The 72,089-nt window shown below is 37.5% G+C and overlaps 3 protein-coding genes across 6 annotated transcripts; 2 read left to right on the forward strand and 1 right to left on the reverse strand.

Annotated features, from left to right (window-relative positions):
- Positions 1–17,614: 17,614 nt before the first annotated feature.
- LOC104234483 (adenylyl-sulfate kinase 3-like) lies at positions 17,615–22,389 on the forward strand. Its single transcript, XM_009788044.2, has 7 exons — positions 17,615–18,259; positions 18,928–19,068; positions 20,141–20,290; positions 20,386–20,504; positions 20,604–20,688; positions 21,669–21,715; positions 22,031–22,389. Exons 1-7 carry the CDS (start codon positions 17,941–17,943, stop codon positions 22,127–22,129), a joined length of 960 nt encoding a protein of 319 aa, XP_009786346.1. The 5' UTR covers positions 17,615–17,940; the 3' UTR covers positions 22,130–22,389.
- A 5,349-nt stretch (positions 22,390–27,738) lies between these two features.
- LOC104234484 (ADP-ribosylation factor-like protein 8a) lies at positions 27,739–30,959 on the forward strand. Its single transcript, XM_070168229.1, has 6 exons — positions 27,739–27,917; positions 29,323–29,404; positions 29,516–29,548; positions 29,656–29,777; positions 30,316–30,477; positions 30,696–30,959. Exons 1-6 carry the CDS (start codon positions 27,880–27,882, stop codon positions 30,811–30,813), a joined length of 555 nt encoding a protein of 184 aa, XP_070024330.1. The 5' UTR covers positions 27,739–27,879; the 3' UTR covers positions 30,814–30,959.
- Positions 30,960–33,172: 2,213 nt separating this feature from the next.
- LOC104234485 (telomere repeat-binding factor 1-like) lies at positions 33,173–44,804 on the reverse strand. 4 transcript variants are annotated; one of them, XM_009788046.2, is made up of 7 exons: positions 44,399–44,804; positions 43,867–44,067; positions 43,450–43,667; positions 42,057–42,141; positions 39,953–40,036; positions 38,530–38,876; positions 33,173–33,520 (listed from the first exon to the last, which is right to left on the reverse strand). In XM_009788046.2, coding segments are annotated over exons 2-7 (885 nt in total). In that variant the 5' UTR covers positions 44,017–44,067; positions 44,399–44,804; the 3' UTR covers positions 33,173–33,519. The 4 variants fall into 4 exon arrangements, with proteins under 4 accessions (XP_009786348.1, XP_009786351.1, XP_009786349.1 ...); XM_009788049.2 differs by having other exon boundaries at positions 43,867–44,040; positions 44,399–44,617; XM_009788047.2 differs by having other exon boundaries at positions 43,867–44,079; positions 44,399–44,599.
- Positions 44,805–72,089: the final 27,285 nt, after the last annotated feature.

Below are 72,089 nucleotides of genomic sequence, written 5' to 3' on the forward strand. Positions count from 1 at the left end.
CCCAAACCTAACCTAAATGACACTGAGGCTGTGAATCTAGGGGATGCTGATAATGTCCGAGAAACCAAAATCAGCATCCATATTGAGCCGAATGTCAGGGAAGAATTGATCAAAACCCTCATGGAATTCAAAGATGTTTTTGCATGGTCATATGATGATATGCCAGGATTAAGCACCAATTTAGTGGTTCACAAATTGCCCACTGACCCGGCATACCCTCCGGTCAAGCAAAAGCTAAGGAAATTTAAAACAGAAATGAGTGTAAAGATCAAAGAAGAGGTGATTAAGCAGTTGCAGGCGAAGGTCATTCGGGTCACTCGATATCCCGAGTGGTTGGCCAATGTGGTACCAGTCCCAAAGAAGGATGGAAAAATCAGGGTGTGCGTCGACTACCGCAACCTCAACAAAGCAAGTCCCAAGGACAATTTTCCATTGCCCAACATCCATATCTTGATCGATAATTGCGCTGGGCGCGAGATCGGATCCTTTGTGGATTGCTATGCGGGTTATCATCAGATCCTAATGGACGAAGAAGATGCGGAAAAGACAGCATTTACCACGCCATGGGGAACTTACTGCTATCGGGTAATGCCGTTTGGACTAAAGAATGTCGGGGCAATTTACATGCGAGCAATGACTGCTGTGTTTCACGACATGATACACAAAGAAATTGAGGTGTACGTCGATGATGTGATCATAAAGTCTTGGCGTCAGGAAGACCATGTAGCAAACCTAAGGAGATTCTTCCAAAGACTCCGGAGGTATGATATCAAGCTTAACCCGGCCAAATGCGCATTCGGGGTTCCATCAGGAAAGTTGTTAGGATTCATCGGCAGTCGACGGGGGATTGAGTTAGACCCATCCAAAATCGAATCCATCCGAGATCTGCCACCGCCAAAGAACAAAACAGAGGTAATGAGTTTGCTGGGTAGACTCAATTACATCAGCAGGTTCATCGCTCAACTCACAGCGACTTGTGAGCCCATATTTCGGTTGCTGAGAAAAGATGCTGTGGTAAGTTGGACGGCAGAGTGTTAAGGGGCTTTCGACCAAATCAAAGGGTATCTGTCTAATCCACCCGTATTGGTCCCGCCTCAGCCAGGGAAGCCCTTAATTCTTTATCTGACGGTCCTGGAAAATTCTTTTGGTTGTGTACTGGGGCAACATGATGACACAGGAAGGAAGGAGCAGGTCATCTACTATCTTAGCAAGAAATTCACAGTATATGAAGTCAAGTACACTCAACTCGAGAAAACATGTTGCGCCCTAACTTGGGTAGCTCAGAAGTTGAAACACTACCTGTCCTCGTACACTACTTATCTAATATCCCGTTTGGACCCATTGAAGTATATCTTTCAGAAACCTATGCCCACAGGGAGGTTGGCAAAATGGCAAATTCTGCTCACAGAGTTCGATATCGTCTATGTGACGAGGACAGCCATGAAAGCCCAGGCGCTGGCCGATCATTTGGCAGAGAATCCTGTTGATGAAAAATACGAGCCTTTAAGAACGTATTTCCCCGACGAAGAGGTAATGCATACAAATGAGCTGGAGTTACCCGAGGAACCGGGTTGGAAGCTTTTCTTCGATGGAGCTGCAAACGCGAAAGGGGTTGGAATAGGAGCAGTACTCATTTCTGAAACAGGACGCCATTATCCTGTTACGGCTCAACTACGCTTCTATTGCACCAATAATATGGCCGAGTATGAAGCTTGCATTTTGGGTCTGCGATTGGCTGCGGACATGGATGTCCAAGACGTCTTGGTCTTGGGAGACTCGGACCTCTTGGTACATCAGATTCAGGGTGAATGGGAAACACGGGACTTGAAACTCATACCTTATCGACAATGCTTGCACGATCTGAGCAAGCAATTTCGATCGGTAAAATTCAAACATATCCCGAGAGTTCATAACGAGGTTGCGGATGCATTGGCCACCTTAGCATCAATGTTGCACCACCCTGACAAAATGTATGTTGATCCTCTGCACATCCAGGTCCGTGATCAGCACGCTTATTGCAACGCCGTAGAAGAGGAAGCAGAAGGCGAGCCCTGGTTTCATGATATCAGAGAATACCTCAGAATGGGGATATATCCGGAACAGGCCACTAGAGACCAAAAAAGAGCCCTTCGGCGTTTGTCAAATGGCTTTTTCCTCAGCGCAGGAGTGCTATACAAAAGAACCCCGGATTTGGGATTGTTAAGATGTATAGATGCCGGACAAGCCACGACGGTTATGGCAGAGGTACATGCTGGAGTTTGCGGGCCACATATGAGCGGATATGTATTGGCAAGGAAGATCCTTCGGGCAGGGTTTTATTGGCTCACCATAGAACATGACTGTATCACTTTCGTGAGGAAATGCCATCAGTGTCAGATACATGGAGATCTGATTCATTCTCCACCAACAGAGTTACATACGATGTCAGCACCCTGGCCATTTGTGGCATGGGGCATGGACGTCATTGGACCTATCGAGCCAGCAGCATCCAACGGTCATAGGTTCATTCTAGTAACCATTGACTACTTCACCAAATGGGTTGAGGCTAAAACCTTCAAGTCGGTAACTAAAAAGGCAGTGGTGGATTTTGTGCACTCCCATATCATCTGCAGATTTGGGATCCCAAAAGTAATCATCACGGATAACGGTGCGAATCTTAACAGCAGCCTGATGAGAGAGGTATGCCAACAATTCAAGATTACACACCGCAATTCCACCCCATATCGTCCCAAGGCGAATGGAGCGGTCGAAGCAGCCAATAAGAACATCAAGAAGATACTGCGAAAGATGGTGGAAGGGTCCAGACAATGGCACGAGAGATTACCCTTTGCTTTGTTGGGTTACCGCACTACAGTCCGGACTTCCATAGGTACAACTCCTTATTTATTGGTGTACGGAACGGAGGCCGTAATACCGGCAGAGGTCGAAATTCCATCCCTCCGGATTGTCTTTGAAGCCGAGATCGATGATGACGAATGGGTCAAAGCTCGATTGGAACAGTTGAGCTTGATAGATGAGAAAAGATTGGCAGCAGTGTGCCATGGTCAACTGTATCAGAAGAGAATGGCGAGAACATATAATAAGAAGGTACGCCCTAGGAAGTTTGAAGTAGGGCAGCAGGTATTGAAGAAGATCCTCCCACACCAGGTCGAGGCAAAAGGCAAGTTCGCCCCAAATTGGCAAGGGCCTTATATCGTGACCAGAGTATTGTCCAATGGAGCTTTGTGTTTAACGGATATTGAGGGAAGATGTGTTGACATGGCTATCAATTCGGATGCAGTCAAGAGATATTATGCGTAATTTCTTTTGATTATGGCAGTTGTTGGTTCGTTTGTTTGTACTTGGTACTTATTGGATAATGAAATGACGGAGGCAATTCTTTCTTCTATCCAAACACTTTTACCCTTGTTTTCCCCTTTTGAGCCTTAAGTTATTCTTTCATACCCCTCTTTTGGAATCACTAACGGAAAAGATATGAAAAGAGAAAGAAGAAGAAGAGAAAATTTTAAGAGAAAATGAAAAAAAAAGAAAAAAAAGAGAAGAAGAAAAAAAAAAGATAAAAACCACAAAACAGCGGGAACTACGTTTGACCTGATTCCTCAAAAAGGATACGTAGGCGCCTCACGGCTCGGTCATAGTGTGCATCATAGTGTACATAGTGTGCATAGTATACACAAGTACGCATAATAGGCACAGTGTGCGAACGCACATAGTTCAACATAGAGTAGAAATAAAATCCCCCAAGCAAGAAAAACTGGGGCAGAGGTTATGTTTTACGGTTCCAACAAAGGTTTGATTCCAAAAGTTGTAGCGTATCACCCATCAAGTTATTTTATTTTGATAGCCTTTCTTTTAGCCCACACCGAAACCGACATCGACGTCCAAAAGACCTCCCGATCAATATCCAAAAGGTACCAAGTCAGGCAAATAAAGCCGAGAGTAATACGCTGATCCCCGGCAAAGAAGAGGAGCAATAAAACAGGAAATGAAACGATATTCTGAAGGAATCTCCAGAAGAGAGGGTCATATCGACAACACTCCAATCCTCCGTTGAAAAATAAAATGAGAGAGTCTTGGCGGTGAAAACCTTCGCAGGCACCACAAGGCGACGAAAGATGAGGGATATAAAACGAGAGAGTCTTATTGGTGAAAACCTTCACAGGCACCATAAGGCGTCGGGAGCTGAGAGAAAAGAGAGAGTCTCATTAGTGAAAACCCCTCGAAGGGCGATATGAGACGACAAGATGGATCAACGAAAAGGTCCGCGTTCACAAAGGAATGGACACCCATTTATCCCCAGCAAGTAAGGTCATCAGACAAGTTGATTGATACAAATAGACTGGGTCGGAAATCTATGGTGCACGTCATGATCACAAGGACCAGTCCTATTGTCCAGATAAGTTTTCTTTTTTCCTTTTTCCACCAAGTATTGGTTCAAAAAGATTTTCTTCTTATCTCTATTTCTTTCGTTTTTCTTTCTAAGAATTCGTGTTGAAAGAGATTTTTCAAAGTTTACTACCAGTCCAAAGTGGTCAGACGCCACAAGAAAGGGAAATCAATCCAGTGCAAGATATCCCCAGGAAATGCAATTCTATGCCTCACAATTCCGGGGGAAGTGAACTCCGGAAGGGGGTAATTTCGGGATTAAAAGCAGACTCCCACGGCATGTCCTAAAAAGAGAAGCAGAAAGGGGGTTAAATGGAAAAACCACCCCAGCAAGCGACGTCGTCCACCAACCAGTTATTGGTGCACAGAGCAAGGAAAAGAAAAGGGAGAAATCATCCCCCAACGGAAAGATCACCGTTGCCCCACCATGATTAAAACTAATTAAGTCTTTCTGTCTGCTGCAGGAAAATAAAGGTAGATGAAGGCAGAGGAACGCGATACCAGAAAGGTCTCCAAAACAGGGGCAGAAAATTTTCTGCCATTGTCAAAAATTTTCTCGGAGGAACGGGGAAACAAAATCAAATCTGTCTTAGTTTAAATAGGCGCCCACCTGTATAACGAGAGGAAAAATTTTCATGTCTTAGTTTAAATAGGCGCCCACCTGTATAACGAGAGGAATATTTTCATGTCTTAGTTTAAATAGGCGCCCACCTGTATAACGAGAGGAATATTTTTATGTCTTAGTTTAAATAGGCGCCCACCTGTATAACGAGAGGAATAAATTTCATGTCTTAGTTTAAATAGGCGCCCACCTGTATAACGAGAGGAATATTTTCATGTCTTAGTTTAAATAGGCGCCCACCTGTATAACGAGAGGAATATTTTCATGTCTTAGTTTAAATAGGCGCCCACCTGTATAACGAGAGGAATAAATTTCATGTCTTAGTTTAAATAGGAGCCCACCTGTATAACGAGAGGAATATTTTCATGTCTTAGTTTAAATAGGCGCCCACCTGTATAACGAGAGGAATAAATTTCATGTCTTAGTTTAAATAGGCGCCCACCTGTATAACGAGAGGAATAATTTTCAGTCTTAGTTTAAATAGGCGCCCACCTGTATAACGAGAGGAATATTTTCATGTCTTAGTTTAAATAGGCGCCCACCTGTATAACGAGAGGAATAAATTTCATGTCTTAGTTTAAATAGGCGCCCACCTGTATAACGAGAGGAATATTTTCATGTCTTAGTTTAAATAGGCGCCCACCTGTATAACGAGAGGAATAAATTTCATGTCTTAGTTTAAATAGGCGCCCACCTGTATAACGAGAGGAATAATTTTCAGTCTTAGTTTAAATAGGCGCCCACCTGTATAACGAGAGGAATATTTTCATGTCTTAGTTTAAATAGGCGCCCACCTGTATAACGAGAGGAATATTTTTATGTTTTAGTTTAAATATTTCAGGTTTTGAGAGCAGTAACCCCACCGGAAGGTAGAAGGTTACAACAGGAATATCCAGCAGGAAACAATAAAAATCCCCAGCACCGGGAAGCAGAAGGCGGCAAACTCAGGCACACAAGTCAAAAGGACGCGTAAGGACACATTTTGAAAGAAGCAGCTTGTGAACATTGAGTCATGCCCAGCGTGGCAAATCTGATGAAGAGAGCCATACCGCCGAAGGAACCATTGAAAGGCTTGATGAAGAAGGCCATGTCCCCAGCGGATCAAGCAAAATGAAAACTGGTACTCAGAGGAGCAAAAGGCCCGTACCATCCCTCAAGTTCACAAAATAAAAGCATCGGAGGAAAACGCAAGCCGACAAAAAAGAAATCAGGCGTCCACCTGGAGAACAAGGACAAAAAAAGGAAGTAATCAGGCGTCCACCGGGAGAACAAGGACAAAGAAAGGAAGCAATCAGGCGTCCACCTGGAGAACAAGGACAAAGAAAAGAAGAAATCAGGCGTCCACCTGGAGAACAAGGACAAAGGAAGGAAGAAATCAGGCGCCCACCTGGAGAACAAGGATAAAGAAAAGAAATAGAAATCAGGCACCTACCTGGAGAATAAGGGAATACAATTGAAGTATTGAAGCCAAAAGCCCGCTCATATGATAAAGGAGCACACTTAGAATCAATAAAGTAGAGGAATACAACAGGAATCCCCCGCAGGAAACAATAAAAATCCCCAGCACCGGGAAGCAGAAGGCTACGGCTAAAATCCCCAGCATTCAACCAAGTTATAAATAGCAGAAGCTCGCCTCAAGAATGCGAGTCAACAGTCTGAGATAATCAACAAAAGCTGGACACAAAAAGGGTATCAAGGTCTGCTCAAGGATATGTAGGCAAAACAAATATGGTCTGCTCAAGAACTAGCACCTACAACTAGCAAGTAGCAAGATTCAAATCCAAAGTCTGTATGAAGCACCATTCAAGACTCAAGATCAAGTTTCAGAAGACTTAAAGATAGGAATCCTTGTAACTAGTAGCTGATAGGCTTAGTTAGTCTTTTTTCAGTTTTCATTTTTGATGTAATGACAGGACCACGGACCAGAACCTCAACGGAATGGCACCTCGATCGGCTCTTCACCTCGGTACACTCTACCATCTCTCTCATTTCCGAACTACACGTGGCCTGATTCCTGTATAACCAAGGATATGTAGGCAGCTCAGATACCAGGGCTCGGTCACATTCCCTCCCTTTCCTTAGTGTAGTCCGTCCAAGTAATGGTCGGGTCAAAAACATGTCTAGTCGTTCTTTGTCGGAAAACTCTTCGTGTTTCCAGTCAAAGAGGGGCAGCTGTAGACACCTGATTTTTGACCCTCCCCGAGAATTTTCACATTTTTAGCTTAAATATTTAATTTAGGTCTAATATAACTATTTTGACTATTTTTACTTTATTTTCCTCGCAAAAGAAAAGTTACAAAAAATATATATATAAATTTTAGTTTATGTATTTCTCATAAACTTGAAAAAATACAAAAAATTGTACTTTATTTTGTACTTTATATAATTTCAAAAATTACCAAAAAATATAGTTCTATTAATGTTTTATAGTCATTTTAATTTTGAAAAATTAAAAAATATTACTTTATATTTTATCTTTATATAAAAAACGAATATTACAAAAAAATAGTTTTATTAATATTTTGTAGCTATTTTAAATCTCGAAAAATATTAAAAAATAATAATATAGTTTTGTTTTAAATAATTAGTCTTATTTTAGTAGCTATTTTGCCTACATAATCAGTTGAGCAGCGTCGTGTTCCTATTTCTCGGGTCCGGGCGAAAGAATAATATTCGGGTTCAAACTACCCGTTTTTAGGCCTAATTTTCGGACCTAGCCCATAATAATCCGCGTCCACCACACATGGGGGACATGCGTGGGGAACACGGACAGAATCCCATACACGGGGAACCCCACCACGCGTGGGGGACACAAGCCTCGAACCCCACCATGCGTGGGGCTCATTTTCCTTGGCAAGGGTATCAAATACACGGGCAAAACACATTTTCAAAGGAGGAAGAACAGACTTAGAAAAATTTTGAAAACAAGGAGCACTGTTCATGCTTCTTCTTCTTAAAGAAGAAGAAAGAAAACACGTCGGAACCCTACCCAAAAACCCAGCCCGTCACCCTCACGTCGGAAACCCTTGCATCCCCGGTAGTGAAGCAAACCACCAGCTCCCCGTCACCACCAAACACCACCCTAAAACCACCGTCCACCACAACCAGCTCCCTCCGTCGACCCTACTGTCGATCACTACCCCAAAACCACCAACAAACCACCCTCGCACCCCAGCAACACCAAACAGACCCTTCCACTGTCATCGTCGGCCCATCACCTTCCCACCGCGAAGCCTCCAGTCCGGACTCCCTCGTGTTGTCGTTGCCCTTGGAGCGCAGCTGTCCAAGCAGTCCAGTGAATGACCACCACCAAAACAACCATCGTCCCCAGCTGACGTCGCAGCTGTTTCTGCCTCCTCCATCACCACCGTCAACAAACCACCCAGCCCCCTCCATCTCGTCACCTTCCCCATCGCCTAAAGCCACCTAAAGAGAAAAGACCCTATCGTCTTCTTCTTCAACTGCCCAAACGACCCCTCCTGCTGCAGCGTCACGTACCAGGTGTTGCACCGGAAAAATACAGCAGCAACCAAACAATCCCTGGTTGTTGACAGTTGTGGGTCCGAGCTTTCTACTTCCATCGAGGTCTTCTTTGGTTCGTCGAGGTCCGGTACGTCGAGGTGTTTGTCCGAGTTTCCATCGTTGTTCTTCGTTCAGAGAGGTCCGGCTTGAGTCCCGTCGGGGTCGTGTTTGTCGTCCTGAGTTTGCCGAGGTTCAAAGGTTAGTAAACCTCAAGTATTAGATAAGTAAATGTTACGTTAAATGTTCGAAGATGCAATATAGAAAATGGTATGATAATTTGCTGCTTATGTTTTCATCGTATGCATTTTTGCTCATTTTGCGTTATGTGATTCTTGTTTATCCGATGTCATTTAATTAAGTTGGACTAGTTGTTCTATGACACAAGTTTGACGTTAATCTGTTCGTCTTTTCCTTTGCTTAGGTCATTCGGACAAAATTATTATTAGTACATGCTCTTACTACTCCCGAAACACTCATTCGCTAAAATCCTTTTATTAAAACTTCTAACAAGTTATGGGATTTTAGTCGTAAAGAGGCTGTAAGTTTTAGTATTGTTAAAGGCATAAAAATGGCATCCTTTTAAAAATGAAAAAAAACGAGACAAGCTTCACAAAAATAAAAATGTACAGATTGCGGAGCCCTCACAAAAAGATATGTATTAAATACTTAGATTCCGGGACGGGCCGTTTAGCAAATTTCACGGCCCTACCCAAAATAACAATACGCTAGTTGCTTTAGGCGCGCCTTTAATAATATTATCTCCTTAAGCTCGGGTGCACATTTATGTGACCCAAATCCAAGTCTCAACGGAATCGAAATGTGTCTCTAATCACGTGTACATTGATTGTGATGTGGTCTGAGATGCATTTCCATGACGTTGTAAATCCTTTTAATAATGAATGAGACGAGCCTCGACAAACAAAAATGCATAAGTTGCGGGGCCCTCTAAATGTATATATATTAAAACACTTAGAATTCGGAACATGCCGTTTAGCAAATTTTACGGCCTTCCCCAAAATAATAATACGCTAGTTGCGTTAGGCACGCCTTTAATAATTTATTTTCCTTAACTCGGGTGCACATTTATGTGACCTAAATCTAAATCTCAACCGAGTCGAGATATGTCAAACAACCACGGGTGCATTGATGTAACGTGGTTCGAGATATGTTTTCGCGACGTTGCAATTCCCGTAAAATAATAACAATAAGTAAGAAAGCGGTAAAAAGATAAAATTTTGCACATAAGTTCATATTTGTATAAAATCAGATAATCAAGCCGAATATAACAGTTGAGCGACCGTGCTAGAACCACGGAACTCGGGAATGCCTAACACCTTCTCCCGGGTTAACAGAATTCCTTATCCGGATTTCTGGTACGCAGACTGTAATATGGAGTCATTCTTTTCCTCGATTCGGGATTAAAATTGGTGACTTGGGACACCCTAAATCTCCCAAGTGGCGACTCTGAAATAAATGAACCAATCCCGTTTCGATTGTCCTTTAATTGGAAAAAACTCTCATGTACCCTCGCGGGTATGTAAAAAGGAGGTGTGACACCAGCTACCAAAACTTCCCGAACTATTTTGACCTGATTCCTGTTTAGCCCAGGATATGTAGGAAACCTTTGAAGCAAAGGTTCGGTCAAATATTTCAAAAAATGCTTCACACGGAGTACTCAAATGGGCAAAAATTGCTCGTATTCGCTCACTTTATCTTTGCATGAAAACCCTGCGTGTTTTCGAATAAAGAGGGGCAGCTGTGAGCACGTGATTTTTGCTCTCACGATAACTACTCCAAAAGAAATCAAAAAATAAAACAAATTGTCTTTGTGTATAATTTTTAGAATTTGCGTGGCATTTCGGATAGTTATTTGTAGTTTTGTTTGTGATTGTTTATTTTTAATTAAAAATATATGTTGCATGAATTTAGGATTTTATTCTGCTATTAGGAATTAATTAAATCATATTTGTTTTTTTTTTAAAAAAAAGAATGAAAATCACAAAAATATTATTTTTGGTAATTTTGTCATTTTTATTGTTTAATGGTGTGATTTTATTTAATTAATATTTGATATTGTGTGTTAATTATTGTTAAGAATCAATTAATGTCTGTGTAATATAATTGTTGTTTTATAATTTATTTTTAGGATTTTGGTAAATTCAGAATTAAACTAGGAATTAAAAAGGAAAAGAACAAAAAAATAGAAAAGAAAATTGGATTGTGCCATTTCATTTTGGGCCAAAAGCAGGCCCAAACGAGACCTATACCCGGTCCAAACCTTCAGCTCTCAAAGACACATCAAACGACGTCGTTCGAGACCAGCGAATCTCGGCCGTTCATCCATCCTCATCCAACGGTCCAAGACCTCACCCCATAACCCGACCCGTTTTTCCTTGGATCGACCCAGTCCCCCACTGAGACCAAAACGACCATGTTTTATATAAGTGAAGTGATCCAAACCGTTGATCCCATCAGATCTAACGGCTTGGATTCACTCACCCATCACATATATATATATTTTCAAACACACCCCACACCCCCTAAGCTACCCCCTCTCTTCGTCTCTCTCAACGAACCAGACGAACCCAAGAACCCTAGCCAGCCGCCACCCCTCCCCTTCGCCTGAAACCCGGCGGCGGCAATGCCGGTACAACCAAAACGACACCCCTGAGCCATCTCCCCATCCACAACACGAATCCATGAACCATTTGCCTCGAATCACCCCACATCTTCTCGAATCTTCAATCGAAGTTTCGAGCTGACCATGAAACCACCCCAATTCACCCCTAATTAACACCACACCACCACTAGGCTTCCCTCATCACTAAACCATCAACAGATTCCCTCGAATCTCGTTGGATCTTCTCGAATCTTCGATCAAATATCTCCCCTCCAAGCCCTAGCATGTCCCCTTGACCCCAGACTAACATCCAATAATCCCCTTTACCTCCTCGTCCTTAATCCCTAACCAAATTGGCTCGAACATGAGTAAAAACCGTCGAATGACGGATCTAGGGTTCAACGGTTCAAGACGTGTCAAAGCTTCAGGGTCGATTGGGTTTTATTCAGTATTGTAGGCCTATTTCTCACGAAATAGACGTATAATACTGAATAGGACTCAAGTTCGAAAGGGCATACTGGTGAAATCCGAGAAAAGAACAGTAAATTCTTCTTAATTTCTTTTGTTTCCTTCTATAGTTTTGTTTGTCTATTTTAAATTGTATCTTTGTTTTGATTTATTTCTTGTCATTTGTTCAGTACTTCTCTCCTTCTCATCAGACCGTATATTGGGTCCAAGTTCTCTAATTGTTGGTTATATGCTGTAAATTGTTTGGTCAATTTATTGATTAGTTCGTTATGTGTGAGTTAGTTTAACCTGATAGTAGTTTTAATCCTGGTCTTGATTTGATAGTCCATTTCAATAGGTTTTTTTGTTGTTGTTTTGTTTAAATAATGTATGTTAGACTTTCTGGCATTGGTTCAGGTTTGTCCCATATATGTGATGTGTGGCTCTTTGTTCTTTGATATTCATCAATTTTCGTATAAGTTCAGTATATCGCAGGATTTCCTTCACTCTATTTAGCTTAATTTGGAATTATGAATTTAATTAATCATTCCCGTAATGTGCCACTGGTGATTGGAAGTTTGACCTGGATAGTTCAATAGAGTTGTGTTCTGATTCATGGTAATGTTGTTATTGGGTCTTCTGTTAAGTATCAATGAATTTTGATTCAGCTTTAGCTTCAGCTTCAATGTTCTGTTAAGCTCCTTTGTTTGTTGATGTGATTTTGGTTTGAAGTTCAGTCCAGAATTTAGGAAGTTGAATTGGTTATAGCTGCAGTTTTAATGTAGATTTCAGAGTTTAGTTTGGGATTTGAAAACCTAAAAAGGGTTTAGAGTAAGTGGACTGCCAGTTGAGTATGTAGTGAACCATTAAATTAATGAATAATTTAATCAAAAGAGGGAATCTTAGTGCAAATACATCCTGGCTGACATCTTTAAAGGTGGGAAGTCAGATGTAGGATGACTTTAAATAATAAAAACTGAGAATGCACATGGAAATAGGTAGTGAAACATGTTGTACAGTAGGATATGCATTACTTTTTTGAACTTCAGGAGATTTTTAAATAAGAAAACTCATGCCTAGACAACAAAAGGTGGAAAGGACAGATTAGGAAATATGCTTAAGTTTGGGCAGCCTGTTTATTTTGAGGGGGAGGGCTCCTTTTTTCAAAAGAGGGCTATAAAATCAAACGAGAGGAAGAAAGAGAAAGGGGGAGCCAATAAAAAAGATTCCTATTTTTGAAAAGTCTCTCTCTGATTTTCAATTTTGAGTCTGCATTTGACATTCAAATATACAAAAAATACAAAAAAAAACACACACTAGAAAATAGAAAACCAAACATTTCTCACTGCTTCATTGCTCATTCTAATCATTTTTTCAAATTCTTTTGGATTGCTTCATTCCTGTTCTAAGCTCTAATTCTAAAGATATTTAGAGGTGTTTAATGGTTTGTTAGAGTGATTTTTTGAGTCTACTTAGTTTGGATTTGGTTAAGTTCTGTTCCAGTGAAGTCCCGAGGCGTCTAAGTTCAATTTCGAGGGCTTTGAGTGCATTTTGAATGTGTGTTGGATTGATCTGTGGGAATCTGCTTGATTAGTGAACATTTTTGGGTTTTGAAAATCACTTCCCGGATGGCTCTTTGATTTTGTACTGCTGGATTTTGGTTGTTGTTGGCGGCTCATCTTACTGCATCTGCTGACCCATTTTTCCTTCCCTCTGTTTCATTTCCAGGTACACACTCAAATTAAGCTTTGATGTAGCTTTGACTTGAAAGATGAAAAATGGAAATATTCATGATTTGGCCTCCATGTGCTCATGTAGTTTACCCTGGACCTGTGTTTCGAAAAATAGATATTAGTTGATGTGTAATTACTTAATATAATTTAGTTTCGATTGGTATTGGTTGGGAGGGTATACTGTATAGATATTAGACTGTTAATGGACTATCTAGTTGCTGGAATTTTGTTTAGTCAATAACCTTAATAACGTCATTTTGTTGATTAGTTTAACTGAAAATTTTAGCAACAGAATTAACTGGTTCTAGATTTGCATTTTGCAATTGATCATTAAACAGTCGAGTAGTGGACTAATTTCAATTCATTTGTAGTTAGTCTTGGACTGTCTTGGGCTGGCGTAATTGGAAATTTGTGTCAATACAGTTGCTTAGTATAGTTTTAGTATGATTCAAGTTCATTTAGCATTAGATACATTATTCATAGACAATGAGTCATAATTTAATCCGTGCTTAAGGGAATCCATCAATGACTCACGTAGTTTGTTAGTTTAATAGCATGAAGTTGAGTTTTAACTTGGATTTTCGGGTTTATACAACTATATACGTTTTGGATTCAAAAGCACTAGATACATCTCCTATATGAAATAATACACGCTGCATTTGCATGTTGAAAGGCCATCTCATCCCCACCCCTTTATAAATGAAATTAATGTTCACGTTCACCATATATGTGCACTGTTAAATGAATTGAATGGTCTGAGTGTCCATTGATTGAGGACTAACGTGCAATTTTAATCAAAAAGGGCTTATTTGGGCGTAAAACACTGGCAAGCCTCGAAATTGAAACCGTTGTCATGTTTCTGGGCTCACTATGGGCTCAAACCGTCCAGCCCCCTTATGAACACAATATGGGTTGTCTTGAACGGGTTACAAAAAGGATATATTTTTATTTATTTAGTTATCGGGCCTGGCTGATCTGAAATGGATTTATAAGGATTTGGTTCTTTCAAATAGGCTAAATAATTAGGGTTTCTTCTTTTATTGTTAGAGACCAATTAAAATAGAAAATCGTAGTTTGCTTTAGGTTGGCTTTCAAATTAAAAAAAATGACGATGAGACGAGCCTCGCCAAATAAAAATGCAAATTGCGGGGCCCGCAATAATTGGTCATAATAAAATACTTAGAATTCGGAATGGCCGTTTAGCGAATTTCACGGCCTTCCCCAAAATCATAATACGCTAGCCTCTTTAGGTGCGTTCTTAATAATATTACCTCCTTAAACTCGGGTGCACATTTATGCGACCCAAATCCAAATCTCAACGGAGTCGGAATGTATTAACAACCACGGGTGCATTGATTGCGATGTGGTTCAAGATGCATTTTCACGACGTTGCAATTCTATTAAAAAAATAATAATAAAATCGGTTTAAACTTAATAAAAGCACACAAGTTATAACATGTATTAAAATCAGATATTTAGCCATTATAACAATTTAAGCGACCGTGCTAGAACCACGGGATCTGTGGGTGCCTAACACCTTCCCTCGGGTCAACAGAATTCCTTACTTAGAATTTCTGGTTCGCAGACTTCATTTGGAAAGTCGAAAATTTCCTCGATTTGGGATTCAAGATAAACCGGTGACTTGGGACACCAAAAGTCAAACCTTTTCCAAGTGGCGACTCTGAAATAAATAAATAATCTCATTTTTGCATAATGTCACTTAAAATGGAAAAACTCCCTCACGCATTTATCCTTCGGGGTAGGTGCGCAAAAAGGAGGTGTGACAGTTCGCAGGAAGATAGACATGTTTTTCAAGTATACACTAGATCCCAATCTTTCATCAAAAATCTCAAAAATATAGGAGTAAGTTTGAAAACTACGATTTTTCCCAAAAGACTTTCAACAATAAATAAAAAATTTCATTTTCTGGTTGCATGAGGAAAATTCATCTCTATCCCTATATGTCAATATGCACGTGAAATTATGGATGTCACCAAAATCATGTAGCAGAAGGAAATGCATCTCTATGCATGTAGCTCAAGTACGCATGTCAAATGTAATGTATCTCAGTGAAGAACTCATGTACCCACACTCTCAGAGCACTCAACCTCACTGTCTCACACTTTCCACTCATCATGATCAATCACTCGACACACTCGGTCACTCAGTATTGTACAGGGCAAATCCAACCAAACATAATAACTGTTAGCCACTGTGCTCACTAGGGGTGTACAGATTCGGGAGGGGCTCCTTTAGCCCAAGCGTTATAATCTGTACGGATAACTCACGTGTTCTATGGACAACTCACGTGATATAGTATCAATATCTGGATCCGTACGGACAACTCACGTGCTATAGTAGTAATATCTGGATTCGCACGGACAATTCACGTGCTATAGTATTAATAACTGGATCTACACGGATAACTCACATGGTGCACAGACAACTCACGTGCTATAACATTAATATCTGGATTCGCACGAACAACTCACGTGTCATAGTATCAATATCAACTCACGTGCTGCACGGACTATTCACGTGCTATAGTATCAATATCTGAATCTGTACGAACAACTCACATGCTCCACGGATAACTCACGTGCTATAGTATCAATATTTGGATCCTCACAAACAACTTACGTGCTGCACGGACAACTCACGTGCTATAGTATCGATATCTAGATCCGTACGGACAACTAACGTGTTATAGTATCAATAAGCTCACAAACAGGACCTCGGTCTCACTCAGTTATCAATCTCTCCCGTCTCTCAAGCTCACAACATTCGTGCTAAGCAATCCAAATCAATGATATGAAATGTGACATTATACAATAACAGAGACTGAGATATGACATGTAATGATAAATGCGACTTAGTAAATAACTGCAATTAAACAAATAACTCAATAGCAAGGAAGAATCACTGTGGGTTCTAATGGTACTAGCATATAGCCAAAACATGTTTACTAGCATAAATCACAGCTCAAGTGCTCTAACACATAGAGTACAGTACAATTATTCAGATAAGATAGCTACAGAGTTCCATGGAATCGACTAAATCGCCATTTATACGGTGCACGCCCACATGCCCCTCACCTAGCATGCACATCACCTCAACTTCAATCCCATAACACGTAATTCGGGGTTTCATACACTCAGCACCGAGTTTAGAAGTGTTAATTACCTCGAACAAGCCAAATCTAATGTGGAGCAAGCCGAACGATACTCCAAGAATGCCATCCCGCGCGTACCGACCTCTGGATAGCTCGAAACTAGCCAAAAACAACTCATGAACATCAAATAAAGCCTAAGAAAATAATTTCAAATGATAAAGGTCGAATCCTTAACCAAAACCCCAAAATTACCATTCGGACCTAACAAAACCATCAAAACTCCGTTTCGGGGTCAAATATACAAAAGTCAAACTTGGTTAACTCTTCCAACTTAAAGCTTCAATCATGAAATTCATTCCTCCAAATCACTTCCGGATAATCTAAAAACCAAAACCGACGATTCATACAAGTCATAATATATCATACGAAACTACTCATGCCCTCAAACTACCGAGCAACGTGCAAATGCTCAAAACGACCGATTGGATCATTACAAAAACCATTAAATCATGATATAAATTTAGATACGAATTGCTAGTATAGTGATAAAGGCTGCTCACCAAAGCGGTGTCTCAAACAAAAAAAAAACATTTTTATTAGGTAATTTCGAATAATGGAGTGACCACTTGAATAATGAACTCTAGAAAAATGTTATTTTGAAAGAAAGAAAAGACAAAATAGTGAATATTATATTATTTCTATTATATTTAAATGAAATTTAGTGATTTAGACTCTGTTTGGATTGACTTTAAAATAGTCAACTTTTTTGTAAAAATAACTTTTAAGCCAAAAAAATAATAAGTTGGAGTTGCCCGCTTATTACTTTTGGCTTGTTTTAAGTAATTTTTAATTTATTTTAAATATTTTTTTAACTTTGTCAAACACTAAAAAAAATTAAAAAGAACTTAAAAGTTGATTTGTCAATTCAAACACCCTCTTATTCGTTGTATAAAAATTATTTAACGAACGAAGTTAAGATTTATTCGTTTAAACTTTATAATATGAGTTTATACATGTTGAACTTCGTGATCGCTCGTTTCAAATATTAAGAGCCGATTTGGATTGGCTTAAAAGTTGGTCAAACAAAACTTTTAAATTCTATATAAACGCGTACCTCGTGCCATGTACATGTATGGCGTTGTATATCCGGTACCTTTCAACCTTAATTCCACATTTTAAAGGGAGATCCTCTATCACCATTTCCTGCTTTGCCCAGAAACCAAACCTGTTTACGACATATAAATGGAAATGGATCGCCACCATTCACCGCCACCATAAATCACCACCACCACCATAAACCGCCGTGATTCTCGCCGTCTCGACGCATTTCTAACGCCACCAACTTACATTTTCATTTCCCCACGCCTCCCTCTCACGTCTCTGTACATATGGGCTAATTAATAAAAAAAATTCCTTATCTTCATGTTTACTCAATAATTTTTTTACTGTATTTATTGTTTTCATAAGTGTACATCTTGTTGTTTATTATTGCAAAGAAATGATAGGTCGGTCATTGCGATTCAAAATGACTACAATTGGAAAATGTTCATCGATTTATCGAACTTCGCCGGAATTTGATCTCCCGGAGCCATCGTCGGGAAAGTTAGGGTTTCAAAAGCTACCGGCATGTAATTGCAGAGGTAAATCGTTCGGCTTCAGCATTTTCGGTACCGAGGTCAAAACGAGCTTCGTAGCGCCTTTAAGTGCGATCGAAGCTTCTAGAAAGGCTCATGTCAACGGAAAAGCTGAAAATGTTTATCGAACAGGATGTGATTCCAATGACGATATGCGTATAAATGATTGCCATGGCTTTTCTGGTAGGCCTCTTTTTCTTTCTTTTTTTTGTTTTTATTTTCTTCCTCTCGATTTGTTTCCTTACTTTTTTATGCTTAATAATTTTGCTTAGTAAGGAAATACTGAAACTTAGAATTCAAATGCACATTTTTGTGGTAGTTTAGATTGCTGTGTTGTTTTATATTATGCTAAATCAATGTGAAAAGTTGACTCCTGGACTCATTATTGTCATTTGCTGTTGTAACAAAGTAGACTTTTGCTTGTTGTGAACTTGTGACTTCCTTGTATTTTAGGCCACAGTTTTAATCTAAGTCAGTGCTTCTAATTAATTTATATTTTATCTGACTGCAGCCACGAATTTATACTAGAGGATTTTAAAGTAGCAATTTTTGAACCCCGTTTGCCACTTCACTAGATCTCTCTTATGTATATATAACCAAAAAATCGTTTTTGCCCTATTTGCACAGTATAATTTTTCAACGAATTATGACTTCTTAGTTCTTATTTCTAGTGGATGTAATAATTTCTTTTTTCCCTAAGTCGTGGCTTATTTCTGAGTGTACATGAAAAAGGACGAGGGATTAGTCCGTCTTTATTTACATCCTATTATGACTTCTTAGTTCTTATTTCTAGTGGATGTAATTTTGGCTTCACGAAAATTTAGTTACTAATCTGACAGTCATCTAACTAGGTGACAGTATACCTCAAATGTCTACAATTGGGAATTCGACAAACATTGTCTGGCACAAATGTACTGTAGAGAAATGTGACAGGGAGGAGTTGCTTCAGCAACGGGGTTGTGTTATATGGATAACTGGCCTCAGTGGTTCAGGTTAGTTTAAAATGCCAAAAGCCTCATATTAGCTCTCAATCTTTTTCTCTCTTCTCTCTCTTTCTGTTACTCTCTTGCCATATGTTGTTTCTATCATGTATTACAACCATTTCCTAAATTTTTGGGTACTGTTCTGATTAGAACTCGGGCTTTGCATGCATATCTTTGCTCAATAATGCACAATAGCAACAGTTACTTAAATGGTTTTCACATCACATGATTACTTATTACGACTATCGAAGGAGAACAACTCGGTGCTAGCAGCCTTTGCCAAATTTGTGCTTTTATAGGGCAATAGGAAACTACCCTATGAAGTATGAAAGTTTTAATTAAATACTCTTCTTGTAAAGCTAGATGCCTTTTGTATGATTTATGGGATTCAATCTTCCTTCAGAAAAGATGACATCAATCCTACCAAAAGCAGAATAGCCAAAAATCCAAATCAGAATAAGGCCTTTACTTTACACTTTTCTTTTAGCAGATTGGTTATTATATCAAGTTGAGTTCATTGAACTATGATATTAAGAAACGATAAGATAATCTTGAGTGTACTTGCAGCATTACCTTTATCTTTGAGTCCTATTAGTAGGTCTGCTCGATGAAGTATGAACACCAAATACTGGTTAAGAAGCACAGTCGTCATTAGTTTGACACTATTCATCAGGGGAACCTGGAGGTAGAGTAATATACTGGAAAAGGCTTTGTCTACTCTGTCAGCCTCAAACATTGCACTTGATTTCATTTTCAAATGCAGTGTCAATTATACTGCTAAACTGACATGAACATATTAGTCGACACGCTATTGCAAGATACTCTATGAGTTTGCCTTGATTTGGAGCACCTAAGAATGATTGTGGCAGAACATTTTAGTATGAATAGTTATTTCTTCTCTTAACGTTGATTAGTTTTTTTTCAAGATACTACATATTATTTAGAATCAGGTACTGCTGTCCTCTTCGCTCCTCTTATTTCCAATTTCTTTTCTAAGGCCTTCAGTCTATGAGCTCTCTCTCTCTCTCACACACACACTCACACACACACCAACTTTTTTATACATTCAACTTGATTTCAGGGAAGAGCACTTTGGCATGTGCTCTAGGTCGTGGCTTACATGCTAGAGGAAAACTCACCTACATCCTTGATGGTGATAATGTTCGCCATGGCCTGAATCGTGATCTTAGTTTCAGAGCAGAAGATCGAGCAGAAAATATAAGACGTATAGGTTGGCTTCTTTTTTGGTCTTTGCTTTGCAAATATTTCCAGAAGCCCTCTCATTTATTCTCCTGGAAACCTAACAATCCAAATGCTTATAAATAGGGGAGGTGGCAAAGCTTTTTGCGGATGCTGGAGTTATTTGCATTGCCAGTTTGATTTCTCCCTACAGGAAGGAGCGAGATGCCTGTCGCGCTTTACTGGCAGAAGGGGATTTCATTGAGGTTTGTGATGGGAAATGGTTCTCAAAGGATTAGCTTCTCCACTGAGCCGTTGCTGCTTGGCACATATTATTAGCTGATTGAGTTGGATAACTTTTTTAGGTCTTCATGGATGTTCCTCTGCATGTATGTGAGGCAAGGGATCCTAAGGGATTGTACAAACTTGCTCGAGCGGGGAAGATAAAAGGTATTGTCTGTTTTCTTGATCTCTCTTTTCTTTGTTTTTGTGAGTTAGCATGTTATATCAGAAAGCTTTATTACAATGTTGATGGATGAGGGTGGTCAGTTGAAATTCCGAAGTTATCAACAGGCAGTTCTGATGATCTGCTTTCCTCAATATCAAGTTGCCTGGCTTGAACATTTTCGGCCCTGTTGCTGCAGGCAGAAGATACTCTTCTTTAGGGATGTTAAATGGGCAAATTGGATCAAATTTTAATGAAGTCATGAGGCAATATGCCCAAAGTTAGTGTGGGTTAATTTACCCTAAACAACGGGTCATTTCCAACCCGACCAACTCAACCATTTTTTTATGGGTTTGTTTTTCTTATAATTTATCTAATTACCAAGTCAAACTACAATCAATATTTTTTTGGGTAATTAAAAATTTTCATTAATCACCAGTAATCAGTTACAAATCCATAGCTTAGTCAAACATAACTAGCTATCCAGGTACAAACACTAGAAAAACATATTAGAAACTTACTTAGTCAAATATAACTAGCTATCCAGGTACAAACACTAGAAAGCCATACTAGAAACTTACTACAAAGAAATATTCTCAGAAGTTATATTGTTGTAGAGTAGTTCTAACTTCAGAAGGTGCTCTCACATTGCTTATATAAGCAATCTTCTTTGCAATGAGTTCCCAATCTTTATAGAGAGAAATGTGAAATCAAACCGACAATTTCTTTTCTATTTTTTGTCACATTTTTGTGGGTAAATTTTGCTATCTAGATAGCCTATATAGACCAAACTTTTAGATGGCTTGAATACCAACCAACCCGCCCAACCTTGGACAAGTTCGACGAGCAACACTTGTATGCACTAAGTTTACACCCCTTCCCATCTTCTTTGTTTATCTCATCTTTCTGCTGGTTTTATTTTTTAGATTTTTATTTCACCTAAAACGTCACGTTATATACTAACATTTCACTTGGTACTTTGCAGGTTTTACCGGTATTGATGATCCATACGAGCCACCCCTAAAGTCCGAGGTAAGGTCAAGTCTGTTCTTGCTTAACATGCTGTACATAAGGGGATTGATTGTTTTCCTAGATTCTGCAGTCTCCTTGTTTCAGATTATCAGCATTTTCAAACTACATTATTTGACCTACTGTAACAAATTTAGGATCAGTCCGTCTAAATCACTGATACAAGTAATTGCAATCCTCCAATCTCTGAGTTGTGTTAGTCTCAACTATCTTTGGATATTCATTTGATTGTGTCATGCTTGCTTAAAGAGGATATAATCCATCCTCCTCAAAGCTCATGTTACTTACATGGGGTCTTGTATTTTTTCCATTGTGCAGATAGTTTTACATCAGAACCGAGGGCTATTTGATTCACCTAATGATTTGGCTGATACAGTGATCTCATACATGGATGAAAAAGGTTACCTGAAAGCATAAATGCTCAAGCCTTATCTGCATACCTGCAGTTTCAGTCTGTATCTAGGGGTGTTCATTGGCCGGTTTGGTATGGTTTTGAAAGATTCCGGCGGGGTGTTTCGGTTTTGGGTTTTCAAAATGTTATGACAACACCATACCCAAATAAGTTCGGTATGGTTTGGTTTTCTGCTTTTCGGTTTTGGTTTGTGGGGTTCGGTAATTTTGGTATTACTCTTCAAAGTTATATTCTACCAGCTAAACTTGTGATTGTGATTCATAAACTGATTTTTCAGTCTCAAGCAGAAAAGAAAGAGAGAGAGAGAGAACAAATTAAACCAAAACGTTAATATTCATTCTAAAAATGAGACTCTTGTTCGTTGCTTGGAAAAAAAAAAAGGTATAGGAAAGCATCAGACATAATATTACTAGCAGTCAGATGTCATGAACTACCAAATTTCAAACGAATATTTTGTAGCCATTTAACAAATTAAATTTAGGGTAACAATCTCCGCTTATCATGTTTAATACTAAGGAAATCACGCAATAACTAAATGATTAGAGCAATCTTTGATCAAGATTAAAGATACCCATGAACAGAAGATTCTTGGGTTTAAATCTAGGGGAGAGAGAGAGAGAGAAAATCTGAGGTGGAGCAGTCAATATTGGAAGTCCGGTTCAAGCTTAAGGGCATTAGAATATTGCTTTAAAATTCAAAAATTAATGTCCTAAGTGGATCAAGAAAATTTCCACTTCAAAATATATTTAAATTATTCAAATATACGAAATAATTAACATTCTACTTAGTGTAAAAAATGAGATCGTATCATCATGAAAATTCCGAAAAAAACTTTTATGTAGCTATTCTTTTTATACATAAAAATAGATTTGAGCTATTCAAATGTATGAAATTATTTTTTATGATGTTTAGCGGTAAAACTAATATGATGATAATTTTAAAAATATTATGTTAACCTTAATTTTTTTTAAAAATATTACTCCATCTGTCCCAATTTGTATGATACTTTTCGTTTTTCGAGATTCAAACTTTTTAGTACTCGAACACTCATCACTCGCTTTTTTGTTCTTTTAACCGCTATTTGGACATAAAATCTTTAAATTTTTTGAAATTACTTAAAAAGTAGTATAAATCACACTAATTAATAATTAATAATTTAAAATTTAAAGGCATATGAAATAACTACGGCCAAAGAAATACTCATTTGACTCTCGAAATTCGGATGGAAGAAGTACATAAATTTGTGAAAGTAAAGATGAATGCAAGATGACTCGAACACCATTATTGTAAGCAAGTTCAAATACAAAAAAAATATACGAATCTTATTGTATAAAATTCAAACTGCTTATATTAAAGTTTAAGTTGAAGACACTAAATTTACAAAGTCACTAGTTTAGAATTTAGACTGTCTTTTATATTTGTCATTTTGTATATAACCATGTATTTCAATATGGAATTCGGTATTTTGTTTTCTTTTTAATGAAAATTGTATACTGCATGAGCATAAAAATTTATAAGAAAAAATAGCACGGGCTAGCCAGTTTTTGGACTGGTCATTAAAAAGTAGCCAGTATTTGCAAAGTCATTAAAAATAGTGTTGTTCCCAAACGCACACGCAAATATACGTGGTTGACAAGTAATATAGGATTTTAAGTCCAGATATCGTACCCACGGGGACTTGTGATTAACTATCAACTAAATTAAACCAAATAATCAATCTATTCAAGCGAATCCTAACGTATGAATATTTAACTAAACTAATCTAGAGTAACAAATTAAGAGATTAAAGAAAACAACGACAAGGTTAAAGACAATTTCAATGTGAGTGAATATTCTAGAGCTATGCGTTAGCTAACAATCCCATTGAGTCTTCTACTTAAATCGTCTAATTAATTTATCTAGTTTATTGATTGACAGGGTTAATATTGCTCGTATCCTTCTCCCGAAGTACAACTCGCCTATTCAAGCTAACCTAACGCCTATATTCCTATGGAATTAGGATTAACAAGAACGCATTTATAATTCCCATATAGTAACCAAGCAAAGAGTTTAGGTATATTCCTATCCTAACCGCAAATTCGCCGCCCTCCCCCTCAGAGTTAAGATCTTGCTCTACTCAATCTTATATGCAATCTAGAATTCCCTCTCCCGAGTTCAATCCTAGATTCGTAGATAGTATTCAATTGGTGATCAAGCAATCAAATAATTAAGCGCAAAGATTGAATAAATAAACCAATATGATAAAATAACAAGAACAATTCAAGCTTCAAATTACAACATTCATGTAGCATCCCACAATACTAGAACTAATAAACTATGAAATTAAAGGAAGAGAATAGAAGAAAAACTAGTTAGAAGCCTCCTCCAAGCGTGATGTGTGTTCCTCCACGTGAATTCTCCTCCAAATTATGTTAGCTCCCCTTCAAAATATGTTAGATCTCTCCAAAGTGGCGTATTCCCCTCAAAAATATGTTTAGTCTTGCTTTTATACGTGTTGGATAGGTCTAGGACCGAAATAACCTTGTCCCGAGCAAAGTTGGACAAATTTCACACCACCAATGCCCAGCCCAGCGCCAGGCGCCCTCCATGGCGCTACCAAATTGAAGCTACTGTTTCTGGCGCCACAGGTAGCGCTAGGCGCTGGCTATGGCGCTGGAAATTCCATTTTTCCTGTTTTCGTCCGTTTTGGCTCTAATTTCGCACATTCGCCCTCAATTGCTCCTGGATCATTCCTACACATAAAAACACCTCAGATTAATATAAATCAACATATTTTACATCCTAAATCCACGAAACAAAAGTAAAACATGAGGCGATATACATATGAATATATGTACTTTATGCTAAACATCAAATAGCCATTATTTTGTTGCAAACGGAAAGTTCCAGCATAATATATTGGATATCGGTGAATCTGTGTATGAACTTCTAGCATATTATGCTGGAACTCCAACACGCGAAAATTCCAGTATGTTATGTTGGACCGGTATATTATACTAGAACTCCGTGTTTTCGTTCAGATTATCTTTACATAAAAAATGGCTAAATTTCGATTACTTTTGAAACTATGGCTATTTTTGAATGACAAATTGTAAATCTGGCTATTTTTACATTTCAAATTTATACCGAGTATCATATCATAAACCGAAATATTGAAACAGAGCGAAAAAAAATTATTTCGGTTTGGTAATTTTAATTTTGCCAAATCTTGTGGACGGCAGAAAGCTTGGAGGTTGTCAAAGCTATATATAAGTGTAACGCACTACCAGTTATCACACCAGCGAAAAGTTTAATCGCCCGTTTCGCCATAAAAATTTTTTCACTTTTTTTCACTTTTTCACTTTTTTCGAAATTGGTGTTTGTCCATAAAAATTTTAAATTTCACTTGAAGTTGAATTTTGAAAATTTGAAAAACTCCATAAAATTATTTTTCAAAATTTTCACTTCAAATTACTCACAAAAATTCAAAAACAACTCCAAATCGTATTCATGTCCAAAGACATTTTTAATATTCAAATAGCATTTTTACATTAAAATAAATTTATTTTTTCGGAACTTTACAATTCTTATGTCCAAACGCCCACTAAGTTTATACACTAATGAGTGCAACAAACGGTTATATTGATTAGATCATTTACAAGGTAATTATTAAAAAATTAAGTAGTAACATAATAAATACAATAACTAATTTATTATAACAGGTAAAATTAACTAATAATATAAAAATGTTGCACTATGTCCTTTCAAGAACATCCGATAAAAATTAAAATGGTAAAAATATTACTCTCTCCGGTTCGCAATAAGTGACCATTTTACCTTTTTATTTTGGTCTAAAATAAGTGTTGATTTACATAATCAGAAAGGAATTAATTTTATTCTTTCAAAATTTGCCATTATTTACATATTCTAATGTGTCAAGGTAACAATTAATTAAGGTTAATGTAGTGAATATTTTTTTTTAACTAGAAGTTCATATTTCCTTAATGGATGTGTCAAATGTGGAATATATTATAAGAGTCCGTTTGGACATAAGAATTTTTTTCCCTTTTTTCGAAAATTTTTAACTTTTTTTTCGAAATCAGTGTTTGGCCATAAAATTTCCAATTTTCACTTGAAGATGAATTTTGAAATTTTTCAAAAATTTGAAAAACTCCAAAAAAATATTTTTCAAAATTTTCATTCAGATCACTCATAAAACTTAAAAAAATAACCCAAAATTATATTTATGTCTAAACACAACTCTAATTTCAAATATCATTTTCACTTGAAAATTTTTTTCACTTTTCTTTTTGGAATTTTATATAATTCCTATGTCCAAACACCCACTAAGGCCATCTCCAACCTTACCCTCATTCCCCGTAATGGGGGCAATTTTTGGGATAATTTAGCTCCAACCCTCCCCCATTTTTGTCCCCAAAATGGGGGATGAATAATGTTCCCTCAAATATGGGGTACACTATTCATCTCCCCCATTACTATTCATTACTTTTTATTATTATTTTATTATTTAATATTTTAATTTATCTCTTTATATATACCTAATTATGTTTATGTAATGTCTTTATAATATCAATTTTACATCTTAACTTTTGGTTTATAATTTTGATAAATTAATTTTCGTGCATTTATTATTTTTATGTAAAATTGTAAGTTAATTTTATTATAAGTTATAATTGTACAAAAAACATATAATTATCTTAAAAAATGAATGGTCCGAATATAAAATATTAGATGTTGCTAAAATTGAAAAGTGAAGATTGAAAATACAATAAATGAAAATACATTAAAATTGAAAATACATTAAATTAAAATACATAAAAATTAAAAATACGGTAAATAACATAATAACTTAGTAGGGAGCTATGTATCGCAATAATTTTACTTTTATTTGAATTATTAGTTAATATATAATAATTGCTTACAAATTATATTATTTAAAATTTTATGGAATTGTTTTAATGGAAATTACTAATTAATAAAAATAAAAGATGGAATTTGTTTAATGAAAATTAAAAAATAAATTAAAATGAAAGATAATAATATAATATAGAAAAGAGAAGAATATAAAAAAGTTTTAAAAAAAATGAAAAAATGATTGAAGTAAGTTATCCCAAAATGAGAAAATAATAAAAAATAGGGTAAAGGTTGAAAGGTACCGAGTCTTGAATTTAAAAAAAATCAGAGACAGAGAGCACGCAAATTAGTGCACAAAATTAAACTCCTTCCAAAATCAGAGAAATAAAGTTGGGAACATTGTACAGTTTTTTATAACCAATAAAAACCGGACATCAGAAGCACACGCGTGGATGTCACTTGTCGGATTAACGTGCGTCCACTAAGAGACGACAGGTTCACGGACCATGCACTGTCCAATAATCATCTGCAAAATCGCACCCTCCGCCAATCAATTTAAAATCTCATTGGTCGTGATCTTCACGCACACTTTACCGCGAGTGTTTGCTCTTATAACAACTTTATGATATCATCATATTGGTCCACGTACTCATCATACAGCAAAATGTAGCAGTGACTATTTCGTAATTCCATTTGACTTCAAGGGGTAAATGTTATATCAAAATTTGTATTCTTCTACCACAATCAATATCAATTTTTGAACGCAGGTACGATAAACAGCAGCCAGGAGAAGGGTAAAGTCTCAATTCAAAACATACACAGAGGGAGAGAGTGAGAGATCGGTGTTTATAGTGGGATTATATTTGTATATTATCTCTCTCTCTCTCGTTTCGCGTAATCCATGGGTCTGTGGGAAGCTTTTCTCAATTGGCTTCGAAGGTACTTTTTATGTTTCATATCAAGTGGAACGAATTAATAAAATTTATATAGTCGATTTCAACTAATTGAGAGATTGAGTCTGTAGTTGATTAATATTTTGCGAGCTCTAGGTTGTAAGTTTTGACCGTTGAAGAAATTCATATAGCCGCCCTTCAGACCGAGACATAGTTGTTGCTGTGTTCTTCTTCTTTGTTTTTTTTATAATTGTGTATTTTGATTTTTTGGTATGTTATCAATTTAACGTCAATTATGATTGCCGATGCTTGTGTTCTCCATGTGTTTTGGTCATATTTGGAATTGAATGAGATGAGCTGTGGATTTTTATTTTTATTTTGGTTTTTGTTTCAGGATGAGCAAAATTTGCCATCAATCACATTTTAGGTTAATGAGTTTCTTTTTTGCTTGTTACATGATGAGCTGTAATTGTTAGTGAATTATATTTTAGATTAAGGAGTCTCTTTGGTTTGCTGAGGTTCCGATGTGAGTTTTGTTCTTAATGATCATTTACGGATATGCCTGTTGTATCGTAGAAATTTCTATCACTAACATCAAAGACATGCGAAACATGTCTTCCGCACCCCCCCAAAGATATCCTACGAGCTGGAAGTAGTGTTTCTATGCATTAGATTGTCTCTTTTTTACGTTTTTTTAATCAATCTCTCTGACAAAAACTTTATTCTTTTGGCATCATGTCGTCTTATTTTATATATGTTCCAGATTCGATAATATTATCGTAATTCTTCACCAATATTTGCAGATTTTTCTACATACGTTCTGATTCTTGAATTTAGGCTTATCTTACTCAACGTGTGTGACTTCTTGAGGTTTGTTTCTGTAGACAGATTGTTGCCTGGTCATCGCGACTGCCTCTTGTTAGAAACACAACGTGTAGTTGTTAGTACAAGATGTTGTGTCACATTTCCGTATGGTTGGGATATCTTTTTCTAGTCTTAAAAAGGTCTAGATACTGAGAGATAGAAACAATTTGTCAAGAGAATTGTCAGTGGCCCTTTGTTCCTTTAGTACATTTCGGAAGTTGAGAGTTTTCTTTGAGTCCCATCACATGTTTGAAACTTTGAACGTCCAATCAAGCTCAAGAGGCTTGGGTTGATGAACCCCACCAGTGGACTAATTATTGCTTTTACTTTTGTTTATCCATCTTTCCTCATTGCATAAATAGTTTACACAGTGTGCTGTGTACAGACTATTTGCTTGCTATTGGTGTTTGTATAAATTTTTTGTGCAGTTACTCCAATTTGAATATTCACTTTAGAGTTAGACAAAGGAAACTTACTGTCATCTTGATTCTAAGCTGGGCTAGTATTATAAAACTGTTGGAGTTTCTTTTTGCATTCACACTTGTGTAGCGCCTCTATGATTCCTTATGAACGTCTTCATTTTGCAGCCTCTTCTTTAAACAGGAAATGGAGCTTTCTTTGATAGGGCTGCAAAATGCAGGGAAAACTTCACTTGTAAATGTTATAGCTGTGAGTAGATAACTAACAACCTTTCTAGTGCCAGTATTTACATCTGTTGTTAACCTTTTATGTCCATATACGTGATGACTTACTAACTTTGCTCCACTTGTGTCATTCTAGACTGGTGGATATAGTGAAGATATGATACCAACTGTAAGTTTTCATCTTAAAGGAGCTATTCTATCTTTTAGTATTATGTGATACCACTTTCAATGTTACTAGATTCTTTGATAATACTATGAGAATTACTGGATATTCAGGTGGGATTTAACATGCGGAAAGTGACTAAAGGTAATGTCACTATAAAATTGTGGGACCTCGGAGGTCAACCCAGATTCCGTAGTATGTGGGAAAGATACTGTCGTGCAGTTTCAGCTATAGTGTATGTATCTATTCTCTTGCTTATTCAGTTGCTTTAAGTTGAAGCTGCTTTACTTACCTCACTGAACTTCTGCACTTAGAAGTAAATGAATTCAATTATATTCCAGATTTCCTCTATCAGCTAATTCACTTCACCTTGTCTACTTATGAGTGATTTATTCTTATGCATGGTATCATAATACTCTTGTAAGTCATAGAATTGTAGGAGACAACACATAGTAGATTGGAGGTCTTTTGGTATTCGGTTGAATTTAGTTTCATCCGACCATCATTTGTTTAGGAAAAGCTGTAGATCAGATTATCGGGCTTTTGATGGATCTATTTTACAGCCTGGGTTGGTAGAATTCCTTGCTTTCAGCCATTTCTTAACTCTAAAAGAACAATGCTAATCATGGACTTCAGGAGGGGTTTTGCATAATTTTCAAGGATTTGAAACACTTCTGAAGATGCAATTTTATACTTACAGGCTTGAGTATTTCTTTTCCATCTATTAGGCTTGAGTATTATGTTTGTGACTTCTTTACTTTCCTTCTCTGCAGTTATGTTGTTGATGCTGCTGATCATGATAACCTTAGCATTTCCAAAAGTGAACTCCATGACCTGTTGAACAAGCCATCATTGAGTGGTATTCCATTGCTGGTATTGGGAAACAAGATTGACAAGCCTGGAGCCCTGTCCAAGCAGGCTTTGACTGATGAAATGTAAGCAGAGAAATTTTTTATGAATTTGCTTGGTCTTAGTTTGCATTTGGGTTAATTCGAGTAACATTTGGGAAATTTACCTACCAAGTACATATCTTTCCCCTTAGAATGTTAAAATTGGAAATGAAGTAATTAAATAAAACGAAGGGCTTATATATATATATATATATATTTCTTTATCTATGTACTCCTTTAAAGAACAATTGGTTGTTGTGCAGGGGATTGAAATCTATAACTGACAGAGAGGTATGCTGTTATATGATATCATGCAAAAATTCCACCAATATTGACTCAGTCATCGATTGGCTTGTTAAGCACTCAAAATCAAAGAGTTAAAAGATGACACCCTTTGTTCTGCTACTGATTTCGTATGGTAAATTTGTGAGGCTGTTGATTCCTTCTGCTGGTTTCTCCAGACTGCTATTGTATTGTAAATTAAATTATCTCTCGATTGAAAGAGCTGCTCATGTGTTTCTTTGTGATTGTCTTGCTCAGCCGTCAATTTTTGCCCGGCCTCGTATCGAGCTCAATATTTTAAGAGGTGGAGGCGTGAGGCGGGCGTTTTACCTGTGATGGGGCGAGGCGTAAGCCCTACGACATGGGGCGTAAGTCCCATAGATCTTTAAATTTTACTAATTTCAAGAATTTTAAGATAATATAAAATAAAAAATAATTATAAAAATTACAATAGAATCACAAAATTATAACAAATAATCTATTTAAAATATTTATAAATTATAATTCAACTATGAATAATATGAAAACTATGACATATATCATACAAATTAGCTACAACGTCGTTATAACTCAAACATCAAAAGTAATGTATTTGATGGGAAATCTTATATGTATCTATGAAGGAATAATAAATCTTGAAAGAATTTCGATATTATAATTTATATTTTTTTTAAATACTCCTTTTATTTAATATGCTTTCTATTTGAAAGAGAATTCATATAAAAACATAATTCACAATTTAAATATGATTCTCTAGCATCAGTTATTTTTTAAGTTTCAACAAGTTAATAAAGTGACACATAATTCACCATGATAACTAATTATTTGTAAATAGTTACTAGCTAATAATAGGCTATTAAATTAATAAATATTGTATCTCGTAAACATGGAAAAAAATATTTAGGTAAATAGTTATAAAAAAAATATTGGATTATTATATAATTAAGACATAAGAAAAGTTAATAAATAAATACTTTTAAATGAAAGATTTATTTAAAACTTACTATCATAGAGTCTTAGTGGATAACGTGCAATAATTTTATTTTAATTATGACATAAAATACTCTCAACTTAGTGATTAATGATTAAGAAAAAAGTAACTTTAAATAGTCAACAATTTATTAAGAAAATTTGAGGATTTACAAGGTTAGTTACATACAATTACATAAAGTTCTATTAGGCGAGCCCAGTACGCTGGGCGTTGGGCATGTCCGGGGCGTAAGCCCCGACGACCAAGGCGTAAGTCTCATGGAATTAAACCCCACACATAAGTCAGGAGCGTTTTACGAGTGCTCCGCCCCGGGGCGAGTCCCAATTCTGCCTTTTACAACAGAGATCGAGCTTGGCTGCCAGATCATTTCTACCCAGAGTACAATTTCATAACGCTTTTCCCTTTGTAGTAAGATTGACGGTGTAACGTAGGTTGTAGGATAATCGAACTGGTATGCCAAAAGATTTAATGTAAATTTCAAGATAGAACTGGTATTGGACCAGTCCAATACTACTGTTAATCAAATGGTTAATGTTCCTTGTGCGGTACTAATTGTATGCTTCACAACTGAAAGAATTTTGTGCCCTACAATTTGTGGATGAGCATAGTAAAAATTGCACGTGACGCCTTATTTGGTCGCCCCCATATAACCTATACCCATATTTTTAAAATTATTTAACATATACCCTAATTTTTACAACTTCAGGCATTTCATTTTTCTTGCTACCTGTTCGCTCCTTTCTTCCTCCTTTCTTTTCTACTCTTTATTTTTTGTAATTTGTAGTATATTTTACTGCTGATTTGCTCATAGTGACTGTCATTTTTGTTGAAACAACGTTTTAGAACTTTTCTTCATCTATTTATAATTCACTGTCTGTATTTATTATATTTGCAATGAATTCAAATTGATCCAGAAATGGAATATCAAACAGCAAACTGATTGCAGCTTTATTGATGCAATTCTTATACTAAGCTTGAAAGTTGAACTATTATGCTGAAGCTTTGAAACTTCAGCTAGTACGAATGTAGGACTAAAACTTCAATTTATTTAGTGCTGAAGTTTTTACAAATGAACTAACTTCAACATGCTGAAGTTCAGCAAATAGAGAACAAAACTTCAACTAGTAGAATGCTTAAATTCAGCAATTACAAACAACTTCAGGTTCGTCTACTAAAATGCTGAAGTTTGTGTGATTGTCTTTGCTACTTCATGCCCGTATGCTTGAAGTTTACGCGAAAAGTAGGTACGCTTGCAATTTTTTTTTGCAAAGCGAGTATAAGTTAAAACGTGACCCAAAAAGCAGGTATAGATGCAAAACCCCATGAGCATATGCCAATTGAAGTGAGGTTGCTGCTGTTAACAACCCATGCAGCTACCATCACAAATGAATACCGGATACTTAGCATTATTCAATGGATCAATAAACGAATTTCCCAGTAATATCGACGTGCAGCCTGAAACCACTATCAAAACAATCATTTTGTGAATCATAGATTCATCAAGATTTTTTGTGGATCAACGGCAATTCAACCAGCTCTGTTATACAGCCACTTCGCACCAAAGACAAAATATTTATTAAAACAAAAAAGAAAAGGCTAGCGACTTTTTGAAGATATACATTTTGCATGTCAACCACCAGAAAAAGGATTGCTATACTCCTTTTGCCTATAAACTTCACTATGACCAAATGCTATAATTAAGATCACTAGCAATGGACAAAAATCACCACATTTACAATTCTATCCACATATCAACAATAAATTGCCAACTGTACTGAAGATGAAAACCCAAGTGGTGGATCCAGCTAATGTCATCTGCATAAACAAGGAACGGTTTATAAGTAAATGATACCCTAAAGGCAACTTAATTAAGGTCTTACTGTATATCAATAAATCTTAAATCAATTTCACAGCAACCATAAGTTGTGATACAACATATTGAGAAACTTTTTGGTAAAAAAATATAAGATGCCCCTCGTAGTTGTCCGAAAAAGTCAGTTATATACTTCACCTTTACGGGCGACCTAATACCCCCTCATTCTTATTTTTTATGGAATTAATACCATCCTAAAAGCTGATGTGACAAAAAAAAAAAAAAAAAAAAAGAGGCGAGTGGGAGTCAAAATTCAAGGCTAAAATTAAAAAGAAAAAGAAAGTGCCTTCCCTATCCCCATCGTTCTCTCTCTTCAACTACCCCTCTTCTTCTCCTTGTCACTCCAAACCCAAGTATCAAAACCAAAATATTTGCGGAAAAAAGGGCTTCAATTCATATTTTTTATCTTAATTATCTAACCCAATTTCCCTTTCACTGATTCAAACTCTTGAAGGACCAACAATGGAGGTTTCAAAATTTTTTTACCTCCAATCATTAGTTAAATTGATTTTGAACTCCAATTAGTAAACACATATGTGATAAGCACAAAATGGTAAGTTTGAATCAATTTTCAACGGTGGATATTTCCCAGAGACTTGGTGGTATGGCAGGCATAGTGGTGGTGAGTAGCGAATTTGGTGGATTGATGTGGTTATGATTATTGGTGGCGGAAGATGCGGGTTAATGATAGTGCGGTGGCAAAGGTGGTGGTGCTATGGCGGTTTGGTGGTGGATTGTGAAGAAAAAACAATGTGATGACATGGAAAACAATATTTTTTAAAATCTGACATTATACTGATATGGCAATGACATGGGGCGAGTGTAGAACACCTTTCATTATGCAATTGGGTTGTGACGACCCGGCCAGTCGTCTCATGAGTTACCGCCCCATTTTTCCCATTTTCTGTTTCTTCATGCTTCGTTATCCGTATTTTGTGTGATCGAGTTGATTTGGAGTGGTTTTGGTAGGAAATGAGACACTTAGTCTCTTTTAAGAAGACTTAAGTTGGAAAAGTCAACCGGACGTTGACTTATGAGTTAGAGGGATCGGATGTGAATTCCGATGGTTCGATTAGCCCCGGGAGGTGATTTGTGACTTAGAAGTGTGATCGGAAGTGGTTTTGGAGGTCCGGTGTAGAATTTGGCTTGAATTGGCGAAGTTAGTATTTTGGCGATTTCCGGTTGATAGGCAAGATTTTGATCCGGGAATCGGAATGGAATTCCGAGAGTTGCTGTAGCTTCGTTAGGTGATTTGGGATATGTGTGCAAAATTTCAGGTCATTCGGACGTGGTTTGGTTGGGTTTTTGATCGAATGCGTGTTTTGGAAGTTTTAGAAGAACTTAAGCTTGAATTCGATGTAATTTGATGGTTTTGGTGTTAATTGAGGTGTTTTGATGATTGAAACAAGTTTGGATGATGTTTTAGGATGTGTTGGTGCTTTTGGTTGAGGTCCCAGTGGCCTCGGGTGAGTTTCGGGTGGTTAAACGGACTATTTCATCTTTAGAAAAGTTGCAGATTTTTGTTTAGCTTCAGCTGTGCACCAGAAAATTTCTGGTGCGAGGAGTCTAGTTTGGAAGCTCATATCTTGAAATATATAAGGAATCAGAAAAAGTGCAAAACATGAAAGTTGTAGCCCTTGCATTCTAGTTTCCAGAAAGTTAAACCATTCATGATTTGGATATTCTATCAGAAAGTTATGATGAATCGAATATGGCTGGTGGATCAGTTTTGACAGAATTTTCTGATGCACTTTAGAAGCTCATATCTCGGAATATATAAAGAGTTATATGGTGTACAACCTATCAAATGAAAGATCTTCGAGTCTAGTTTTTAAATATTCAAACCGTTTGTCATTTGGATATTTCCACAAGGAGTTATAGGCGTTTTAACAGAAGGTGTACAGCAGGGAAAATGGTAAGAGGATGTACAACCTGCACAGCGCAAGGTACACCTTGATGAAGCCTGGGCAGAATGTTTTTAAGTCCTCTTGTCCGCGATTTGGGTCCATTTTTCAGCCATAGTTGATCATTTTGAGAGCTTTGTGAAGGAAATTGAAGAGGGATTCAAGGAGAAACGTTTGGAGGTAAGAATTTCGGACCTAAAACTCATTTATATTGTGAAATCCACCTAGAAAATCATTGAATTCTTGCTAAAAATGGAAGAAATAGGGCTTGGGATTTTGAGATTTTGATTGGGGATTTGGAGGACCATTTGGGGTCGGATTTGAGAACTTTTGGTATGTATGAACTCGTGGGGAGATAAGGAACCCGTTGATGTAAAAATTTCTGAATTTCGAGAAGTGGGCCCGGGGCTCGGGTTTTGCCAATTTCGAGAATTTTGATATTTTGCGATTGTTTTCAATTGGGTATTGTTTCTTTAGCATAATGTGACATGTTCGTTGTGATTTTGGTCAGATTCGACGCGCGAGGAGGCCAATTTGAGAGACAAGGACATAGCGAGCTAGAGCTTTGGCCAGTTTGAGGGGAGTAATGATTTTAAATGATGTCCTCAGGGTTTGAAACTCCGGATTTTGCACAACGTAGTGCTATACTGAGATGAGACACACACTGCGTGATGAGCGTGGGGTTCATTGCTACTGGGGATTGTGACTTGGTCCATCCCAATTGATATTTTCACTACATTTTGACTGAGACTTATGCATTGTCATCCTGACTTGGGCTAGTTGCCATGTTTGGGGCCTTGTGCCGACCTGTAGAACCCTTATGGGATTTTTGACTGGTTTTCCTCACTTATTTGCTAAAATCATATCCTCGGTCATGTTTCTAATTGTTTAAAAATGATATGAACCGGGTTATGAAATGTTAACCATAAATAAGAGAAATATGTGGGCTGAGATCCCTACCTTATATTTTGTGCCCGAAAGGCTGTGATTATAATGACTGAGAGGGGTTGAGGACCCAATAGTGAGGATATTATATATGATATTGGATCGGGCTGCACGCCGCAGCAAATACATATATTGGATCGGGCTGCACGCCGCAGCAAATACTTATATGGACCGGGCTGCGCGCCACAGCAAATATGCAAATACATATATTGGATCAGGCTGCACGCCGCAGCAAATACTTATATGGACCAGGTTGCGCGCCGCGACAAATATATAAATATATATATATATATATATATGGATCGAGCTGCACGCCGCAGCAATATAGCGCTTGGGCTGTAGGAGCCCTCCGGAGTCTACACACCCCCAGTGAGCGCAGTTGACTATTATTATTATGGATCGGACTGTACGCCACAGCATATACGGATCGGGCTGTACGCCGCAGCGGTATATATATATATGTTTCGATTTCCGTTATTGTGAGAAGTGTATGAATTGAGTATTGAGGGTAAGAAATAAGTAAATGAACAGAAATGCTCGAAGAGCAAATTTATACTAGATTAATGCCTGTCAAATTACCTGTTTTCACCTGGTTCAAAGAGTTTCATTCAATTTTCTTTACTACTTGCTCTTTAAATGGTTTTACTGCTTTGATATAGAACTGCTTAGTGCCTTTACGTGATTTCATACCGTCAGCCATTATTTATTGTTATTACTCACTGGGTCGGAGTACTCACATTACTCCCTGCACCGTGTGTGCAGGTACAGGTGTCCCTGAGGTGTAGAGCGAGCTTTCCTGCCGTTCAGTTTTTCATCGGAGTTATCGAGGTAGCTGCATGACGTCCGCAGACCGATTTCTCCCTCTATCTTTCTTTACTATTCCACATTTTAGACATATTTCTGCAATAGGCTGTTGAAACCTTGTATTAGAGGCTCAGACTTGTGACACCAGATCATTGGGCATTTGTAGAGATTTCATTATGGCCTTCCACATATTTCAATCTTTTATTTCAGACTTCTACTTATATTAAATTGGTATCTATTTCTGAAAATTGGTAATGAATTCTAATAAGAAGGGATTGTGAGTGGTAATTGTTCGGGCTTGCCTAGCATCGTGTTGGGCGCCATCAAGACCGGGATTGGGGTCGTGACATGGGTATATCAGTTCCAGGGTGGTATTAGTTCCACAATTGGATCACTCGTAAAAGGTTAAGTATATAACTGACTTTTTCAGGCAACTACAGGGGGAAACTTATGTATTTTCCCAAACTTTTTGCATAACGACAACATATTGAGAAACTTCAAAAGCAAATTAAAAAAGACAACATTCGGAAACTACAAAAGTGAACACAACAAGAATTTGCGACCTTGTATTAACAAGATAGCAGTATTCAGGCTGATAGCATTCCATCCTCCAAATTAAGCAAATGTGATCGACTCTTAACACGATGACGCGCGCTAGGAGCTCCTAGAGCAGTATACCAGATACCAAAATTCTATATTGAAAACTTAAGCAACATACCGAGTGTGATCCCACAAGTGGGGTCTGGGAGGGTGAGTGCACGCAAGACCGTAACCCTACCTTGTGTGGTAGATCTATATTGAAAGCTTACAACTTCTTAATGAAATTGCCTATCCACTATGCAATCGGGACCAATACTATATATTGAATCAAGAGTCAATGTATAATGTGAGTACGTAAGAATCTAGCAAGTTGGCCTTCACGCAAGTTTGTGGAAACCTGTGTGCTAATGCACAACGAAAAGCATCTCAAGTTTTCAGCAGTCCCATAGAACAAAATAGACATCTAATACTTGCAAAACCCCTAGTTTAGCAAATACGTGCAGCATATTGAACCCAAAAGTTTGCAAAACCGAACATTTTTATTAATGTTGAATATGTTATCAAGCTTGCTTTTTAGTATTTCTGACAATTAATTAACTTTTTCTCTCTGTGATATTTTAACACTTAGAAAATCAAACTGCATATCATCACTTAACAGTACAAAGTTTTAGATAATTAATAGCTCATGGCTCATTATGGTATTACAGAGAAGAAGTCTCAACAACCACAGCAAGCTGTCTCTTGAAAGATTAGCTTACCAGACAGGAATAGTTTGATGCTGCAATGCCTTCAATGTAACTTCATGAAAACACTGTTTTGCCTCTGCCTCTGCTTCAGCCGCCTCTGCAATCCTTGCCGCCCGTTCCGCCTCAGCAATGGCAGCTTCAGCGTCTGCAACTGCTTGTGCAGCAGCTGCAGCAGCCTCCTCTGCAGTCATGCTCTTCATCTGCTCTAACTCCACATCAACTTGTGCTTTAGTCCGTATTCTAATTTCATTCTTTTCTATCATAGTGGAATCCTCCTTTCCATCCATAAGAAAAGGGAGATGGCCTCCCTTGGTACCAGATGATAATCTACTCGGAGCAATCCTGTATTGATGCCTTACCTATCAATGTGGATGGAGGCATCAAGATCCAAGATTAAGAAACAGACTAGTACATCCATAAATGGGCTTTCTACTCAGTGTTTGCCAATTCCTCTACAAGAAAGAAGATAAAAGAACTGAAAGGAAGTAATGTTAAGTTCACACATATTAAATGTTTGCAATTGCAAATCATGCGACGAATTTTACTCCGCAACCAACAATGTGTGCTTCCAAGCATATGACTTTTTGAGCATTGTTGATAAAACTCTAACCAAAGTAGCCAAGACCTCAGTGTCAGTCTTGGAACTCAAGAAGACACATTATGATTCAGGAGAGAATGCATAACTGAATGAGAATAGCACGACAAACCAAAAAGAATAAATTCAGGCATTTCAGTCTCTCGTTGCCTTACCCCTTCCTAGCTTAGGCATGATCTGATAGTAAAATGAAGCTTATGTCTGAATAAAAGCATGATCTTCCAAGTCTTGAAATGATAAAACATGGCTTCCTTCACTAAAATTGATCCTTACCAATCTTCTTCATGATGCCATCAACGGACACAACCACCTTTCTGTTACTAGTTCTTTCTTTTTTTTTTGGATAACCAAGAAATTTCTGAGGGCCAGTGGCATCAGTTCAAACCTCAATGGATAATGGGCTCGCCTCTCTACCTTTTCCACTTAAATACAAAGCTTTTGTCTGCAGAGCGTTCGATCCCGTGATGTGCGCGTACCCCACCCATCATTTGTTGCGCTTTTAGCACTAGAGCAAAGCCCTAAGGGCCCTTTTAGTTAAAATCTTTTGTAGTGCGATGAAACTTACATCTTTTGGGGGCATGATAATCTCATCCGTCAACTTCCATCCCACAGCAACAGGAAAAAAGAGCCAAATAATGATAAAGAAAAGAACTACAACAAGGACAATTCAACATACAACGCAGATTCTCCTCAGTTACCAGCCATGCACTGATGTTAATGCTATAATAATGGGGAACAGGCATTACATGTCTTCTACATGCAGTAAATGCATCTCCATTGAACATAAAGAAGGGTAAGAGAGAATCTTCATCATTTCCACGAGTTTCTCAGGTTGATTACCTTTATCAGTCTTCCTTTATCAGTTAACACCTTCAAATTTGCTGCCAACAGTCTTTCAAAGTTTGGAGGTGCCGTATACCACTCCTTCAAACAAACAAAAATTGTTGAGTAATAGGCATCTAAACTAATGAAAAGAATATACCAGCATTTACAAGGTCCATACACCTGTATCATCAAGTTAAAAAGAGAGTAAAAAAATAAGGATAGAGGGAACCTTTTTGTCGGGAATTATAGTACAAGGAAATCTTGCCCAAGTGAGCAACTTCACTCTTCATAAGCAAATCCCATCTTAACCTCTCAGAAAGAAGCATAAGCATGCTCACTTACATCAGTCTATGTCGAAAACAAAAGGTATCCAGTGTATGATGGGCAACCTGATTAAAATTGAAAAAGTGGGAAAGGAAAATTACCACTACCCACCCCAGCAACCCTTTGGCCATCCCACTACTGACAATGTTGGGCTGGGTTGCATAACCTTTCCTGCACTTCTTTCCAGTTTCCACCTTTTTTTGCTTTTGCTTGGGTACTTCTTAGTTCTTATCCCTCTCCCCAGTAGTTCTCGGAGTGCTCAAGTTTGCGAGATGAAGCATCAAAAGGCATTGCCAACTAGTGAAAAGCTAAGTTAAGAACATCTTTTTGACACATAACATCTTTTTAGCTCCTTGAAAATAACATAGAACAAACATCGTCGAACAACGGGGTTGAACCAGCGCATGGTGGATCCACAATCTACTGCCTTGATCCATGGTTGCGTCCGCCCCTACCCTACATAGGTTGAAGTCTCTTTCTTTGATCAAATCCTTTTTGACTCCCCTATGAACTCCCCTATCACCACTTATCAAAGACTAACGTTGTGTTAGGAAGGGTCTTTCTTCTCACGCTTGTGTTCGAGGAGGATTTTCGTTAATGCTTAACTAGGCAGAACTTAAAAGTGTATACACGTTGAAGTAGCCCCCCCCCCAACCCCAATGACCTTATCAAAGAGAAGTTTTTTCCTAAACTATACTGACAAGTCTATTGTTGTGTTAGGAAGGGTGTTTCTTCTCATGGTTTTGTGTTCGAGGAGGATTTTGGTTTGAAGAGAAAGAAAATTGTCTTAGAAATGCTTAGCTAGGCAGAAAGAGTACACACATAGCTAAGAGCCACTTGGCTACATCCGCCCTTAACCTCGCACGGGTTGAAGTCTCTATCTATGATCAGACCCTTTCTGAACTCCCCTATCACCATTTATCAAAGACTAACATTGTGTTAGGATTTAGGAAGGGTCTTTCTTCTCACGCTTGTGTTCGAGGAGGATTTTCGTTAATGCTTAACTGGGCAGAAGCTTTTTCCTATACTATACTGGCAAGTCTATTGTTGTGTTAGGAAGGGTGTTTCTTCTCATGTTTTTGTGTTCAAGGGGGATTTTGGTTTGAAGAGAAAGAAAATTGTCTTAGAAATGCTTAGCTAGGCAGAAAGCGTACACACATAGCTAAGAGCCACTTGGCTACATCCGCCCTTAACCTCGCACGGGTTGAAGTCTCTATCTATGATCAGACCCTTTCTGAACTCCCCTATCACCATTTATCAAAGACTAACGTTGTGTTAGGATTTAGGAAGGGTCTTTCTTCTCACGCTTGTGTTCGAGGAGGATTTTCGTTAATGCTTAACTGGGCAGAACTTAAAAGTGAAAAAAAATGGCAAATTAGATTAAGTTAAAAGGCGATGATTCTTGGGTCTAACTCAACTCCAAAACTAATGAGGTAAGAATTGTTTAAAATCATATAAGGGGATAACAACTCATTTCCTCACAACAATTTAAGATACTCTAACAACTCCCTCCCCCTTCCCCGCTTCTCGAGTACATCTACGACAGGATATTTGGAGTTTGGACAACATAACATGGATGACCCAAGGCCTAACTCAACCACAAAAACTAACTCATGAGTCATGATGTGAGAATTGTCCAAAACCATATAAGGAGACAATAACCTACTCTTCCATCAATGTGGGACATTTTAACAAAACAATAACTAAACAAAATATACTAAATCTCCAAAATTTTCCAACTCTCTTTACTCATATAGACTTGTATCAAATATGCTAAAAAAGGGAGGAAAATTACCTCTATGTAAGACAAAATTGCATTTCGACGAGATCCATGGGGTTCCTTCAATTTGGCTATTGCCTCCAATATAAGATCGTCCAATCTATGATCAATGAAGAAGCACACACAAGTTTGGTACATTATAATATAAAAAGGCAACTCCCAAAGTGAGTATTTCTAAGAAGGGAAAAAGAAAGAGGCAATTATTAGAACTAGATTGCGTGAATTCCGAACTTGTTATTTCAGTTTTAACATTTTGATCAAAAGATATAAAATCAATCTATTATTAAAAAACTATGATTCATAGTAGGTGACAGCATCTAATCAAGGACTTAATTTGCTTTTAAAAGAATAAAGAGAATACGATAAAAGAAAAACAAATTAGTGGAAGAGAATAATCAGTTTTACCCACATTTGCACTGTAAAACAAAAACGAGAAAAATGATCCATGTATCTATGTTACAATAAAACATTATTTTACATGAAGAATTACTGCAACAATTTCATATGAAACTCCCAAAAAACAAATCAACCAATCAATCAACTACGGTCCGTACTATATGAATCCTCTGCCCATTGCACTCTATTCAAGTCATATTCAGAAGATTTCACTGTAGCTATCTTCTTTTTGTATTGGTTTTTAACCTACCGCAACCATCCCTTATCCAAGCTTGAAAGCAGTTATGCTATGCTTACATAAACATGAGTTCGTAACCAAACTGACAAACCAAAAATAGAGCATCATAGCATAAACTGAAACTTTAGGCTTTCTCAAGAAAAATATAAACTAAACTTCAGGCTCTAAGCTACAGTAACAGCATATACTTCCGCTTGAAGCACGATCCTTTTTCCTCAGTTTTGCAGGATTTCCCCCCTAGAAAGAGGAACCCACATTTGATTTCAGAGGAAACAAGGAAAGTGATGAATAGAAGGCAGCTGCTACGCATTTTGCCCAAGATACCACTATAAATATGAACAGAGAGCTCCCATTATCGATAATCAGAAAATACCAAGTTGGTTACAAAACCTTTACATAACAGAGCCAGCTGACTTCCAGAACTATATGGTTTCCATATTAAATTCCTTATTTAAAGGTACTTATGACACTATTATAATAGATACTCACTTACAGATGTGCTTTTGATGAACAATATTATTAATTATTAAATGCATGAAAGTCCAAAATGCGCTTTGATTGTTTATTTCTAAAAGGTTTGAGTGCTTCAACATCTCAAATTTTTTGGTTAGATATCTTATGGAGTACACTAATTTCTTAGAAAGTGATTTCAGAATTGAAGAAGTCAACAAATGAGTTCTCTCCACCAAGCTCTCCAAAAGCACAAGCTTTATGAGATCTGTGTAATCCAAGATTTGAATAAGGAAGATTTAAGTGAATCGGTAGTATAATTACCTACAAATCGGTTTTTCACAACCAACATCCTCCAGTGCATCACCAGACGATGCAAGAGGTTTAGGATCAAGAACTTCTATATCATTCTCAACCGCGGTGCTAACAAGCAAGGAGTTGTCATCACGCCTCTGCTTGGGCTGGACACTTTTAGAGACAACCCTTCCTTGATGCCGAGACCCCAAACCATTTGCCATGACATGTAGATTTCTCCATTTATCCTGCCCAAGCAAAACTAAGCCCATCAAGGCAACTTTTACTAACCAAAACAAGCGAAAAAAAGAAAGAAAGGGAAAAAAAGCACAACCAGACAGAAGAGACATTCAATGTTACTATATGAATATATGACACTCCAGCCGGGTAAATAAGCTTCCCACAGAATGACAAGACAAGATTTGACAATGTTGTTATGCCTGGTACCTTCAGATCCACATTTGAGCGAGAGCGCAACACAGCAGCAAACTCTGGATCTTTGAGTATGGTGCTCCATTTTCCAACCCCATACTTCGCTACACCAGCTTTAAGGGCAGCTTCTTCTTCTGATGTCCACTTCTGCTTTGGTGCACCCATCAATAGGTCCACCACTTCCTGACTCTGAATACAAAAGTTGAGCTCTCCTATCTAGAGAAGCATCTACTCTATTCAGAAAATGAAAAGCTGAGTTGTGAAAAAAAAAAGTACTCCAATAAGGATGCATAAATTATTCAAAATACCTTTAAGGCCAAAACCTTCGCAAGGAATCTAAAAATAGGACGTATTTGCTCTTCTACCTTACTTTTAAGAAAATACTGGGTACATATATAAAAAGATAACCAGTATAATACTTGAATATGCACAGAAGTTATAATTAGAAAAATATTAAAATGTTCATTCTCGCGATTAGGGCTAGAACGACAACATCAAAAAAGGAATCAAAGTTTCCAGAGACATAAAATTCTGAAACGTGTCGTACCGGGAGAAAGGACGAGCGCGGAGTTTGTGACGGTGACGGAAATAACTCGCCGGCGAACGGAAGTTACGCCATTGAAATCAGGGTGAACTGTTGAAGTAGAAACCCTAGAGATTGGAAATGAATTTGAAACCCTAACAAAAATTATTTCGAGAGTAAACTCTGATTAACCCCTTTAGAAAATAATACCATCAACACCAAATTACATGTATTTTCAAAACTGGTTTCTATAAACCTGCGTTGCAGGTAATGATGGTACATAAAGATTTAATCAATTATTTATATAAAGAAATTAAAAATTTATTCATCACAGAATTATATATGTACATGAAGAAAAAAATGATATGTAGAGCAATTGACATGTAAAAATACAGCAATTATTTAAATTTCGAAAATCAATAATTGGCATACTACTTGAATTCAAATTGATAGAATATCATTTGAATGCAAAAAATGATCAATTTAGTCAAGTTAGATAATATTACTATGTATTTATAGTTTAGAAGTATACAACGTTATCATATCTTACCTATGACTTCTTTATAGACAAGTTTTTTATAGTTTTTCTCTTATGACTGATTGGTTGTTCTATCGTGACCAAAACTCTTATTGTCGATATTGATATCTCTCTTGAAAGTATAATATATTGTTGTTCGTGCGAGAAAGCATGTTGCAACAAATACAATCCAGCATTTGGGATTGTTTGACCTTGTGTATTGTTATTGCAAAACACAAGCGTACTGGAAATTATTTCTAGATAAATTTTAAGAAGATAGGCAAAAGTTGAATTATGGGGATAAACACATGCTTGGAAGCACATCAGGCCTTCATGATTTTGCATGTATGATATTATTATCAAAACCTCTATACACTATCATTGTACGATTACATAAGACACTTGACAGATTTAAGTTTTTCTATAGTATTTTATTCAAAACCAGCATATATGCAATGGAAGATCAAATATGACTTTGTTTGTGCTATGCATACATGATACTAACATACATAATTTTTTTGCTCCTTTCGTCTTTTTGATCTCATTTAACATATAAAATAATGAATTTCACAATGAATATGCGTGGTGAAAGGCCATTTGGTATTGTATTCTTCTTGATAGTGATTGTTGTTATTATCTTTCGTCGAGTCGAAACTGAGAAACGTTTGGCTTTTATTAGGGAACTTGGTAATCAACATCTCATTTTAGTCGATCAACATATTTTTTTCTGCTAGCTAAAATAGATCTTTCCTTGATGTACTTTGCTCAACTTTCTATTTTATTTAGTAATGAAAATATTTTCCTAATTAAGGAATCGTCATCGCAACTATAGCCATTGGACTTGACAATAATGTATTCTTAAGGAAGGACCAAATCATTTTTTATAATATATATTCTTTTTTTCGCTTCCGACATAAATAAAGAAATCACAGAATACTTGATTTAGATTTACTCTCATAATACTTATTAGCTGAATCTTTATCACTTGAGGTCATAAGTACGATTTAATCTAGCCAGCACTTGTAGTCTCCGCTCTTGTGGACTTTTAAACTATTGGTAGTACTTGACGGAAATCATCTCCAGAAACTATTGCTTTTTCACCAAATGATTTATCAACATCCATTATATCTCTAAAGCTCCTGTCAATTGTTCTGATCTGTCTAACGTTATGTCATGTGCGCTTCATCCTATATTATCAACTTTTATTTTTTTATTCAGTACCACCATTTGTTATGACCATTTCAATTGTTTGAAGAGGTATGTCGAATCTAGAGTGAGTCGTATGACCCTCTACACCATTTTATTGATATTGCTAATATTATCATGCCTCATTATCTAATATTTGCAAATAATGCACGATATAGGAATATCTTTTCAGTTCCTCCAGAGCCATCTACAAAAAATAACTTCGTTCTATGAATAATCGATTGTTTGTAATATAGTCTTGAAAGCTTATTCTTATTCATGATTTAACTTTACTTGTACATTGAAACCTTCCTCCGGCACTTATATGGCCTTTTTTTCAATATTTCTTGTGTATTATGATGTGTAATTATGTTCATATATAACCAATAGCTATTTCGACGTGCACAAGTTATTTAAGATATTATCTTGAGTAAATTCTTTTTTTTACTTTAGAAAGTATCTCAGGAACTCCAATTATAATTTGTACTTTCGTATGTATATGTTTTTTTTTTTCATTTAGATTTTAGATATAATATTTTCTTCGTATGGTAGTGATAGCAATAGAGTATAAAGAATATTACATTTGAAAATAGAATAAATTTGAACCGATCAAAAGCCAACAAACATTACACGTGTGATTGATATCAAAATCGAAAAGTAAAAGCAAAATTAACTTAGCTGATAATATGACAGGTACATTCTACTATCTAATAAGAGACAGTTAGCAGGCAGCTGGACGACATGCCTGCTTGCTGAACAGGGGTAAAATTGGAATTTTCTCTTTAACATTGTGAAGACGCTTTTTGCAAATTGTGGGTCCCATTGATCTATTTTGACACACCAGCACATCAATATTATTCCTTTGTGTTAGAATATGTGACTGCCTCATTTTGTAAGATGGTTTATATTTGTTAATAGACACAGATATCACAGAAAAAATTGAAATAAAAAAACATTACCTCATGACATATTTCTTTTGTGAGCAATTTTTTTTGCCAAAACATTTCTGTACGTATATTGAAACTGCACTCCTTTTACCAACTATTTTCACGTATATTACAATATTGCACTCCTTTTTTCTATTTATGTATTTTTAAGTTTGATTAGGTATAACTTATATATATGCATAATTGGAAGGATAACATAATGCATCAAATTAAATCTCAATATTATAGCTTTACAAGTTAATTTATTTGCAGCCAAATTATGTAACAAAACTTATACAAATTTACATAGTATTTTTTAGGGAAAACTGATAGAGTTATAAAGATTAAAAATGAAAATAAGAACGGTTAAAATGTTTGCGTTAGTGTTCAATTTAAAACCAAATTTACTTTTGATGGGTTATTCCCATTAGTTAAAAATACAACACAAACTCCTAAATATGCTCTAAAGAATAACCTTTAGTTAGATTATCTAATATGGTAAATGATTGCAAGTAAAGATAAAGAAATTATGAAGATATAAAATTTTATCCTACAAAACTACATGACCAACCCGACAAATGAGGTGAGAACTTGCATGGTTGGTTACTTGATTAATATTATTGAAGTGTAAATGCTTGGATATTATGCGAAATTTGTAGTGCTTTTAGACCAATTTTTTTGCAAACTTGGAGTATATTTCAAGGATAATAGCAAATGTATCATAGCGTTACAATCTTATAATTATAAACTTTTAATTGGAGCATAAACTGTTGGTAGATACTCTTGATAACTTTGTATTATTTTTTTTATAAGGTTATCCAACTATCTATGCAGATTGATCTTGTTAATCTTTTACGCTCTAAAGTTTGAACTTACATCGTATAAAATGTGAATAGTATAAGCCTAAATTCCCTTATTCTTATAATTCTTTCGGTATTCTTTGTACTTTCGATGGTTCATTTTTTTTATCTTGACCTGTTAAATATTTGACTTTGACTCAACAATTATGTATTAGGGTAAGTATATATATTGGAGAGTTGATAACTCAGGAAGAAGTGTACAATTCAGAACGACTTGAAATTTTTTCGTGTAGTGAAATATTTTTCTCTTAAATTCAAAATATTAATTTACGACATTTAGAAAATACTTGACATAATTTTTGTCATAAATTTTGACGGAGCATCTTTTCAGTATTATGGTTGAAAAAATTGGTGATTGTCAGAATTTTTGGTGCTTCAAATATTTCGTTAAACGGGATTAAAATATAAACGATGATTTAGAAAAAATCCATCAAACGTAATTTCTTGGTAATAGTAAGAGATGAAAACACACACTTGCATGGGCCATCCAGCCTCTAGTTCTAATATATAGAAGAGCCTTGAAAGCAGCCAGCCGTTGTCTTGCCAGCTTGCCGACCAAGGCTCTTTTTGGTCATTTCATATTTAGCTTTTATAATTGTTTGATCATTTAAAGTGGCTCTAAGTTTTGATTGGTTCAAATAACTTGATTATTGTGCTAACTTTGTTAATTTTAGTTGTTAGACATTTTAGCCCTTTGAGGGAGCCGAATATCTTTTCGAGTGGGTCCATCTCTCATTACAAATTGCGACTGGAAAATCCATTACTATGCATGGAAACTTTTTATATATAACTCGCCCAATTTTATGAATGCATGTGGGGAGATAAATTTTTGGTTTAAATATATACTTCTAAACTCTAAAGCTCAGAGCTGCCACTATCAAAACTGTTTAGAAATTTTCAAGAACTAACTTTATATATCATAAGCTATAATAGATATTATGGTAATTTAATTTTATAAATTTCTTCTAAATTAATTTTGTAGATCACATACTAAAATTATTTATGTGGTATTGAAATAAGTTGACATCTATAACTTTTTGGGCATTATAATTTCAAGTAAAAAATCAATTACCACATAAATATTTTTAGTATGTGATCTACAAAATTAATTTAGAAGAAATTTATAAAATTAAATTACCATAATATCTATTATAGCTTATGATATATAAAGTGAGTTCTTGAAAATTTCTAAACAGTTTGATAGTGGCAACTCTGAGCTTTAGAGTTTAGAAGTAATCATGAATATATTTAAACCAAAAATTTATCTCCCCACATGCATTCATAGAATTGGGCGAGATATATATAAAAAGTTGCCAGGCGTGGTAATGGATTTTCCAACCGCAATTTGTAATGAGAAATGGACCCACTCGAAAAGATATACGGCTCCCTCAAAGGGCTAAAATGTCTATACAACCAAAATTAATAAAGTTAGCACAATAATCAAGTTATTTGAACCAATCAAAACTTAGAACCACTTTAAATGATCAAACAATTATAAAGGCTAAATATGAAATGACCAAAAAGAGCCTTCGTCGGCAAGCTGGCAAGACAATGGCCAGCTGCTTCCAAGGCTCTTCTATATATTAGAAAATCAAATCATTTTACAGGAAAATATTTATCAAATCATCTTCTAATACCTTTTATTATGGTTAATTTTGGTAATTTCAGTTCTAAAAACTCTTAATATGGTGGCTGTATCAAATATTATTTGGGTTGGTAAAATACGTGTACAATGTTTTGTGAAATAGTTTGACAAATTCAAGTTGAAGAAAAATATTTTGCAGAAGACATTTTATTTTTACGTCATATTTTTGTTTAATTGTCTATTACAAAGTTAGATTTCATTTTAAGGTTTTTTTATCTGTTCAAAATTTTTTCAAAAGGTTTTCAAATAGATATGTAAGTGAGCTCTATAAAATACATAAGATTTTTATTGTTTACTACTTCGCAATTACTAACTTGTATTAACTAAGAGTGTACTTTCTAAATAATCCGAATGAAAATGAGATGAATGGAGCACACAAAAAGGCATTAAACATTCATAGTTCTAAGGTTGAAACTTTTTAAATATCTATAAAATTTATTAAAACATCATAATTAAATTAGGTATCTAAAACAAAAGAAAGGTAGAACCAGGAATGAGCAAAAAAAATCACATTATTAATTCAAGCATTTTACATTTTTTGAGAAAATTTTGTTTTAAAAAAATAGAATTGGTTGGCTTTGAAAGATGTGTTTATTTCCTCACTTTCATGTATCTTATCTTTCTTTATTTTATCTTAATGTTCTAAAAGTTGACAATAGAAATACATATATGTTATTATTATTATTATTATTATTATTCCTGTAGGACTAAAAAGATAAGACATTTAGTTGGGTGAATTGAATTTAAATTAAAGTACAACAACAAATTATAACAAAAAATAAATTAACAAGTAGAAAACAAACTTTGTCAGAGTTTACATTGTTGGGCCCGTGCGTGAGCACGGACAACATAGTCTAGTACGTTACTATAAGGAGTAGTTATAATCAGATAAAACACAAACTTTCTATTGATTAATATATATTTTTTAATATGTTCCTTAAAAGCTTTGAATCCCAATTTGTCGTGTTGGTTATTCAAATTCCTTATTTGCTGCACGTTGGGATATAAATCCTATTTGCTCAAAAAATTCAGTTCCCATTGTGTGATTTATAATCGAAAAAGAATTTCAGCATCGGGTTATTTACAATTATATCCTTAAACTATACAAATATTTAAGGTTTTAAAAGTCAATTAATATTTCGGAGATAATTTAGTCATTCAACATTTAACATAAATTATTCATGCTTTTATAATATATATATATATATATATATATATATAACAAGTAATTGTTTTACTTTTATATTCTATAGCAAAATAGATCAAGTGGCAAGTGCATGATACACAATTTAATGCCTATTATACGTAAAAATTGTATTTACCATAAGTCCTCTTTTTAGTGATTTTATTTTTTATTTTAGGATATTCAATTCTCTAGAGACTTAATCTTTTTCCAATTTAATGTGCACTTTTGATTTTTAAAATTTTGAAGCGAAGTCTTACAACATATATTATGTTGACTTTTTGTGTCACTTTGAGTGGGAGGAGGAGGAACATTGTCATGTGAAAGGTAGCCAAATCTTTTTCTAATTCAAAGTTCTTATTCGTACGTCCTTCAAAATATATGATTTACGTGAAAATTTGAGTGACATTTTCAAACATGGATATATTAGTATTAATTAAATCAAGATCGCAGTTTTTTTAATGAATTCGAAGTCCTAAACTCTACAACAACCGAAATTTATGGAAAAAGTAAATTCAATATCATATTTTTTTACACTAACACATTGAGATGTCCTAAAACTAATAGGATTACAAGGCTAACGTCTAGAATTCCAGTTATGTCATTTCATAATGAGTTATTAAGCTTAGTATTATAAGGTTATTTTTGTAAACCGATATTTTATTCATGCTTTTATAATAATATAGATAGATATTAAAAATAACCTTCAATTATTTTATGGTTCTATCAAAAATGAAAATATAACTAATAGTACCCAATAATTGTGATGACCCTAAAGGTCATCTTTTGTTTTATAAGTATAATCTGCGTCCCGAGGCCTTGAAAACCACTTTTTGCCTCACCTCGATTTGCGTACAGTTCGGACGCGTTTCTGGAAAGCCTTTATGTGAAATTTAAGAAAATAATAAAATTGGCCTTTAAAGTTGAATAAAGTTGACTTTGGTTAACATTCTTGGTAAACGGATCCGGACTCGTGATCAGACGGTCCCGTAGGGTCCGTAGTAAAATATGGGACTTGGGCATATACCCGAAATCGAATTCCGAGGTCCCAAGCCCGAGAAAAGAATTTTGAAAGAAAATTATTTTGGTGGAAAATATAAAGGCTTTAGAAGTGAATTGATGCGATTTCTTGATGATATCGGGTCCGTATCTTGGTTTCGGAGCCCGATACAAGTTTAAAATAATAATTTGGTTGAATCTGTGGAATTTGGTAAGAATCGGAGTTCGTTTGGTATAAAACGGACCTATAGTTGAGAAAATAAGAATTTCAATGTTCGTGAGCGATTTCATGAATTTGAGGTTTAATTCATAGTTGTTGATGTTATTTTGATGAATTGATCGCACGAGCAAGTCTATATGATGTTTTTGGACTTGCGTGCATGTTTGGTTTGGAGCCCCGAAGGTTCGGGTGAGTTTTGGATAGGCCGCGAAGTGTATTTGGACTTAGGAAAATTATTGCAGGATTACAGGTCTAGTGTTGGCCTCTGATCTCGCAATTGCGAGATCAGGGATCGCACTTGCGAAGTCTGATAGCTTGGGAATTGCGAGGGGCTGATCGCAATTGCGAAGTAAGCCCTTGCCAGCATTGCTCGTATTTGCGAGCATTTCTTTGCAAATGCGAAACCCTCAGAAAAATCCCAGTAGTCGCAAATGCGACATTCCCTTCACAATTGCTAAGATGGCAGGAATCCTCAGGAGTCGCAAATACGAAGAATTCTTCGCAAATACGAAGGTAGCAGACTTTGAAGGGTTCACAATTGCGAACCCCTGGTCGCAACTGTGAACCCCTGGTCGCAACTGTGAACCCCTGGTCGCAATTGCGACATCTGTACATGATAAGTGGGATTTCAGACAGGATTCTTCTTCATTTTTACAACTTTTCAAACCCTAAAACATCTTTGGCCGATTTTTCAAGGGTACAAACTCTTCCAAATCATTAGTAAGTCATTTCTAACTCATTTCTTTCAATCTAATCCATCTTTTTATATGATTTCATTTCAAAATCAAGGGTTTTTCAGGGGAAATTGGGTGATTTTGGGTAGAACTTAGGACTTTCAAATTTTGGGGATTTGGACCTCGATTTGAGGTCCGATTTCAAAACAAATTATATATTTGAGTTCGTGGGTGAATGGGTGATCGGGTTTTGGCCAAGTGGGCTCGGGGTTGATTTTTGACTTTTTTGGGAAATCATTAGAAAACCTATTTTCATGCATTAGAATTGGTTTATTTCGTATTTATTGAATTCATTAAGTAAATTGTGACTAGATACAAGTGAATTGGAAGTGGAATCGAGAGGTAAAGCGGTAGTTGAGGCTTGATTGTGTTCGTGACATTGAGGTAAGTGTTTGGTCTAACTTTAACTTGAGGGAATAAGAGTTGTGGTCTTATTTGCTATGTGTTAAGTGTTGAGTACGACATATAGGTGTGGTGACGAGTATCTATACGTTGGTGTCAAGCATACCCGTGAGTCTTATACTATTATTGTTGTGGCTCCGTTATGTTTGTTCATGCTTAATATGACGAATATGGATGTTGAACAAGGCTTATGAAAGTATTCTTGGTAATTGACCATTGGCTCAAGTTGAGACTTATGTTGTGAAGTGATTGTGGAAACGAGGTGAGATATATTGTTGATTCCCTTGCCGGGATGTTATCGTTTATGATATTGTTTTCCTTACCAGGACGTTGTTGCTTATGATATTATTTTCCCTTGCCGGAATTCTTTTGTGATTGGTGTTGATTTGTATATTGGGATCAGGTTGCACGCCGCAACAATATTATATGGGATCGGGTTGCACGCCGTAACAAAGAGTAATAAGGGTGGACAGGTGAGGTCGGGTTGCACGCCGCAACATCATTATCTGATTTGGATCGGGTTGCATGCCACAACATTATTATATGATTTGGATCGAGTTGCACGCCGCAACAGTATTATATGATTGGGATCGGGTTGCACGCGCAACAAGAAAGAATAAAAGTGAATATTGATTCATTATTATTTTTTTTCTTTCTGTATTCTTGTTGATATGAAATTTTGGTGTTCTTTATGCTTCCCTACTAAAATTCTATTAGTACTTCATATTCCCCGCAGCATGTTCCCCCTTCCCATCTTTAACTGCTAATTTCTGTTATCATTATTTGCCGTATATGATTTAACTGCACAAGTTTATTTGGTAGTTTTGTCCTAGCATCGTCACTACTTCGCTGAGGTTAGGCTCGACACTTACCAGCATATGGGGTCGGTTGTGCTGATACTACACTCTGCACTGTGTGCAGATCTCGGTGCTGGAGCATTTGGACCACAGTGAGTTTGCTGCCTTCAGTCCAGCGGAGACCCGAGGTAGTCCTGCAGACATCCGCAGGCCTTGGCGTCCCCTTCTATCCTATTTACTTTTGTTCTTACTTATTTCAGAGACAAACATGTATTTTTCTTTGTTCAAACACTATTTGTAGTATTCTTAAATAGTCCGTGACATTGTGACACCAGTTCTGGGTGGAGTTGTATTTTAGATTTCGTACTAGTATTTAGTTAAATTGTTGAATTTCATCTTCCGCACTTTTTATTCCGTTGTTGATCATATGTTAACTTGTGAAATTATTAAAATATAAGGAAAAAGGATAATAAAATCTGTAATTGTCGGCTTGCCTAGCTTTCAGTAGTAGGCACCATCACGACTCCCGAGGGTGGGAAATCTGGGTCGTGACAAGTTGGTATCAGAGCACTAGTTTTCTTAGGTCTCACAATTCACGGACAAGCTTAGTAGAGTCTGAGGGATTGGTATAGAGACGTCTTTGCTTATCCCCTAGAGGCTACAGAGTTTAGGAAAACTTCACATCTATTCTTTCATGTCGTGCGACTTGATTTCTCAATGCTAATTGAACTTCCACTATGTTTTTTCGCAGATGGTACGAACACGTACCGCTTCATCTGCTGACTAGCAGCCCGAGCCCCCAGTAGTAGCTCCTACGAGGGGTAGAGGCCGAGGCCGTACTAGGGCCCGAGGCAGAGGCAGAGCTCAGCCTAGAGCTAGAGCAGCAGCACCAGCGGCAGAGCCTCTGGTTGAGTTTGATGATGAGGTTCCAGCTCAGACCGTTCCAGCAGGGCCAACTCAGGTCCTAGAGGGGTTCATCACCACCCCAGTACTTCAGGATGCTCTGGTCCGTCTATGGGCCTTATGGAGAGTGTCGCCCAGTCAGACTTAGTTCCTGTAGCACCAGCCGTCTCTCAGGATGGGGGAGGAGTACAAGCTCCTGATCGAAGCCTACCCTGCACTACTATTGAGTAGCGAGAGAGGGTCGAAGCAGCTTTTACCCGATTTAGGGTCGGGATCGATTTCCATAGAGAGCTAGATGTTGGAGTCGGGTATCTATCTAATTTAGAGTTGGGTATGTGTTCCAAATTACACTTCTAAATATTTTTGGGTTTTTGTTTTACTTCTACTTTTATCAAACTACAATGGTAAATTAAACTAGAATAAGCTAAGAGTAAAATGTTGTGGGTTGTTCAAATGGTTTAAAAAGCACTAGGGTAGTGACTTTCGCCTAGGTGGTCAATTGACGGATACTTGAATCTAAGGCATGATGGACATATTTAGGGAGTATGATATAACCTTTGCATAATTTTACCCACTCTACACCTCTCGGTGGTTCAAGTGATTTTGCCCGAATTAACTTTCTCAAGACCAATTGGGTATGCAAATTTTCACCAACAATCAAGGTTCAAGTCGGGTATTACTCTCTCGAGGTTTAGCCCTTTAATTGGGGCTATTAATCTCTTGAGTACGCCCAAATTCCTTGTTGGACCAATTTCAGAGACTCAAGCTCTCTTTCTCAAGAAGAGCTCAAGTCAACTAAACACAAACTAGTGTTTGCAACCACTAATTTAGCAATTAAACATGAAATTAGCCCAAATATCAAACACCCATAGTCAATCTAGCCCTAAAATACAAGGCCCATCAATTACCCACACTAGGTTGAACCACAACCCTAGCTTAATGGTTTAGCTACTCATAATTAAAGAAGAAAAGCAAGAAATAAATGAAGAACAACTCATATTAATTAATTACTAAGATAAACAAGAAGATTCAATATTGAAATGTTGATAAAATTGCCCAAAATAGCTAAAATATTCGAACCCACGAGCGCAGCTCTCAGTTAAAACTATCTGATGACCTAAAAATGGAAAAAGAAGCTATTTATACTAAGCTGAAAAATCTGGACAAAAATACCCCTGCGGAGCTAGTGCGGACCACACAAAATCAAGTGCGGCCGCACTAAGGCTCTAGACTTGAAAATTGAACTCTCTGAACTGGGGCAATGCGGACCGCATAAGATGGACTGCGGCCGCGATGGCCTCTAGTGCGGTCCGCATGAAATGGAGCGCGGATCGCATTGGCTTGAAACTGGCAATTCTCTGATCCTTCTCACTGCGGACCGCACTAAATCGAGTGCGGCCTCGTTGATCCCAGTGCGGACCGCACAGAACCTAATACGGCCGCATTGCCTGTTTGCCTGAATATCATACTCTCTGAACCTCACTCATGCGGACCGCACAGAATGGTGTACAACCGCATTGGGCCTGAGCTTTGTCTTGTCTTGGTACTTGTGCAAGTTTCACTCCTTTTTGAGCTGATTTTTGACATCTTATCACTTTGTTGATAAAACCTGCAATCAAGCACAACTTGTGAGCCTTTTGGGACTATTTTGTACAAATTTCTAATCAAAACATAAGCAAGAAGGAGTATAAAAGGTATCAAAATCCCTAGTTATCAACTCCCCCAAACTTAAGCTTTTGCTTGTCCTCAAGTAAACAAAATAAGACAAACCCCTTAACGAAACATCCAAGAAAATTCAGCTGTCCTAAAGTAACCTCATCTAGCATCAATTGGGACTAACAATTGCCCTCAATACAAATGAATCTTTAACAACTTTTACTCTTTGTAACACCATGGATCAAGTGCGACACAAGAGCATCAAGAGTTGACTCAACACATCAAAGAACTCTTTCTATTACTTTGGTTATTGTGGAACCCAAACTCTTACATCCTCAACTCTCCCTAAGCAAACCTCACCTTTATAGTAGTGGCACTCAGAACGAGGTCAATGGAAGTTCACTCATCTTTCTCAAGAAAAAGTCACAAGTCCAACTCTAAGTACCATATGCTTGCCCCTTATGTGAGTCACCACTAATGTAAGCTTCATTCAACTCAAGATCATATAGGGCTTTTGTGGAGTCATGGTGAAGGCTTTTGGTTTAGGCAGGAAATGTTTGGTCTAAGTACGTTCCATCTTCCCTTGAGCACTTCTTTTTGTTTCATTCGACACACATTCCCTTGACTCTTTGAGTCATTTCACTTCTTTCTAAGGGGTTAGAGAGACATACTGTCACTCTTTCTTATACATTTCAAATCTTTTCTCCTTTCTCAACTTTCCATACCTTTCATTCTTTATTTTGCTTGAATCCCTTTTTATTCAATTCTACCTTGAGCATTCTTTTTATCTTTTTGCTTTTCTTTCTTTTTTATTGCCTTTCCTTTTCTTCAATTTATACCTTTTTACCACTTTGTTTCCATCCTCGTCTCTCCCCCCAAACTTATACTTTTGCCATGTGCTACAGAAAAGATCAAGTGCCAAGAGAGGGTATTTTTTTAGAACGGGTAAATGCTTGTATCGTGGTTCTTTGAAGGAAAAAGGTCTAAGGCTCAAAAGGGTTGACTAGGGATCTTATCATTGGTAGGTTATGGAAGTATTCAAGCTATCATTTGGACCAATGAGAGCCTATAATCATGTCTCAAGTCAAAATTTACTTAGGATTTCGCCTCAACAAACATTCAGGGCAAGTTCTAGACCAATGGCTCGGGATTTGGACTTGCAATGCAATTTCTCACCACACAAGCTATGGGATTGCTAAAAACACAGAGTCGGAGGCCCACAATGACCTTAGATAATATTTGAGCACACAATGGTCCCAAAAAACCACTTTATGATTATCGGTCAACAAAAGAGTCTCAAAGTTACGACTTTCACCATCCTAAACACAACAATTTGTTTTTGACCATAAGATCAAAGGCAAATGTGCTAGGCCCAAGTGAAACTTTGCTTGAGTCACCCTTAACCACTAATTACTAAAAACAAAAAGTAAAATGGACTCAAACCCTTAAGAAGGTTGTCACGCCATCCATCATTGGGAAGAGCCACCTGATTCACACAAACTCCACCTTTGGAAAGAACCGTGACATTAAGAAAACCAAAGGCTTATTGCAAACTTTCAAAACAAGAAGCTAAGAAGCTAAGAACGAAAAATTGTGGAAAGTAAAATGAATATATACAAGTGGGGATTTGTCGAATATACAATAGATGGGATGAATATGTACAATGTAACATAACTTTATATACAGACCCAAAGTAAAATAAAAGTACGCAAAATGTAACGAAATGTTAAAATTATATACAAACCAAAGATGAAAAATAAAGAAAGCCTAAAAACTGTCAAATATATAAAATAATCCAAATCCATAAAAGTAGGGTCTACCCCCTCAAATGAAAGCTGGCATTGTCTCCAATGCCAACTAAACTAAATAAGCACCAAAAAGAAAAGGGAAAAAGATATAGAGACTCCCTATGGCCCGTCTGCCTGCATCGGCTCTTGAGTGGTTCCTGGGTCCTCACTATGCTCGGGAACCTCAGACTGGTTCCCTTGGCCTATTGCTCTGCTGCTGGGACCTGAGCCTGGACCTAGACAGGCTCCTAAGGTGCATCCTGTGGCTAACTGGAGGAGGCCTCCGGTGGGTCTACCAACTGAATGACTGCATCGTCCGCTTTGGGAATCATCATCTTCCTCTTGGGAGGCCTCTAGGACTGCTCGGGCTGGGGATGAGTTGATGGTACTGGGTCCTGTAGCAATAAGTCTAAAGGCAGATGATCTGCTTTCATCCTGTCAACATCAACCCTCAGCGCTTTTACGGATTCCTTGGATGCCCGCGTCTTCCTCAACTTCTTGTACTCCTTAGCAAGCTCCTTGAGAGCCTTGCTGTGTGAATCAACTGCATTTGTGAGCACCTTCTGAGTGTCGAGGATTTTCTTTTGGTTGACCAGAATCTCCTTGAGGGAATCCTCTATGGACTGTGGGACATGTGGAGGCGGAGGTGCCGACTGAGCCTCAACTATAGTAATGAGGATAGACAACTTGGATGATGCTATCTACATCCAATTGTTGATACTGAGGAGAGCATGGATCAGTCAGTGTGCAGTCACTAGATACACTCGGTAAGAGGGTATCTCTAGGTCAGCTGAAGCGGATGGGCCAGGAGGAATGTCTATGGAGGTGGAGGCAGGCTGAGTAGGAGCCACTACCATAACTGGCTCTTCCGGCTGGCCAGTTGGAGCAGTAGATGTTCCCTTGAAGTTCTTGCTCTTTGGGTTGTCATCCCCCTGCATGCTATACCACGAGAATGGGGCCTTCGCCTTGACCTTTATATCAAATGGCCTCTTTTCAACTTTGAGGGCCCGGAAGTACATAGTCAAGAAGCTGGGGAAACGGTAGTTTCTGTTATTCTAACTTCCCACAAGTGTGATTACCCTAGACATTACATTTCTCATATTTATTGGGTACCCCTCCATGATTGAAGCCACCAAAACTGCCCGGTGCAGAGAGAGGGAGTTGTCATGAGTAGTGGGGTCCAGTCTGCTGTACACAAGTGTTTCCCACCCCCTTGCCTCAAAGTTCAAACTTCTTCTCAGAATCTTGACGCCCACATTCAACCAATTGGGGGTGGTACCTGGGATTGCCAGATACTGTGCCAACCAGGGACGAGCCTCCTCGCCCATTTCCATCTTCGCCATATATAGGATCTCATCCTCCTAATCAAAGCCAAGGTAGTCATTTATTATTTTCCCATCAAACAACACCTTCATATTTCGCACCTTGGTCACTTTTGTGCCCTTTTTTATGTGGGCAATGTTGGTGTAGAATTCCCTGACCAAGTGCTCATTGGCATCTACACATTCACCCAAAAAGTACTCCTAGTTAATTCTCTCCCTAAACTGCCTCCTCACATTGGGGTTGTAAGATAGCAAGTCTCTATCCACAAAACTCCTCTCCGGGATCAACTTCCTCACCGACCACCATTCCCGGAATTTATGATATGCTACCTCACTCACGAACTGGTCTTGCCACACCTCCGATTTTCTAGTTCTAGCAACACCTCCACTTGAGGTTCACTCCCTTCTCCAACTACTTCTTCTCCTCCTACTTCCTCCTCATCTCCTTTTGCACCCTCTCCGGATAATGAAGCTGTGGGAGAGGTGGAGTATTCATCCCTACCTCCTTCAGCTGAGCCCTCAGACGACCCAGAAGATACATTTACTGATGCTTGGGTAGCGGGGGAAGTGGGAGGAGTGTCTCTTGTCTGTTTCTCTCCGGCCAGTCAGGGGTGTACTCTGGGATTGAGTCTAAAGATATCTCCCGGGAGGGCTCGTACTTACTCCCAGACATGTCAATGGCCCTATCAGTAGCTTTAATCATCTTTCTTATGTTTTTAATGTTTTGCCGGGCTTGAACAACCAATCTTACCATTTTCTATTTCCCTCCCCGGGAGGATTCTCCTCTGCCTCGTTGTTTAGAGCCCTTGCCCCTTTGTTTCACATTGTCTGCAATCAAGTTCAGGTATGCTCTGTTAGTATCGGTAGATTCAATTAAGTTCACAGTTGCACAAGAATAAAGGTTGCAGATAGTTGCTGAAATCACACAGTGCAGACCGCACAAAATGGTGTGCAGCCGCACAGAGGCCAATGCAAACCACACAAAATGCCCATGCAGTCCGCATATAGGTAGGGTTCAGACTACCCACTCTCTGTATCTAGGCAGTGCGGACCGCACAAAATGTAGTGCGGCCGCACAGAGACCAATGCAGACCGCACAAAATGTAGTGCGGCCGTAGTCCCCAAGGTTCAGATTCAAGACTGTCAGCAATGCGGTCCACATAGAATGTTACTTCGGACCGCACACAAGCACCGCAAACCGCACAGAATCGACCAAGGTCCGCACTGAGTGCCCAGAAGCAGCACTAACTTAGGGTTCCATGTGTTCTGACTTTAAGTCCAATTTAACACCTAAGTAGTTGCCCACTGATTTTAATTGCTTAAGCCCACATTACCCACAAAAATAACTAACCTAAACCTACAAAAATTAAAGAAATATGGGGAGTACATGATAAGAAGCAAGAAAAACAAAAAGTAAAATAAAAATAACAAAATTAAAACAACTCAAAAGAAGGTGATGTTACCAGATGTAAGAAGCAATGAAGATGAACAAGTCCAAGCAGATAATTGCAAGTAAAAGAAGTGATGAACAGTGTTTTTAGAGGTTCTGAGAGTCGAGAGTTCGAAAAATGTAACAAGAGGGTCTCAGGCCCTATTTATAGAAAAGGACCTGGGGCCTAGTCTTACCAACCAATATGGACTGCACAGAATCAACTGCGGTCCGCACCACACAACTTGATTTAAGTTTGAGAAGGCAACTCATCGCGGTCCGCATAAAATGTCATGCAGCCGCAGTGGCCCACCGCGGATCGTACAAAATATAGTGCGGACGTAGTGGCAAACTTTAGAGAGGTCGACATTTCACCCTCCACCAGTGCGGTCCACACCGAATGTAGTGCGTTCGCATTGACAACTTCAGAGACCTGAACACTTTTTCCACTTTGTCATGCACTGCGTCAACACAATCCTGTAGCATCTCAGAACCAGTTAATCCAAAAATCAATCCTATACTACAATGAAAATCAAATAAAAACAAGAAGAAAAACACATGGGTTGGCTCTTAAGAAGTGCCTGAGTTAACGTCGCGGCACAACGCAAGTTACCATCACATCATTTGAGATGAAGAAGTGCCACAATGTGGCTGTCATCAATTTTTCCCAAGTAGTGCTTGACCCTATGCCCATTCACTCAGAAAACTTCACCATTTTTGTTCTTTAAATCAAGAGCACCAAACGGGGTCACACACACCACTTCAAAAGGTCCACTCCATTTTGACTTGAGCTTTCCCGGAAACAGATGTAACCGGGAGTTGAACAAGAGAACCAAATCGCCCACTCTGAACTCCTTGCTACGAGCATATTTATCATAAAGGTATTTCATCTTGTCCTTGTACAAGGACGAACTAGAGTAGGCATGGAATCGAAATTCATCAAGTTCATTAAGCTGCTCCACATGAAGATTAGCTGCAACATCCCATTCAAGATTTAGCTTCCTCAAAGCCCACATGACCTTGTGCTCTAACTCAACCGGTAGATGGCAAGCTTTCCCAAACACCAACCGATACGGAGACATACCAATCGGAGTCTTGTAAGCAGTCCTATAAGCCCATAAAGTTTCATCCAACTTCTTTGACCAATCAGTCATATTTGTATTGACCGTCTTTGACAATATGCTTTTGATTTCCTTGTTGGAGACTTCAACTTGACCACTTGCTTGAGGATGATAGGGAGTAGAAACTTTGTGATTGACACCATACTTTGAAAGCAAAGTGTCAAAAGCTCTATTGCAAAAATGAGACCCCCATCACTTATGATTGCACGAGGAGTGCCAAACCTTGTAAAAATGCTCTTCTTGAGAAATGCAACAATACTTCGGGCCTCATTGTTGGGCAACACCACGGCTTCAACCTACTTTGAAACATAGTCCACCGCCACAAGAATGTATGTGTTCCTACACAAGCTAACAAACAGGCCCATAAATTTAATGCCCCATACATCAAAAATATCAACCTAGGCATCTCATCTTTCTTCAAAATTCCCCTCGCTCTTTGGCATTCGTCGCATCTCTTCAAAATCACCCGCATCTTTGAACAAAGTTGGCCAATAAAACCCACAGCTAAGAACTTTAGAATCTGTCCTCGCCCCGCCATGATGGCCACCATAGGGAGAGGAATGACAAGCCTCCAAGATACTCAATTACTCTTCCTCCGGGACATACCTTCGGATCACACCATCCGTATAGATCTTGAACAAGTACAGCTCATCCCAATAGAAATCCAAACTATCCCACTTGAGCTTCTTCCTTTGGTTAGAAGAGAGCTCACATGGGATTATACCAGTCACAAGGAAATTAGCAACATCGGCAAACCATGGCATGTTATTCATCGACACCGAAAGGAGTTGTTCATCGAGAAATGAATCATTGATCTCTAGGCCGTCACGAAGACTTCCCTCCTCCTCTAAGCGGGACAGGTGGTCCGCCACTTGGTTCTCACTACCCTTCCGGTCCACAATCTCCAAATCAAAATCTTGAAGTAACAAGATCAGTCTAGCTTTGGAATCCTTCTTTGTCATCAAGTACCAGAGTGCGACATGGTCGGTATGAATAATAACCTTAGCACCCATAAGATACAACTAAAATTTTTCCATTGCGAACACAATGGCCAAAAGTTCTTTTTTAGTCACCGTGTAGTTCACTTGAGCATCATTCATTGTCTTGCTCGCATAGTACACCGGATGAAACATTTTGTTCACTCTTTGACCCAAAACTGCCCCAATCGCAACATCGCTCGCATCACACATGAGCTCAAAGGGTAAGCTCCAATTAGGCGCGATAATGATAGGAGTGGTGGTCAACTTATGCATGAGAAGTTTAAACGCTTGCATACATTTTTCATCAAACACGAATTTAGCAACTTTTTCCAATAACTTGCACAAAAGATTCACTACCTTCGAAAAATCTTTGATAAATCTCCGGTAGAACCCCGCATGCCCGAGAAAACTTCGAACTCCCTTGATGGATATAGGGGGAGGGAGCCTTGAAATTACATCGATCTTTGCTTTATCTACTCAATACCATGCTTCGAAATTTTATGCCCAAGAACTATTCCTTCTTCCACCATAAAATGGCATTTCTCCCAATTGAGGACAAGATTGGTTTCTTCACAACGGGCCAAAACTCTGTCAAGATTCTTCAAGCACTCATCAAATGAATCCCTCACAACACTAAAGTCGTCCATGAACACCTCCCAAATTTCTTCCACCATATCGGTGAAAATAGCCATCATACACCACTGAAATGTAGCCGGTGCATTGCATAAACCAAAAGGCATCCTAGAAAAGGCAAAGGTGCCATATAGATAAGTGAATGTGGTCTTCTCTTGATCTTCCAGAGCAATCAAGATTTGGTTGTACCCAGAATACCCATCCAAGAAACAGTAGAAGACACACCCAACAAGTCGATCCAACATCTGATCAAGAAAAGGCAAAGGAAAGTGATCCTTGCAGGTCACTTTATTCAAGCATACCCTTCCAACCGGTAACAGTTCTTGTAGGAATCAACTCATTTTGTGAATTTGTAACCACGGTCATGCCACCCTTCTTCGTTACATATTGCACCAGTGAAGTCCAAGAGCTATCAGAGATGGGGTACACAACCCCGGTATCCAACCACTTGATCACCTTTTTTTTCACAACTTCTTGCATTGCCTCGTTTAACTTCCTTTGATTCTCCAAGGAGGGATTTGCATCATCTTCTAGAATAATCTTGTGCATACAAAATGCAGGGCTTATTCCCCAAATATAGACTAAAGTCCATTCAATTGCCTTTTTCCGCTTTTGAAGCACCGCCAATGTGGCATCAACCTGCATGTTACTAAGGTAAGAAGAAAGAATAACTGACAAAGTAGAATTTGAGCCTAAGAACTCATACCTGAGGTGTGGAGGCAGCGGTTTCAACTCCAACACTGGAGGCTCCTCAATTGAAGATTTTGTTGGTAAAGTCTTTCTATTCTCGAGATCCAAAGATAATTTCCTAGGCTCATAAGAGTAAGAGCCCATTCCATGTAAAGCATTCATGCACTCCACTCGGCTTGCATCCTCATTGACATCAAGATTCAACAATACGGCCTCCAATGGGTCCTCCACGTTGATCATTGCACCGGTGTCATCAATTATCACTACCGTGACGAGGTCCACAAAAGAGCACACCTTGGTACTGTTAGGCTGCTTCATTGATTTGCACACATGAAAGACCACATTTTCATCACCCACCCGGACGGTGAGTTCCCATGCTTCCACATCAACTAAGGCCTTCCCCGTAGCTAGGAAAGGTCTTCGCAATATGATAGGAACTTCATAGTCCACCTTGCAGTCCAAGATTACAAAATCAGCTGGTAAGATAAATTTGTCCACCCGGACAAGCACATCATCAATAATACCCAATGGTCTCTTCATCGTTCTATCTGCCATTTGTAATCTCATGGAAGTCGACCTTGGCTGCCCAATACCTAAAGTCTTGAAAACGGAATAGGGCATCAAATTGATACTAGCCCCCAAATCACATAGAGATTTAGCAAAATCCGCACTCCTAATGGTGCAAGGAATGGTGAAAGCACTGGGATTTTCAAGCAACGGGGCCATTGAATACACTATTGCACTAACTTGGTGAGTCATCTTTATAGTTTCACAATCCATAGACTGCTTCTTTGTTACCAAGTCCTTCATGAATTTAGCATAGCCCGGTATTTGTTCAAGAGCCTCCACCAAAGGCACATTGATGGATAAGCTCTTCATCATGTCAATGAACTTTTTAAACTGATTTTTATTTTTCTACTTCGCGAGCCTTTGAGGATAAGGCGGAGGTGGCCTTGACAAAGGAGCCATGGCTTTAGGCACAACCGGCTCCGGCATGTCTATTATGTGTTCCCTAGACGGGTTCACATCATTTTGAGTTTCCACCTCGACATCTTGAATATCATTCCTCACTTCTTTATTCACATTTTCATCAATCACATTTTCAACCACCAAAGGAACTTCATCTTCTTGCAACTCAACATTATCATCCACAATTTGCTTTTGTTTGGAGGCATGCATATCACCGCCTCTCCCACTTCTTGTTGTTACCGCCATAACATGATTGTTCCCACCCTTCGGGTTCACTACCGTATCACTTGGTAGCGCACCCTTAGGGCGAGTATTTAAAGACTGTGAGATTTGGCCTAATTGCACCTCCAAGTTTCTGATAGAGGTATTGTGGGAAGCCAACTGAGCATCCGAATCCACATTCTTCTTCATCATCTGTTCGAACATCATTTCAATTCTACCCATATCATTGTTAGAAGAACTAGGATCTTGAGATGGATATGGGGGCGGATTATTCGGTTGTTGGTACATTGGGGGCCTTTGAAAGCCTTGCCCCCAGTTTCCTTGGTTTCCATTGTTCCATCTACCTTGATTGTTATTACCACCCCAATTGCTATTATTACCATTCCAATTTTCTTGGTTGCTTTGATTGTTGTTCTGGTTTCCCCAGTTATTGTTTTGGTTGTTGTTGCCCCAGTTACCATTGCCTTGTTGTTGATTGCCCCAATTGCCTTGGGGTCTCCATTGTTGTTGGTTGGAAGAATTACCTCTTTGGCCTTGATAATTATTCACGTATTGCACCTCTTCACTTTGTTCATCATAATCATCATTTTGAAATCCACCACAATTATTGTCGCACCTCCTTTTTCCCGCGCCCGCTGGGGCGCGTGGGGAGTTTTCTCCAATTAAAGGACAGTCGAAACCGGATTTGTTTATTTGTTTCAGAGTCGCCACCTGGGAATTTTGAGGCGTCCCAAGTCACCAATTATAATCCCTGAATTGAGGAGAATATGACTCTGTTTATTTTTTTCTGCGAACCAGAAATCCTGAGTAAGGAATTCTGTTAATCCGGAAGAAGGTGTTAGGCATTTCCGAATTCCGTGGTTCTAGCACGGTCGCTTAACTGTTTTTTATTAATGGCTTAATTATCTTGATTTTATTAAATACTTTTTGTTACGTGATTTTTCTACCGCTTTTACTTATCGTGATTAAGGACCCTTCTTTGAATCGAATTACGCGTACGTATATTCGTGTTACAAATTTAAAAATGCGGAATTGTGTCACGCGTACGTGTACACAATAATTTTTGATAATATATTAAGCAATCATTTTTCCGAGATTGTGTTGAATCAAGAATATTTATTTTTCTTGAATAGTGAACCGTACATCTCGGGTTTTTATGAAATTGATTTAACGCCTTTGGATAAATCCTTTTATTAAATATTCGTTCGAAATTGCGCGTACGCATAATCCGAATTTTTTGCTTTTAAAAATATAATCAAGGTACGCGAACGTATCCCTAATTGCGCAAAAATATTTGCAATGATATTAAGGATTTTTCCACAAATTATTTATTATATCCATACATTTTTATGTGAAAATCATGATAAATTCCCATTTAAGGTTTCAAAGAATTTACAATATTAAAAGTTGACCGTTGATTATATTTTCCGAATATAAATAATTTATTCCAACTGTTCAAATTCAAAGGACATAATAAGAATATGATTAATACTATCTTTAAAAACAAATATGACATATATATATACATGCCAAAGAATAAATGGCATATGAAACTGAAAATAAATGATTCATAAAGGAAGGAAATATTTTCCGAGAATTTTCATTGTTTACTTAATGCAAATTCTATTTCTAATTATCAATGATGTAAAGTGTGGCAATTTATGCTTGTACATCTCTTTTCATTCTCATACACTCACTTTTAGTCTAATAGGCCTAATTATTTGGTCACTTTGTTTTATGAAAGTAGATAAGCATCGAATTTATAGAAAAGGCATTATTATGCAAGTTAATTCAACAAAGTTACCTTACATGCAACCCAACTATTTGGCGTAAACATTCATAACGTTTTACCATCATGACGAGCTATATCATATTACCTTTCGCCAACGTTTATACCCACATCTATTATATAAAAAATATACCATCAACACCATCTTAACCTTATTTAACAAATAAATATCATTATTGTAGTTTTCTACATCACTTCTTACTTAACTAACAACAAAATTAAATAATGACCAACATTCATGCCATATTCCCTATTTGGACAATTTATTAAACTAATGAGATAATGAACTAATATTATTACAAACCTTTATACAAACTTTCAAAGTAAGACAATTAGCTCATAGCTATCAAATTGAATTCACTACTAATTAACTAACATGAAAAAAAATGAAATTTAAATTAATGAACTTGGACAAATAGAAAATAGACTTTCAGTTCAAGCTTCACTGATGAGTCATGTTGAATCTCTTTCCAACTTAAAATTTAAAAGACATATACCTGAAAATGAAGGTAGGAGGAGTAAATTTCAGCAGTAGCAACAGTAACACACTCAGCCAAATATCAGTATTCCCACAGATTTGAACAATAATAAGACCCGAAGAAAATAGATGCACAGTATAGTATTTTAAAAGACACTTCAGATTTTAACTGAACAGTGGAATCACACAAAGTTGAACAGATTCAACACAAGAACAACATTTCAGATTTCAGCTTTTCTTCAGTTTCAAATTCAGTTTGTTTCTGATTTTCTGTTTCTGCTGCTGTATCTGTGTGTGAGTGTATATGTGAGTGTTCTATTTTCTGTTTCCTTTCTTTAAAATCTCAGCCCTCAAAATCTCTTAAATATTCTCTCTTAAAAATTCTCTCTGTCTTTCTTTTTCTTTCTTAAAATCTTCCCTCTGAAAAATTCTGCCCTCTAACTGTCTGTCCAGCTCCTGTATTTATACAGGGCTGGTCCTAGGCAATTTAAGTGCTTCTTGGACCCCCTTCTTCTTTTTAAAATCAAAAGTTCCATTAAAAAACTGCTTTTGAATAAATTAAATGACCCTATCCTGATTTTAAGCGGCCCCATTATCCCTTGTTCCCCCTTTATTACTTAAATATAGCCATTAATATTACATTATAATATACTAGCATTAACACCCTGTTTTTTACTGTTTCATTCCCAGAAATGTCCCTGACCTACTGTTATTACTTGAAAAATCAAAACCCACTGTAAAACAGATTCTACAATCTGTATAGACTTAACTATCTTTCTGATTTACAGCTATAACCAATCCTATGATTTTGAGACAGTATATTACATCTCTAATGGCTGATTGACAAAAACTGAATTTAAACAGGGAATTCTCAACTGAACAAAAACAACCTTAACATTATACAGAACATGCAGGATTCTTTCAACTGGAATTCAAAACTGAATTAAAAGCAAACAAATACAGGAGCATTGTCAATATACTGACAATGTCCCGTTTAGAAAACAACAATACAACATACATTTGAATTCACTAATTCATAAACAAACATGATTTAATTGACGAATACTAATCAATTGACTATTTACAACATTTGTCAATAATTAGTCTAAACAATAGAAGCAGACTGTTTCAGTCAACATTTTCAGAAATGAAAAATTCGTAATATAACTAATCGACGAACTTAATCGAGTCGATTACACACATTGTAAACAATCACAATCAATAGAAACAATTCACATTCTGATCAAGTAGATAGGTAAGAAACAGTAATGACAGAATTAATCAAAACACAAATATAAAAAATTAACAAGCTATTAATACAGACAACAATATACGTAGAATACACAAAATAAATAGAAAAATACCTCTGAATTTTAATTTTAATCCGACTCGAACTCAACTTGGATTTCGGATTTTTTTGTTTGAAATCAAACTGACCTTAGTCGAAGTATTTTCCACTGAAAATACTTCGACTAAGGTCGATTAAACCTCAATCTTCATCATAATCTGAACCGAATCCGGAAGTTTGGTATTTTTAGGGTTCTTAAAAACTCGATTTGGGATTTAACCATTTCTGGTCAGATTCGAGAAGAACCAAACATGACACAATGGTGAGGGTAGCCTAGGGGTCATTTGGTGCTAGTTTGAAACGGATCTGAGTTCGTCCTTGTTTGGTCCGAATCTTCAAAATAAGATTCGAGAAGTTCAGAGCTGATTCGAACCAAACTAACTTCAGATCCATAACAAGGGTTGTTAGGGGAAGCCATGGTGTTAATTTGGGGCTGATTGGTTTAGATCAAGTTTTCAGGCCAACCTTCGATTTAAGATTCGAAGAGTTGTGGCCTGATTCGAAGGAAACTAAGGTTGGATTCGTGTAGGGGAGGTTCAGGAGGTCCTAGGGTGTTAAGTTGGTGACCGGCGGCGTTGATGCCGCCGGGTTTCAGGCGAAGGGGAATAGGGGCGGCTAGGGTTAGGGGTCTGTTTGGAACGATGATGAACAGGAGCGGAGAGGGGGGTGGGTGTTCAGTTAGGGGCTGGGTAGAGGCTTGGGATTTATATAGGGGTGGGGTGGACTGGTATTGTCCGTTGGATCAAGTAGAATGGATGGATGAGATCTACTCACTTAACCAAACGGTGTCGTTTGGTTTAGGTTAGGGGGACAGGTTGAACCGGGTATCGGATCGGGTAAGGGTCTTGGGTTAGGGTGATGAGATCTTGGCCGTTGGTTGGATTTAATCCAACGGCCCTTGATAAGGGGTAACCAAACGACGTCGTTTGATTCTGTTTTGAATTGGACCGGACATGGTCATTTGGATTGGGCCTGATTTTGTTTAGAAAATTTGGCCCAGATCCGTTTTTGCCCATTTAATACCACTCTTTTTAATTTCCAATTTAATTCTTCAATTATTAAAAATCCTAATTAAAATTATAAAAACAAAAAATTACTCCTTCAAAATATTAATCAACCTTTAACAATTTAACACATAGACAAAAAATATTAATCACATAGTGAAACATTAAAATTAGAACAAACGCATATTTTTTGTAATTTTATTTAAATTAACTCTTAAATGCATAATTAAATCCTATATGCATGCAACATGTATTTTATTTTATTTTTTGATTTATTTTGACAAAATAAACATTTACGGACATAACACAAACATTTAACACCACGCAAATTCAAAAATTACACAGTAAAAGAAATTTATTTTATTTTTTTTTGATTTATTTTTGGAGTAGTTTTCGTTAAAGCAAAAATCACGTGCTCACAGCTGCCCCTCTTTGTGCGGAAACTCGAAGAGTTTTCGTGCAAAGATAAAGTGAGCGGATACGAGCGATTTTTGCCCGTTCGAATACTCCGTGGGAAGCATTTTTAGAAAGATTTGACCGAACCTCTGCTTCAAAGGTTTCCTACATATCCTTGGCTATAAAGGAATCAGGTCAATGTAGTTCGGGAATTTTTTGGTAGCTGGGACTACCATGGGACTGTGATGTTACTGCTGCTTCGTGCTGTTTTTACTGCTTGCTGACCTCCTTATTACACCTTACTTTAAAGGAAATACAAAATTAAGCTAGATTATGGTACAGGAATTATAAAAATCTTATCTAGATCATGCCCTTGCGTTTCTTGTTGTCTTGATATCTTGGTGAATCTTGGGCATTTGGCTTATTCCGTATTCCTCTTGGAACTCTTGTTGTTTCTTGCTGGGGATTCTGTTGGACTCCTCTGCTTTATTGATTCTAAGTGTGCTCCTTTCTCACATGAGTGGGCTTTTGGTTTCAACACTTCAATTGCATTCCCTCGTTCTTCAGGTGGGTGCCTTGACTGCTTCTTTTCTTTCTTCATCCTCATTTTCCAGGTGGACGCCTGACTTCTTTAATTCTTTCATCCTCATTCTCCAGGTGGACGCCTGACTTCTTTAATTCTTCATCCTCATTCTCCAGGTGGACGCCTGACTTCTTCTTTTCTTCATCCTCATTCTCCAGGTGGACGCCTGACTTCTTCTTTTTCTCATCCTCATTCTCCAGGTGGACGCCTGACTTCTTCAATTTCTTCATCCTCATTCTCCAGGTGGACGCCTGACTTCTTTTTTTTTCTCATCCTCATTCTCCAGGTGGACGCCTGACTTTTTCTTTTCTCATCCTCATTCTCCAGGTGGACGCCTGACTTCTTTAATTCTTTCATCCTCATTCTCCAGGTGGACGCCTGACTTCTTCAATTCTTTCATCCTCATTCTCCAGGTGGACGCCTGACTTCTTCTTTTCTCATCCTCATTCTCCAGGTGGACGCCTGACTTCTTTAATTCTTTCATCCTCATTCTCCAGGTGGACGCCTGACTTCTTCAATTCTTTCATCCTCATTCTCCAGGTGGACGCCTGACTTCTTCTTTTCTCATCCTCATTCTCCAGGTGGACGCCTGACTTCTTCTTTTCTTCATCCTCATTCTCCAGGTGGACGCCTGACTTCTTCAATTCTCATCCTCATTCTCCAGGTGGACGCCTGACTTCTTCAATTCTCATCCTCATTCTCCAGGTGGATGCCTGACTTTTTTTTTCTCATCCTCATTCTCCAGGTGGACGCCTGACTTCTTCTTTTCTCATCCTCATTCTCCAGGTGGACGCCTGACTTCTTTAATTCTTTCATCCTCATTCTCCAGGTGGACGCCTGACTTCTTCAATTCTTTCATCCTCATTCTCCAGGTGGACGCCTGACTTCTTCTTTTCTCATCCTCATTCTCCAGGTGGACGCCTGACTTCTTCTATTC

This window comes from Nicotiana sylvestris, chromosome 2 (assembly GCF_000393655.2).
Source record: "Nicotiana sylvestris chromosome 2, ASM39365v2, whole genome shotgun sequence".
NCBI classification, from domain to species: domain Eukaryota; kingdom Viridiplantae; phylum Streptophyta; class Magnoliopsida; order Solanales; family Solanaceae; genus Nicotiana; species Nicotiana sylvestris.

Excerpts from the sequence above, each read along its gene's own strand:
- LOC104234483 (XM_009788044.2), top strand. The coding sequence starts at position 17,941 with ATGATAGGTCGGTCATTGCGATTCAAAATGACTACAATTGGAAAATGT. Across the intron at positions 19,069-20,140 it reads AACTGGCCTCAGTGGTTCAG|GGAAGAGCACTTTGGCATGT; the intron begins GTTAGTTTAAAA and ends ACTTGATTTCAG. Across the intron at positions 20,689-21,668 it reads TCGAGCGGGGAAGATAAAAG|GTTTTACCGGTATTGATGAT; the intron begins GTATTGTCTGTT and ends GGTACTTTGCAG.
- LOC104234484 (XM_070168229.1), top strand. The coding sequence starts at position 27,880 with ATGGGTCTGTGGGAAGCTTTTCTCAATTGGCTTCGAAG. Across the intron at positions 29,549-29,655 it reads GTGAAGATATGATACCAACT|GTGGGATTTAACATGCGGAA; the intron begins GTAAGTTTTCAT and ends CTGGATATTCAG. Across the intron at positions 29,778-30,315 it reads CGTGCAGTTTCAGCTATAGT|TTATGTTGTTGATGCTGCTG; the intron begins GTATGTATCTAT and ends CCTTCTCTGCAG.
- LOC104234485 (XM_009788046.2), bottom strand. The coding sequence starts at position 44,016 with ATGGGTGCACCAAAGCAGAAGTGGACATCAGAAGAAGAAGCTGCCCTT. Across the intron at positions 42,142-43,449 it reads TGTGAAAAACCGATTTGTAG|ATTGGACGATCTTATATTGG; the intron begins GTAATTATACTA and ends CATTGATCATAG. Across the intron at positions 38,877-39,952 it reads ATAAAGGAAGACTGATAAAG|GTAAGGCATCAATACAGGAT; the intron begins GTAATCAACCTG and ends CCACATTGATAG.